We start from the raw sequence: 72,043 nt of genomic DNA on the forward strand, positions 1-72,043 counted from the left end.
CACATGCATGATAATATGTAAGCTCAAACAAACTGTGAATGAAAAATGACCTTAGAAAGACCTTAGGGTTTTCCCTTCGATCGACCGACACAAGACTTTTTCGGTGTCTTCAAATTGGACCCCAAGTGACCTTAGGACACACACATTTACACATATATATATATATGTTAGGCACTTGAATAGGGCTTGTTTGTTTCGATACGGGACCAAAATGCACACATGGTGCACTTTTGGTCGACCAACCAAGCTAGTTCATTTTGGCCTGGTTGACCGAAACCTCCCTGGGTCAAAGTTTGACCATTTGGTCGACCGAACTAGGTTGTTCACAGATACCTGGTCGACCGAAACCCTTCTTGGTCAACATTTGACCACTTGGTCGACCAAACCAAGTAGTTCAAAAGGCCCTGGTCGACCGAAACCCCCTGGGGTCAAAAGTTTAACCATCTGGTCGACCGACCCTTGTTGTACTCCAACTACCTGGTCGACCGGAGGGTCCTCGAGAGAATTTCCAACGGTCTGGTCGACCGAACCAGGCAGTTCAAAATGCCCTGGTCGACCGAACCTCGAAAAATTGAGGAATCGCCCTCTCTTGGTCAACCGAGCCTTCAGTTCAAAAGTTCCATGGTCGACCGAACCATATGAGACTTGGTCGACCGAACTTGTTCTGGTCGACCGGACCTCTCGAGTTGCCCTGATTTTTTACCGTAGTTAATATTTTTTAAACAGGGTTAAAATGCTTTAAACGTCATTAAACTTTTCTAATAATACCCAATAGGTCCCCAACGGTCATATTTTCTCTCATGTCTATATATATGAGTTCATTTGAGAAAATTAAATATACATTAGCCACTTTGATTAGGGAAAATTCTCTAAAAATCCCAAAGTTTATAATACTCATTTGTTGAGCCTCCAACACTTATTCTTACCAGATCTTCCACTCAAACATATTTTGTAAGTGTGATTTAAGTGTTGTTGCTTTCTAGGGTTGCTCTCTCAAGTGTGTTAATTGTTTGTGATGATTTTAATTGAGAGCCAACCCGAGTATTCTTAGGGGACTTTGTTAATAAGTCTCTCCTAAGAAGACTTATATTAAACTTTAAGTATTGCACATTCATTGCAATATCTTGTGAAGTTTGTATTTGTTTTTGGATTGCAAAATCTCTTCAAACATTTCCAAATATCTTGTGGGATTTATCTTGATATAACTTTGAATAGATATTTGTTTATGTGATATTGATCTTTGTTGCAATATTCATTGACCTACATATTATTTGCTGAATACAAAGATTGAATATCTTTTTGCAAACCAAACATATACATTACTAGAGCATCATACGATTGAGAAAACCCGCTCATTGAAATATACATATATATATTGTTTGGCTAGCATCTTTGTGTGAACATCTTGCCTGAATATCTTGTGAAACAAAGATTGCTTGATTGTTACTCTCACGCACTCATTACACTGATAGTAAATATATATATATATATATATATATATATATATCTGAGAGTTGAAATATTGGACCACACTGAGCTTACATATTATTTCATATTGTGGTGTATGTGATTGAACGTAATTGGGTATCTGCTTTACTTGAAAGCACAATCACTGTACCATTTGTTTTATTCAGCAAACCTGTTGTATTCCGGGCACGGGCCTGAAGAGGGAGACTAGCCTTGAAATAGTCTCGGATTGGCTTAGACCAGGTTAGGAAAGTTAGGTGCGTCGTCCTGTTAAGGCGTGTAGGTTGAGGTCAGCCCCGCAAATTGACCTGGTTAAGGTTGAGGTCAGCCCTGTGTTAATTTGACCTGGTTGTAAACGGTGACGCTCCACCCTTAAGTGAGCTATTAGTGGAATCCTCTGGCTTGCAAGCTAGAGGCGAGATGTAGGCACAGTTGGCCGAACCCCGATAACATATCGTGTGTCTATTTACATTTCAGCACTTTATATTTACCGCACGTATATGTTATTGTATGAATGATGTGCATGATTTAAATTCCACGTATTTTATTTATCAGCACATTTGGAACCGTGTAGAAGGACCCTAGGTTACCAAAACATATTGACTTCTAACTTAACCTAGGAGAAAAATTAAAATTTCCAATTCACCCCCCCTCTTGGGAATACACCTTTTCCAACACAACTCGTTTTAGCTGTCATCAGTTAGTCCCTATACGCTGGTATTAATCATCCCTAACCTAATACTCTGATACCATTCGTCATCAGGAAGTCCACATAGAAATGCACTAGAATTTGCTCACACGATTTTCAGTTGTCATATATTTACATAGTTGTATTAACACACAAGCAGCATGGTTTATATCATATTTCATTCTTAACACTTTACTTACTTAGCCTGCATCTCATACATTTAACATATATTTGCACAGGACTTATATTTACTTATGCAACACAATTTAGTAATAAAATTCATACATTGCCTGTAAAATAAGCCAACCAACTTCTAACGTTTATATGTTGAATATACATTTCATTTCTTACATAATTATCCTGAAAATATTTTCCACTTTCATCAGTTCATTTTCGCATATACATATCTAATAAAATGCCCTAAACTCGGAAAAACATAATTTAAATGGTTGACATTTTAAACTCATACCGAAACATATACATGCATATATAACACAATTCATTTTTCATTAAATTCATAAAAATTCTGGTTTAATATATATTTTTCCCTTTACCTGGTTTCTTGAACTATGCTAACAGGGACCCTGAAAAATACCTATGGCGCTCACTCGAACCCTGAATAAAATATCCTAATTCCATTAAATTACCATAAATAAAATATTATTTTAATATTATAAATTCCAAATAAATGGTTATACCCTTAAATATAACCAGTTCACCTAATTTTCCAAATCTCACTCTCACTTTGGAGTGGGGCTTAGAAAACCTCAATTGAAAATCACTCATGTCAAAATGACAACGATCACGACTAAGACCACGTAGTGGTGCCTGATTGTCGATTTAATGGCAGATTTAAAGAAAAATTAAGGATTTAGAGGAAATATACATTTCCCTAGGAGTAGTGTCTACGCCGCTCCTACGATAAATCCACTCTAGTAGAAATGTTGGTGGCTGAGTTAGAAATCCAACTGTATTTTCGGTTTCACGATCGGTCAAGAATCCGTCGGGAAATTGAGAGAGAGGCAGAGACGGAAGGAGGCAACGAGAGATTTCAGAGGGCGGCCTCTCTGCTTTGGATCAACTCAAAGATTTCAATTTGAAATTTCACAGGAAGCTTCTAACTTCCTTTTTTTTTCTCTCTTTCTTTTTACTTTATTATATATGATAATAATATTATATTATATTTTATATATATAGGATAAGTGATATATATATATATATATATATATATAACCACCACTTTATTTAATTAAATTAAATCAATTTAATAATATTTAATTAATTAATTAATTACCAATTACTCTTAATTAATTTTTTTCATACTATTTCTTTTTATTTGTTTATTTAATACATTAATTTAATAATTTTTAACTAATTAATTGATTAATAATTTTAATTAACTAATTTTTTTAATTAATTTATTTTTTTTCTGGGTTATTATAGTAAGTCCAAGCAATGCTTGAACTTTTCAGTGGCAACTGGTTTCGTTAAGATTTCCGCTGGATTCTTAGATGTGTGAACTTTCTCAAGTACAAGTTCACCTGAAAAGATCAATTTTCGAACCCTGTGGAATCTTATATCAATATGCTTGGTTCTAGCGTTGGTATACTTGATTCTTCGCCAAGTAGATGATACTTTGACTATCACAATGCAGCACAATTCCACCTTATTGTATACCCAACTCCTTAACTAAACCGGTAAGTTATAATGCCTCATTTGTAGCTTCGGCAAATGTCATATATTTAGACTTAGTTGTAGACAATGCCACTAGATATTGTATCATGGACCTCCAACAGATGGTTCCTCCTACAAGGGTGGAAATATAACCCGTTGTAAACCTTTTGTCATCCATATCCCCTGTATAATCAGCACCAATCAACCTCATAACTAATGGACTATCATGGTTGCTTGCCGAACATGATGCCAGAATTAGAAGTATTCTGTAAGTATCTAAAAATCCATTTGACTGCTTCCCAATACTGTCTACCTAGATTAGAGAGAAACTTACTTACCACGCTTACTGCATGTGTTGAGTTTGGTCTTGTACACACCATGACATACATTAAACTCTCCACGACACTAGCATAGGGGACCTTTGACATGTCCTGGATTTCATCTTCCGTTCTTGGGCATTCAGCGGTAGACAATTTAAAGTGATTTGCTAGAGGTCTACATACCAATTTAGCATCAGCCATGTTGAACATTTCCAACACCTTCTCCACATAACCGCTCTAAGATAACCACAACCTCTCTATAGTTCTGTCTCGGCGAATCTCCATCCCAAGTATCTTCTTGTTTGGACCAAGATCCTTCATGTCAAACTCTTTACGTAACAGATCCTTTAACTGATTTACCTTAGTTAAATCTTTCGAAACTATAAGCATGTCATCAATATACAACAATAAGAAAATGAGAGAACCATCATTATCAATGTTCTTCACATACACGCAACAATCATACTCACACCTCCTGTAGCCTATCCGGATCATATAGGAATCAAACCATTTGTACCATTGCCTTGGAGACTATTTCAGCCCATAAAGAGACTTCTTCAATTTGGAAACTAAGTGCTCTTACTCGAGTTGACTGAATCCCTCTAGTTGTACCATATAGATTATCTCCTTAAAGCCACTATGGAGAAATGTCATCTTCACATACATTTGTTCCAAATGTAAGTCATAATGAGCTACTAATCCCAACACCAACCTAATGGAAGTGTGTCAGACCACAGGTGAGAAGATTTCATCATAATCAACTCCGTTTTTCTATGAATACCCTTTTGTCACTAATCGTGCCTTAAATTTCTCTCATTCCTTTACTGAAATTGTTTCCTTCTTTCTATATACCCATTTGCAGCCTATCTCCCTCTTCCCATCTAGAAGCTCCATCAAATCCCAAGTCTGGTTCTTATGCAATGACTCCATTTCCTTAATCATAGCACTCATCCACATACTCTTCTTCTGGTTGTGCATTGCCTCTTAAAAAGAAGTCGGATCCTTGCAACTGGTAATAAAAGCATAAGACACCAGATTATCAAATCCATACTTGGGCGGTGGTCAGATTGTAGCGACCTAAAAATTTCACTGCTCTGATACCACCTATAATAAATATTTTCATACAGCGGAAGACCTCAAATACAAATTTCCAGACTACTAATCTATCTTATCATGACAATAATATTTCCTAGTAGCATAATTAATATCCCTAAAATTATGGACTCATCAAAACATAATTTATTCAATATCTATTCTAAATTGAACCTTCTATCCCACCCATGCTTCTAGTGCGCTACTCTGACTTCGGCTAATTCCTCATGGCATTTGAAAAATGTTATGTAATCATGGGGTGAGACACTTATTAATAAGATGTAATATATTATTATCAGTGTATGGCAATATGAGTTTTAGTGTAGTAAAAAAATAAATCCATTAATTAATTAACTTTAATTGAGAAATTATATAAATCTGTACTCACACCTATACATTTGAAAACACATATTTTCTTCTTAAAAACATGCTTTAACTTAAGAAATTTGTTGACCTTATAGGTCATATCCCGTTTTGATTATGACAAATGCTCTAGTATTTAATGGTTGATGAGTTTATGTGCAGGATCAATTGGAAGTTTCATATGGTACACGCACATGGACCTGAAAGAAATTGGAGACCCAAAGTGTTTATTTTGTAATTTATATTTCATATTATTCGAAGTTTGTAATAATTAAAGTTCAATGGTCTATAATAATGAATGCGTTGCATGCATGATAGGATATATAAGCTCAAAGGCCTTAGATCGACCATAGGACCCATTATTCTACATGAAAAAGTTCCCTATTTTCTTAAAGTTAATCATCATATGAATATGGACAATCTTATAAGAAGAAAAGGACCAAAATGCCAAAATTGGCATGTTCGGTCGACTGAACCCTAATACTCAGGGCCCTTTGGTCGACCGAACCTCAACCGGGTCAACAGTTTGACCCTTCGGTTGGCCGAACCTAAAATGAGCTGCAACGTTCTAGTCGACCAAACTGACATGTGGGAGATCCCAACCTCCCGATCAACCGAACTCTCAGAAGAAATTTTTCTTGGTCGACCGAACACTCGAGTTCAATCAACCAAATCCAAAATGGTCGACCGAACTCATAGTTCAAATTCTTCCTGGTCGACCGAACTGAGCTCCTTGGTCAACCAAACCACGAAAATGGTCGACTGACCCTCTTGGGTTGCTCGGATTTTATCGAGGATAAAACACTATTATTTTTTATTAACCTCATTTAAATCTTTCCAAAAATGACAAATAGATCCCAAACGGTTAAAAATTCAGGGGTGTCTATATATACCCCTTCATTTGCAAAGATTAGGTAGAGATCAGCAAAAACGATTAGTGATTTTTTCTTTGAATTCCAAAAGCTCCATCTCTCATATTCAAGTTCCTTATATTCATTCTTACTTATTCTTATTGCTAAAATCATCTAGTAAGAGTGCTCTTGTAAATCTCTCACTAAGCTTACACTCTCATTTGTTCTTGTTGATTGAGATATTTTTATTTGAGAGTAAGCTTTAAGTTTTCTAGGAGACTTCGTAAATAAGTCTTCTGTAGGAAAACTTCTTTGAGTTTGTGGGTTTTGTATAATCATTGCAATACTCAAGAGTTCGTATTGCATTTTGTTTGTGAAATAATATTTTTACAAATCGATTTTCAAATATCTCTTGTGGTTTATTTTGAGAAAAAATATTTGTTGAAAATATTAGAAGTGTGTTTGAAATCTTTGTTGCTACATTGTGATTGATACTATTATCTTGATACAAAGATCCTCACATACACGCTCTCACATACTGATTGATACTTGCATTATTTTTTAGAGTTGACATCAAAACTTCATTGAACTTATCATATCTTATCATTTGGTAGCGTGTTGATTATTATTGGTACAAATCTACTTGATTGAGAAGCATTTCATTTGTACGCATCTTGTTTTGAATATTGATTGTATTCCAGGCGTGGCCTGAGGGGGCGGTAATCCAGCCTGGAAGGATTGGTTATAAAGGGTTGAGGTCAGCCCTGTGTTAATTTGACTTGGTTGTAAAGGTTGAAATCAGCGCTGTGCTAATTAACCTGATTGTATTTAGGTGCCGCTCCACCCGTTAAGTGAGCCCATAGTATAGTCCTTGTGCTAGTGAGCCAAGGCGGGGACGTAGACAGTTTGCCGAACCTCAATAACATTTCTAGTATGATTTCTATTTACTATTTTATCGGGCATGCTTAATTAAATCTCTTGTGCAGTTTAATTTTTTCTGAATATATATACTGATTTATTTTATACACACTAGATTGACCTTAGGCTTGTGTAATACTGCTGCTAGTGGATTGATCTAAGGGATAAATTTTTAAAATACCAATTCACCCTCCCCCCTCTTGAGATTGCACCAAAGCTAACAAAATTTCTTTATTTACATAAAACTACACACACACACACACACACACATACACACACACACACACACACACAGATATATATATATATATATATATATATATATATATTCATATAACATCATGTAATAACCCCCACATGATAGGGTTGTGCTTGCCCACCCAGCCTGGTCCGAATCCATATCCTGCTCTTCGCAACACTTCGCAGGCCAATTTGTAGTACCATTTGTCCACCCAACCTAGTTCGGACCCATATCCTGCTCTCCGCAACACTTCGTGAGTCAAATCGACTACCATTACCAACACTCTCTGAATAGTGTGGTTGCACTGACATATATCACTAGCTACGGTACCGTGCTCTCAACATATCTAGTCCATTAGGGTTCTTATACCATATAATGTAATTTATAAAATAAAATAGTAACATGATCTCATTTTCACAATACGGTATAAAACCGTCATATTATATCTCGGTATAAAATTGACATAACAAATCTCGGTCTAAAACCGTCATAACATATCTTAGTATAAACTGTCATATCATAATTCCACTATATTCATAACATTTCTTGAGATCAGTATAAAATCACATTTTGCTGTATATCATCATAAAATATTCTAACATGCTTATTTATGCAGTAACATAATTATTCTCATATCATACAATTTGAGTGATAATTCATAATATAATTAATTACCTAGGGAAAGTATATTTTGCTGAAATCAAGGGTATGATCATCTTCATAATTTTTATTTAACTCATATTCTAGGTTTTATAGGAAAACTGAGATGATTACCCTACTCACTTAGTTTTTTCCAAATGCATATATATATATATATATATATATATATATATATATATAAAATAAACCAAAATTGTCATTTTCATATGCCTGATTATTCATAAAATCATATATAATATTCATGTATACAAATACTTTAGTTTAATCGGTTCATATTTCAAGACAACTGACATAATCTATTCCCCTTACTTTATTCCTAGAGTGGTGCCTACGATGCCCATACAACAAATCCATATCGATTAAAACGCTGAGGATCGCATCTAGGACCCCAAAACGGTGTTAATCGTTCAGTTTGGCTGAATTTTAGGGATAAATTGAAGAGAGAAAGTGAGAATCCGCAGCCCTAGAGAGTAAAATTTCCCTAAAAAATGAGCTAAGGCCAATTTATAGTTTGCTGCCCTAGATGAAATCGTTGATGGTTTGGTCTTTAACCCAACCATTTTACCGCATATTTACCTTTAACAACCCTCGGTAAATCGAAACCGTTGACGGTTTTCCTGAACTCCACCAAACTGTCGACGATTTGGTCTGCACCAAACCAAATTCCCCCTTTTATTATTATTATTATTATTATTATTATTATTATTATTATTATTATTATTATTATTATTATTATTATTATTATTATTATTTTTCGAGTCTCTGCATCTTGCCCTCCTTATAAAAATTTCTTCCTCGAAATTTGCTACATAAACTTTGAATAAAATCCTTTATGAACCCAACAAGTTTGAGTTAAACCCATAAATAATTCTATTAACAACTAGTAACTAACACGAATCGATGGATTACACATCCTATCCTAATACTCCTTGTCTCAGAGCCAACACTCAACAACTTTAATTCTCATTTCCAGTTCCTCAAAGATCTAACACCAACATAACCTTTCTCTCATAACGAATAATATATTCTGAGTCCTTTTTTAAAAAGTGGTATCTACAAAATTCAGTAATCAAGTTCTAATATGGTTAGGATCCCTAGTAACCACTCCCCTATCATCCTCTAGTTCCAAAATAAGCTTCCTTCTTCTCATACCACCAAGAACTTTATGGACGAGTCTTAGAGTTACAATATCCGTCCCTAAATCAATTCATTCCCGACTCCTGCCTCCAACTCATCTCATGAGCAAGTTTCTAACTCCTGAAGTATCACAATCTTAGTTCTTAAAATTATTTTATCATATTTAAAGTGAACATATTCCTACTAAGTACTCACAATAAACGCATACTCAGTTTTGCATTTTGGCCAATCAAACAAGGTCCTTCATCTAGAATGTAACTATCAACTTTAAAAGAAAGGAATGCTCAAGCAATACATTAGACTTCACAGTAGGGAATCTTATTAGTATTACCACGACAACTAAGAATCCAATAATTCTTGGCATAGTTGTTAAGCCTAAATCCCCAATACCTTTGTGATCGCTTTTAAAACCTCCCAACACAGAACTCTACAAGGAAACCTCAGCGACAATCTTATCCTACAATAAAAACAAAGGTGGGTACCAATCTTAAAAAAAACTTTTGTATTATACATGAAGACAATAGGAAACTTATCATCATAGGCGCACTCAAACTTAATTTATTGTTGTCCTATACCAAGATATTATATTCCTGCGCGCACACACGCCTATAGATCCAAACCTAAGTTAATTAAAATTTAATTCACAACCTAACATGGACATTTTCATTTATTCTACGCACATGCATCTATGACTTTACTACTTACTAAAATACATCACCAAAATCTCATTGCACTACATGAGTCCAAACCTCAAACAACCATAAGCTCTATACATCCACTTTTCTTGACCCTGTTATGGGTGGAAGCCTTATACAATAGGCCAAACCTAACTTAAGTGACCTCCAAAACTTAAAAAAAAAGTTGTCAAATATTTCCCTAGTATAATTGGTTGATAAGCAAAATGATTCTTTACCAAGACCTTATCATCAACTTCCAATTCAACTTCTAAAACAAAAGGAAATGGCGAACCTCCATAATCTCCATAATAATTGCTTCATTTCAAACTATGAATTTAAAGAAATATGAAAAAACTTACCAAGACTAGTGTATCCTTGACTTCCTTTATGCTACATCACTTCCATAAACATTTTGGAAACCCCAAGTACAAAATATAACTGTAAGACATGGCAATATTCCTATATGTAGTGATACAGGATCAATATCCAACAACTTTGATTCTCAATTACCATCCCTCGAAACTAATGTATGCGGACCTTCATAGACCTATACTTAGAAGATAAGGAAACTAATTTAAGAAACCCAATTAAACAAAAATATCAATTTCCTAAATAACCTAAAATTATGCTTCCTAAGCAATAGTATCTTAGAATTCTGACGATTTTCCCCCAATAAAATCACCACAAATAAATAACCGAATATACCGTTAACATTAAGAAGTTAATAATAATCTCTTGATAACAAAATACATTATATTTCCATTATTAGAAAGAATTCAACCTCAAACTTTAAAACGCAAAAGATGAATAACAAAGACCACAACTATTTTTCTTCTTCAACTAACTCAACATGTTGTGGGTTGAACCCCAAATGCAGTGGTGCAACAATTTAAGTAGCAACTTCCTCAGCCACCTTTTCTCACTGATTGAACTTTTTTTGAATGAACCCAAAAGGAAGGCTTCCCTTCTAACTAGCAATGCTTCAGTATAAAACGATACCCATTCAGAACCACTAAATTTTCCACATTGCCCCCCCACTGTTCACCAAATCTTGAACAACTGGATATGACCTCCTTCCAACCTCAGGATGACCATTTGCAAATTAAGCCACAACTACACGCCTCTTCTCCAAACCCACAATTGCCAGCAACTCTTGCAAGAACCTTTGCTATTCATTTGTAAACCCAACTCTATAGGCTTACCATTCTAATTTTCTTTTGTCCCTATCCAAATCCTTATCTCACTAACTTTTTGTAAAGAGTACTCTGCTTCAATTTTCAAAACCGAAGGCAAACATTCCCAAATCCATCTAACCACTTAATAAGGGAATCAAACTCCATTAGCTGCAAATCTGGGTTTTCTTCTCCAAGCAAACAAAACACCTATCCAAACTTTTCCACTTGCAAATTCAAGGGTTCTCTTTCAATACGACACTATTTTTGTGGAAGTTTTGCTTCCATGCTATATATGTGTGCTCGTTTCTTTGAATTCTAATTCCATACATTAAAGAACTTTTGATGGTTTCCAACCAAATTTTTCCTTAGATTATCAACTTAATATACTAGATTATCTTATTAAACAGATGCAAGAATTGTTACTTCCAAATCTGAGATGACTGACTCGATTGATCATGGGACGAGTCTTAAGAGACCTTATGCATCATAGTCTCTTTTACATGTTGATATTACCTTGGGTGTTGCACACATTTCTATGAACCAGTAATATGATTTCTTATTGCAAGATCTTCTCACACTCACCTGAATTAATTATTTCCATATCCTTCTGTGTGTGGCCTTATTTAATTTAAATTTATCCCATTATTTTTGCCTCATTTTCTTTAACCAATTTAAAAAACTCCTCACTCTTTGAAATTCTAAATTCATTGGATGCTTGATTCATGGGTTGTAAAAGTATCTTCTATTCCTCCTTTGCTCGAACAAAATCTACATTTACTTTTGTGCTATTTTTATTGCAGTTTGGAATTGAATTTTGACCCTATACTTTCCTTAGGAAGTGATCCAAAGTCCCATGGTTGACTTTTGGAAATATGAAAATATTGAATATTTTCTTTAAGCACAAGAAACACGAGAGAGAATAACAAACATCAAAGAACTATAACTTTTCATAAAACCTTAGGATAACCAATATCCCCAAGAACTTCACCATTAAAAAACCCCTGGGATTTCTAAGCACCTAAATCTGAGGGTAACTACTAATATTCTTTCAGTTGCTCTCAGTTCTACGCACACTAAATCATAAGGAAACCATAAAGAACTAGGAGTATACTCTAATGTGCATAGGTGCGTACATTCCAAAAAAAATGCACAAAATTCTATTTCAAATATTCCAGTATTGCAAATGATAGTTCATTCCTTACAGTGACTATTTACACCAGACAAGATCATAGTGCAGCATCAAGGGAGAAAAACGTCAATGGTTTACCGTGACTTTTCTGGAACCGTCGATTATTTCAAAAAAAATCATAGAAAACCCTCAATGAATTTCTGCTTTTGGCTGCGAGACAAAACTACAAAATTCCAATTTACCGTGCCTTGAATTTCTCTCCTTCCTTTTCTGAAATTGTTTCCTTCTTCCCATATACCCATTTGTAGCCAATCTCCCTCTTCCTATCTAGAAGCTCCACCAAATCCCAAGTTTGGTTCTTATGCAATGACTCCATTTCCTCCATCATTGCACTCATCCACCTACTTTTCTCCTGGTCATGCACTGCCTCTTAAAAGTAGTCGGATCCTTGCAACTGGTAATGAAAGCATAAGATACCAGATCATCAAATCCATACCTAGGCGGTGGTCAGATTGCAGCGACCTGAAAAATTTCACTGCTCTGATACCACTTGTAATTAATATTTTCATACAATGGAAGACCTCAAATACAAATTATCAGAGTACTAATCTACTTCATCATGATAATAATATTTTCTAGTAGCACAATTAATATCCCTAAAATTCTAGACTTATCAAAACATAATTTATTTAATATCTATTATAAATAGAACCTTCTATCCCACACATACTACTACTGCGTTACTCCGACTTCGGCTAATCTCCTCATGGCATCTGAAAAATGTTATGTAATCATGGGGTGAGACACTTCTTAGTAAGACATAATAGATTGTTATCAGTGTGTGGCAACATGAGTTTTATTGTAGCAAAAAAATACATCCATTAATTAATTAACTTTAACTGATAAATCATATAAATCTGTACTCACACCTATACATTTGAAAACACATATTTTCTTCTAAAAAACATGCTTTAACTTAAGAAATTTCTCTATTTACATAAAACTACACACACACACACACACATATACATATAAGAGAAACGTCCCTGACTAGACATTGATATAACAACATGTAATAACCCCACATGATTGGGTTGTGCTTGCCCACCTAACCTAGTCCGAACCCATATCCCGCTCTCCGCAACACTTCATGGGCCGGACCTAAGGGGTATCCTGCTCTCTGAAACACTTTGTGATCCAATATGTAGTACCATTTGCCCACCCAGCTTGGTCTAGACCCATATTGTAACGACCTCAAAATTATATCAATTTTTTTTATATCAATATATATATTACTAAAATATCCTTGCTATAGACTCTCAGGCCTCAGATAGGCGCTGAAGTATTTCTGTAAATAGTGGGCACAACTATGCAGCGGGAAAACATAAATCACATACCCACAAATATACATACAATACCAGAATTCAGTAATTTTCCATATTATATTTACATATACTAGTATCACCTCCCCAAAACTCAAACCCCCTTTGTATCAACTTACCTTAAATACAGAGCAACCAAGGGACTCTCTATCCGCGAGCCTGATCTACTCGCTTAGCTGGCTCACTTGAAAAATGTTAAAATGATGGGATGAGTCGACGCTCAATAAGTGAAAATATGTTATTACTAGTGTGTGACGATCAAGTTGCGTATTAATAATAATAACATTTGAAATTGTAAAGTTGGCAAATCAATATAAATAAATTTTACGTTAATCGTAGTTTAAAATATAACTGTATCATCTAAACTTTCTATCTTTCGTACTGCTAATATCATAATATATACATTAAATGCTGTAAAATTGTATATATATATATAACTATGCTTTTCCCTAGAAATACGTATGTCATGATTTGATCTCTCATGACAAGGTTGTGTAGCTCGTAGGCGGGACTTAACACTGGTTGGCCCTCCAGGTAAGTCACTATACTCTACACTACCTCAGTCCGGCCAAACTACATCCACTCCTAAGCACGGAACTGGAACTGCTACCTCGTCAAACTAGCCACCTCAACCCAATTGGGGAGCACCATTCTCTCTGAGTATGGTTTGACGGTACCCACGCACTATCTGAGATATGTGGTTGCACTCTATTCTGTATATAGCAATGGTACCATGCTCTATAGACTGTATCTGTCTATATCTCATCAGGGAACTGATACTATATATATATATATACTATAATTATCTTTGTTGTTTTTATCATGTTTCCAAAATAACCATAACATTATAATTCTATACTGTAATATTTGAACAACATGTTTGTAGCATCTTGATGCTATAACTATACATTCTGTATGTATAAACTGAGTGTTATGACATTTGGAAAACATGACATTCTGTAAATACTGTATATACTGATCAAAGTAAACATCTCTGTACATGTATATATATCTGTTTGTGTAAATATCTGAGTATATATTGATATGAATAAAACTGTAGATGTACATTTGCTAGTATATACTATATAACATGATATTCTGAGAAAAACTGCATACGATTCTATAACAAATAATATCTACTCAGACCACACATTCTTTAATACTCTTATTCTATAAAACTACATAATAACTGGTATACATGCATATAAAATCTCTAATAATATAAGTAAAATCTCCTAGCATAGCGTATTTCCCTTACCTAGTTTCTGAAAAGCCCTCACTGAATTCTAACCCTACACCTGCAAGGTTCTCCACTCAACACCCTGAAAGCGACATCCCCTAGAACAAAGCATCAGTATTTTCTTACATACAACATTTCCTATAACTGTAGGGAAAGCAGATTCTGAATAAAACACCTTACCCTGAATTCGGGATGAATTCCAAACCAATTCCACTAACAATCAGGTCCAGCAGTCTTGTAGAGAACTTCATCAGGAGCGTCATGGTGGCCTTGGATTTTTGATCCAGTGAGAAACGGGGCCGAAATCGAAGAGAGAAGGAGGGAGAGGCGTTTTTAGGGAGAGAAAGAGTTTTTTACGCCAAAATTCTGCTGAAAAATCCGGATTTTGGCAATTTATAGCCCTGCATTCGTTGACGAGACACGTCATCTCATCGACGAGTCTTTAAGGAATTTCGTCAACAAACTTCCTTCATTGTCGACGAATTTCGGACTACCCTAAAAACCTCTCTCGGTATTTTCTCGTTGACGAAACCTGTCCTCGTCGATGAGCTCCTTTTATATCCTCGTCGACGAGATGTTGAAAATTCCTCGGGTTATTACATATATCCTGCTCTCCGGAACACTTCACGGGCCGGACCCAGGGGGTATCCTGCTCTCTGCAACACTTCATGGGCCAAATCGACTGCCATAACCAACACACTCTGAATAGTGTGGTTGCACTGACATATACCACTAGCTACGGTACCGCACTCTCAACATATCTAAGCCATCAGGGTTCTTATACCATATAATGTAATTTATAAAATCAATTCGGTATAAAATCGTCATATCATATCTCGGTATAAAACAGTCATAACATATCTCAGTATAAACCGTTATATCATTTCACTATATTCATGACATTTCCTGAGATCGGTATAAAATCACATTTTGCTATATATCATCATAAACTATTCTAACATGCTTATTTATGCAGTAACATAATTATTCTCATGTCATACAATTTGAGTGATAATTCATAATATAATTAACTGCACGAGGAAAGTATATTTTGCTGCAAACAAGGGTATGATCATCTCCATAATTTTTATTTAACTTATAATCTAAGTTTTATAAGAAAATTGAGAAGATTACCGTACTCACTTAGTTTTTCCCAAATACACACACACACACACACATATATAATAAACCAAAATTGTCATTTTTACATGCCTGATTATTTAGAAAATTATATATAATATTCCTGTATACAAATACTACAGTTTATCGGTTCATATTTCAAAATAACTGACATAATCTATTCCCCTTACTTTATTCTTAGAGTGGCGCCTTCGATGCCCAAACAATGACTCCGTCCCGATTAAATCGTTGAGGATCACAGCTAAGACCCCGAAACGATGTTTATCCTTCAATTTGGCTAAGTTTTGGGGAGAAATTGAAGAGAGAGAGAGAGAAAGTGAGAATTCGCAGCCCTAGAGAGAGAGAGAGAGAAAGAGTAAAATTTTCCTAAAAAAATGAGCTAAGTCCAATTTATAGGTTGCTGCCCCAGATGAAACCGTCGACAGTTTGGTCTTTAACCAAACCATTTTACCGCATATTTACCTTTAACGACCCTCGATAAATCGAAACCATCGATGGTTTGGTCTGCACCAAACCAAATTCCCCCTTTTATTATTATTATTATTATTTTTATTTTTTTTATTTTTTTATTTTTTTTATTTTTTTTTATTATTTTTATTTTTATTTTTATTTTTATGGGTCTCTACATAGATAGTGCATCTGAATCTTCGTATAAGAGCATTGTCCACTTGCTGGTTTCCCGAGTTAGAACTCCCTACAACCGGGGGACCAAGATCATTGTCATAAGTTTCTAACTCCACCCGCACTACATGCTCATCTCTGCTCTAATTTTCTGACTCTTGTTTCTCTTTATCATTTTCTTGAGTATGCTTCACCATAGCTTTCTCATCAAAAACTATGTTGACTTTTTGAGTCCGATCCTTATTTTGATAATGACAAAGCACAATATCTCACTTGTGTACTTAGTGTATGAACAAATTTATAATTCTGTAAGCACTAGTGACAGATGCATAATGGAAGCTATGAAGCACATACACGAACATATATTCTGGTGTATTCCATGGATTTGCGGTGAGCAAAAGTTTGAAGACTTAAGTTTCTTTTCAATTGTAATTTTAATAGGTTTCATATGTGCATGCATATCATTTGGTTTGAATATGAAGCTCTCTTTTTCTCAAATGACCATGACCTTAGAATGACCTAAGGATCTCCAACCTTTCATGAAAAACCTTTTATTTACAAAGTTAAAATCATACCAAAAGGTTTGAAATGGTTTTGAAAGCAAATCACTAGCCAAAACTCATTTGGACAAGAATTCATCTTCATTGGACTTAATCTCTTTCATATACTTTTGTCCAAGTTTAGTCAAAGACTTTAAAAGGCTTTTTAAGTTTTTAAAATAGAGGAATCGTCGACTAATGGCATGCATTAGTCAACTAGTGAATCCAATGGCCTTATCGAGTTCCTGCCCAGACCATTCGTCGATGAACGAGCTTGACTCGTCAATGAAAGGGGCTGACTCATCAACGAGTGCTGTTGACTAGTTGACGAGAAATTCCACTAGCCAAATATCCTTTTTTAGCCCAGGTGACTTGTCGATGATAGCGGGTGATTAGTCGATGAATGTAGGACACTCATCGACGAATGAAGGTCACTCATCGATGAGTTGTATCAAGAATAGAACTCCAACAGGCAAAAACGACTAGTTTTTCAAAATAAAATATCATATCTTTCCCCAATGGCCATATAACGGCTAGTTTTGGGTTTGGCCTATAAATACAAGCTTAAACAACTTGTTAAATGTTAGAAAAAGGGATTGGGAGCATGCTTCATTATTCTTAGATTTCCAAACATGTTTTATACTCCATTTTGAAGATCAAGGTCATATTTCTCCTAATCTTTCTTTTTAAAAATCTTTTTGGGGAAATTCTTTTGGGTTATACTTGCAACTAGGGGTGTACACGGTTCGGTTCGGTTCGGTTATTGCCAAAACCGTCAACCGAACCGAACCTCTCAGTTTTTAAACCTACTGAACCGCAACCGAACCGTATACCGTCGGTTTAAAACCGTTTATTTTTCGGTTCGGTTCGGTTCGGTTATTTCTGTTTTAATAAATTTTAGACTAAGAAAATAAAAAAGTAATTATAGGAAGCCAGCCCCAGCCAAATGGGCCACGGCTTTAGGGCTTTGACTGCAAAGCCCAGCACGGTAAAGATCTGGCAGATCCAACTTCAATAAATAGGGGAGGAAAATTTTTGCTTCCCATTTCCAACCAATGTGGGACGGCCAAAGCAGTAGAGCACCAAGATAATGTCGGCGTGAGTCCGTGACCGTGAGCGACTGGCGTGGGCGACGGGCGTGAGCGTGGGCGTGACCGTGAGCGACTGGCATTGCTGTGTGTGTCTGTGTGAGCGTGAGCGTGAGCGTGGGCGTGAGGCGTGACCATGAGCGACTGGCGTGGGCGACGGGCGTGAGCGTGGGCGTTGCTGTGTGCCTGTGTGTGACACTGTGACAGTGTGAGCGTGGGCGTGGAGAACTGGAGATGTGGGCGTTGTAGTTGCTGTGTGTCTGTGTGAGCGTGAGCGTGAGCGTGAGCGTGGGCGTTACTGGAGATGCGTTGCAGTTTCTGTGCGTTGCCTGCTGTGTGTGTCTGTGTGAGCATGAGATGGAGAAGATGATGCCTTACCTGCTGTGGTGGACTGGTAGTTGCACTGTTGCAGGCTGCAATTTGTTCGGTCCTTATCCCACATGGCCAAAATGGAAAGTTTTGGTTCTCATTCCTCTTTTATATACACATGCACTTGTAATCAAAATTCTCAAGATATAATATTTTAAAATTATAGTCGGTTTTCGGTTTTTACGGTTCGGTTTTTGAGTGAAACCGAAATCGAAACCGAAAATCTAATTTTTATATGTTCAAAACCGAAACCGATTACCGAAATCGAAAAACCGAACCGAAGCTTCAAACGGTTCGGTTTCGGTCCGGTTCTCGGTTTTTCGGTAAATTTTGTACACCCCTACTTGCAACATGCTGCATGCATGTGTGTTGGACTTTGGAGGCAGTTGGTTACAATTTATTCCACTGATAGAGTTTGCGTATAACCACAGCTATCAGACTAGTATAGGGATGACACCATTTGAGGCATTATATGGTAGGAAATGCTGATCCCAATTGTACTAAGATGAGATTGGGGAGATATTGGGGCCAGAGCTGATACAGTAGACTCATGATAGAGTCAGACTCATTAGGGACAGGATCAGAACAGCGCAGAGTTAGCAGAAGAGTTATGCAAATACTCACTAATGAGAGTTAGAGTTTGATGTTAGAGATCACGCATTTTTTAGGGTGGCACCGCTAAAAGGAGTTATGAGATTTGGGAGGAAGGATAAACTGAACCCTAGGTATATTGGACCATTCCAAATTCTTGAAATAGTGGGTCCAGTTACCTACAGGTTGAATTTACCACCAGCTTTGTCGAGAATTCACGATATATTTCATGTTTCCATGTTGAGGAGATACGTCTCAGATCCCTCCTATGTGATCGGATATAAGGCACTGGAGCTCAGTGATGCTTAGTCTTATAAAGAAGCATCAATGCAGATTTTGGATTGGAAGGAACAGAAGCTGCATACGAAAAATATACCACTAGTAAAAGTTATGTGGCACAACCATGTAGTAGAGGAAGCTTCTTGAGAATTAGTGGAGTAGATGCGCCAGAGATACCCACACCTGTTCAGTGGGAACCAGGGTTAAGGTATGTGTTTTGATTTGTATAGTGTAGGATAGCTAGAATTTTGGTTTTGATAAAAATGACAAATTTCGAGGGCGAAATTTTATAAGGAGGGGAGAATGTAGAGACCTAAAAAATAAAATAATAAAAAAAATTGGGAAAATGGATTTTTGGCTAAGGAAGGAGAAAACCGGTGATGGTTTTCTGAAGGAGGAAGAAAATCGGTGGCAGTTCGGGGTTTTACCACGGGTCAGTAAAGGGTAAATGATAATTTCTGGGCTGATTAAATAGAAAATCAGTGACGATTTTCTGAGGGTTAGAGAAAACTGACGACGGTTTTCTCTACAGTGAGTCCTAAAAGGGATCCTACGAGCCATCTTCCTTTAACAAAATAAATTTTCTCTCTTTCTCTTCTTAAACCCTACGAAACTCCTTACTCTCTCTCTATAATTCTGGATTCATTGTAGCCTAGACTGACGATCAAGAACCACCACTGTAGTGACCTGAAGAATAATAGCATTTTAATAATAAGAGGGAGGGAAAATAGATACAGAAACAGAAGGAGGCTATAGGAGCGTTCGTCGACGACATTGCATTTTGGAGATAATATTAAATAATTATAATTTCAGAAATTTGCCAGGCTTCGTCGACGAACACAAGGTTTCGTCGACGAAGGTCTTTAGAATTTCGTCGACGAACACAAGGCTTCGTCAACGAGAAAATACCGAGAGACGGTTCAGGCTTCTCTGAATTTCGTCAATGAATACAGGACTTTCTCGACAAAATTACTAAGAATTCATTGACGAAGTGACGTGGCTCATCGACGAATCTAGTCCTATAAATAGCTAAAAATCGGGATATTTCTCATTTCCACCGCGCCTCTCTCTCTTCTCTCTCTCTCTCTCTCTCTCTCTCCTACGACTCTCTCTCCCTTCTCTCTTCATTTCTGGCCCCACCAATTGCCGGATTGACGATCCGAAGCTACCACGACACTCCTGGCGGAGTTCTCTGCAAGACTACCGGAGCAGATCGTCAAGAAAATAAAGTTGGATTTCGTCCCAAATTTAGGGGAAGGACTTTTATCCAGTTTTTGACTTCCTGGAAGTTATAGGAAATGATATAGGCAGAAAAATACTGATGTTTCGTTCTGAAAAATATTGTTTTCAGGGTGTTGTGTACGAGGCCCTGCTAAGGTTAGGCCAGTTTTCTATAAGGGCTTTGCAAAGTTAAGGTAAGGGAAATATGCTATGCTAGGAAATTTCTAAATATTATACAGTGTATTTATTTACAAAAATTACATATTAAAGTATGGTGCAGCTTGTCAATATGTATGTAGTACGGGGATATGTTTTACGAATTGTAGTTTCATGATTTTTATGGATTTCAGTACCATGATTTTACGGATTTAAGTACTATGATTATGTGAACTTCAGTACCATGATTTTACGGATATTAGTACCATGATTATACGAATTTCAGTATTACGAATATGTAGTTTCATGTTATGATTATTCATATTTCAGTACGTTATGCAGCATCATGGTTATTACGATTACTTCAGAATCATGGTAAATCAGTTAGATATGTATAGAAATATATTATATGATATCAGACCCTGTTGGACTTGCAGCTACAGGGCACGGTACCGTTGCTACAGATACTATGTTACTTTATGAGTGCAATCACCTATTCAGATAATACGTGGTAAAGTCGACCACCTAGGCCCTTGAAGAGGTTAGGCTCCCCATCTAGATATGGGTTGAGGTGGGCAGGTCGACTGACGGAATTCAGTGATTTATTCCTGGTTGGCCAGCTAGGGTAAATCCAGTCTACGGGCCGCACAACCTTGTCATGAGGGGGCATGTCATGACACACAGATAGCCACAGGGAACAGTTTCAGTTACTATTACTTACGTATTGATTTACAGAAATAGGGATCCTACTTATGTACACTAGAAGTATTTTCAATTATAACCATAATACTGTTATGTTAAGCAATAAGGAAAAAGGGGTGGTGTATTTTATTATTTGTACGGTACTTTCGTATTCAGTTATTCATGTTTACATAAAAACAGATTTCATGATATGTAGTAGCTCATTTGCCACATACTAGTAATAGCATATTTCTTCTTACTGAGCGTTGGCTCATCCCAGTGTTGAAATATTTTTCAGGTGATCCAGGTAGGCGAGCAGATCAGGCTCGCAAATAGAGGGGCGTCTGTAGTGCCCTGTCAGCGAATTGAGTATGTTTTGGGAGAATTTTTGTATACCCTAGCTAGATGAGGGTATTTTGGGGAATCAGTGATATATGTATATTTTGGGAAATATGTAGTACTCTGGTTTTGTGTGGTATTGGTTTTGTATTGTATATAATGGTTTATGGTTATGTTTGTATGATTTCTTCTTCTTGCTACTTAGGATAATGTTATGGTATTTGAGTATGTTATTTGTTATTAAAAAAAAATCATGTTAATTAAGCAGGTCGTTACAACCACGGGGTTCCTAGGAAGATTCTCTGCAACGTACATGGACCAAAATTTCAAGTTGTGGTTCTGGGGCACCATTCGAAAACCAGGGTAAGTGGTGTATTCCAAGGTTTTTAAGTTAATTTGGAGTATATGAAATGTAGGAGGTGTTAAATGGAAGTTATTCTAGGAGTTGTGTTGAATAATTTGGGAAAATTTTGAATTGCAAGTTTTAGGCTACAAACATCGAAGGGCGTAGGAAATTGGGTGTTTAGTGGAATCTTAGTAAGTCAGGTAAGGATAATAAATTATAATAGTTTATTTATGAAAATTATGGATTGAGTAATATGTGAAAATGGTATTATGTATTTTACGTGAAATTTATTATGATATAACTATCAGATGAAAACTTGTGTGACATATGATTTATACTGAAATGTGTACATGGAAATGTGATTACTGAATTGATGAAATGAATTGTGAAAGTTGAAATGAGATTATTGAAAATATGAATTGAGATATGAGATTTGAAATGGGGGAAAATGTTGAAAGTGAAATGTATTAAAAAATGAACATCTTCTGAGAAATGATGAATATGTGACATAGAAAGGTTTTATTGGGAAATGTGAATTTCAAGAAATGAAATATGTATATGTGTTTATGAGATGAAATGAGTTGTGAATACTGAAAATGTGAACATTGCAATGTTAATACTGCAATGAGATTTGAAATGTGAATATGAGAAATATGATTTTGAGAAATGTGAATATGAGAAATATGAATATTACAATGTAAAATTCTACAATACTAATATTGAAATGTGAATATGAGAAATGTGAATATTGCAATGTAAAATTCTGCAATACTAATATTGAAATGTGAATATGTGAAATGTGAATATTGCACCGTTAATTTTGCAATATGAATTTTAAATTGTGAGAAATGAAATGTAAAATTCCGAAAGGGGAATACAGACATGTGATTAATGAAATGTCAATACCACATAATGATTGCTGGTAAGTGGCAATGATAACCCTAATGGATGGATATAGAAACCCTAATGATGGGTTGTGATATTAAGAGAATGGTACCATTGCTAGTGGTGTTAGTGCAATCACACAGACTCGTGAAGTATGTGGCGTGATAGTTGACTGAGCTGTATAGTAGAGTTGTTATGCCCCCTGAGTTCGAATCAGGGCTTTTGGCCGGCCAATCGTACTACAGATACGAAATATATGATGATATTTGACCTAACTAGGTCGGCCAACCGCGGTTAGGTCCAGCCTTCAAGTTGCACAACCTCGACCATGGGGGGAAGCATGACGTAGAATATGGACTGAGACCTCGACCATGGGGTGAAGCATGGCGTAGTGGATATCCTCAGGGCAACCATGAGTACATACATGGATGTATCGGTTATGGTGGCACTCATGAGCTAGATATGGAAATGAAAAGGAAATGGAAATGAAATGAAAATGGAAATGAAATGAGAATGCAAACGAGAATGAAAATGAGAAATGAAATAGTGTTAGTTAATTAATAAATAAAGCGAAGTAAACACACCGGCTGAGGGTTTATTAAGTAAGGTGAGTGCTCTGATAAGTATCAATTGTAGCTGAACCTGAGTCAATCGGGCTAAGCTTCAAACGATATCAGGGTAGAGGGAAGTTACTTGTATGGGCGGGTGGACTTCCCTATTCTCAAGAACTTCATTGGTAAACCTGGGTTACGAAGGAATGGTTTTTTTGAAATGAAAGTAAAAGCTTATGAAAGCTTGTATTGTAAATCTATATGATTATGATTATGTAACGACCTCAAAATCTCAATACAAATTGTAACATAATAATTAGAAAGGTCAACCCAAACCCATGGGTAGCGGGGACACGTGTCAATCACAGTAGAAACCTAAGCAGCAATAAGTATAAAATCTCAAACATCCAATCATAAAAGAATAATACCAGAGTTTACTACATCATTAAAATACTGTATTTATATACAAGGTCCAAAACATCAAAATAATCCTAGGATCATACAACAAAAATTTACTGATCCTGGATCAAAATCTTACCCTCCTAGTGGTGTAACTCAATAAGCTCAACGACGGCCACGACCCGCCAGTCTCTCAGGGTCTCTTGAAATATTAATTAGGTTCGGGGGTGAGACACATCTCAATAAGGGAAAATAAACTAAATATAGCTGTGTGGCAACATGAATATTTAAGACAATTATACATATACAATACATTTCATATTTCTGTAAACTTTCATCATATCATACCGAATAATCATATACTTTCATATTTACTAATAAATCATATCGTATATAAAATATCTATTATAACTGATAATATTGAAAACATACCCAGGATGAATAGTTAGCTGATGTCATGTATTAACCCCCATGATGGGTTGTGTAACCCGAAGGTGGGACCCGACAATGGCTGGCCGACCACTACCGAGTCAAAAATGTCTGTAAGTATGATGGGCACGCCACACCTTGGTCCGAACTGCTAGGTGGACGTCCACACTCTACTGAAAGCCACATCGACTATCCATCTCTCACCCCCTCGTGGAGTGGTTAGCACCAATCTGATCATAAATATCTGATCTATAAGCTACGGTATCGTGCTCCTGAACTGAACTAAACTAACATCTAAGTTCTGATTACATATACTACATTATAATATAGCATCTTTCATAATTTCATAAGTATGGCCTCGTGCCGAAATCATACATAAATACGGCCTCGCGCCAAAATCATTCATATGTGTATATCATTCTGAAAGTAATCAATTTATCATGTATTTTCAACATTATAGTGTACTGTATTCTTTCATAATTTCTCAAAACATATTTCATTCATATCATTGTCATATCATGATATTTTCTCACGTAAAATAATATTAATGCCACACATTTGCTTTATAAAACCATATATTGTATTCTAAAATCATAGTTTTGACATCTCATACATACATATTCATTTCAACATATTAGCAGTATTTTCCCAAATGTGCAATTCCTTCGTATCATATAGATATAATACATGCTTTTCTGAAAATAAATTTACTCATATATAATAATAATTTGCATGAAAAATAACTACTTTAGTTTATTCCCTTACCTGACTACTAAGAAAGCCCCTAAAATATCCTGGTCTAACACCCGTCTAACACCCGTAGAATTTCCTGATCAATACCCTGAAAATGAAAACTCCCAGTATTAAATTTCAGTATTTCCATGTGTATATCATTTCCTATAACTACCGCAAGACCAAATTTGGCTTAAAAAGTCTTATCTCAACTCAGGGATGAATTCCAACTTACTTTCACCAACGATCCGCTCTGGCAGATTTGGAGAGAACTTCCCCAGGAGCGTCGTGGTGGCTTTAGATTGTCGAACCGGTGTAAATCCGGCCCAAAATCGAAGAAAGAAGGAGAGGGAGCCGAAGGGAGGAGAGAGAAGGAGAGAGTTTGCTTAATTTTGAAGTTAAAATCCAGATTTTTGATATTTATAAGGCTGGATTCGTCGACGAGCCACGTCTTCTCGTCGACGAGTCCTTCAATAATTTCGTCGACGAAATCCACTTCTCGTCAACGAAATTCAGTCTGCTAAAAAACCTCTCTCGGTATTTCCTCATTGACGAAATTTGGCTTCGTCAACGAGGCCCTCTTATGCCCTCATCGACGAATCACCTATGTTCGTCGACGAGGCCTTTGATAATTCTCCTTTCTCTTTATTATTTTAAATATCATTTTTATTCGGGTTGTCACATTCTCCCCTCCTTATAAAATTTCGTCCTCGAAATTTACTATTCATATAATTCATCATCCCTTATTAAGCAAAATGGTCTACTTATTTTATTACTTACCCTCACTTATGGAGGAGGAATACTGTGGTTACATTTCAAGTTCCGGGAGATTACATATACTAAAATAAAATTTCCTCCAAAACTAAAATACCACATACTACCTAAAACATTGCATGTACCTGCAAAAGAAACATTACATATTTACTCACATTCGTAATTACATATAGACTTCTTGGAATAATTGCAGATATTTCTATCTGATCTGTTCCTTGAGTTCCCAAGAAGCCTCTTCTATTGCGTGATTCCTTCATAAAACCTTTACTAGAAGAATTTTCTTATTACATAATTCCTGTTCCTTTCTGTCCAGAATCTACACTGGTACCTCCTCATAAACTAACGAATCACTGAACTCACCATAGCTGATAATATAAGAAGGATCTGGGATGTATTTCCTCAATATGGATACATGGAATACATCGTGCATCCTGGATAGTGTAGGTGGCAAAGCTAGCCTGTAGGTCACCGGCCCCACTTTCTCTAAAATCTCAAACAGACCGATAAACCTAGAGCTAAGTTTACCCTTCCTACCAAACCTCATAACTCCTTTTAATGAAGCTATCTTCAAAAATACGTGATCACCCACCTCGAACTTCAAATTCCTATAGCAATTATCGGCATAACTTTTCTATCGGCTCTGAGCTGCACCGATTCTTTCCCTGATAAGCCGAACCTTGTCATATGCCTGCTGCACCATCTCTGGACCCACAACTCGCCGCTCCCCCATCTCATCCCAATATAAAGGAGATTGGCATCTCCTGCCGTATAAAGCCTCAAACGGCGCCATGCCAGTACTGGACTGGTAACTGTTATTATACGCGAACTCTACCAGCGACATGAATTGAGTCCAACTACCCCCAACGTCTAATACACACGCTCGGAGCATATCTTCTAGTATATGTATCGTCCTCTCAGTCTGCCCGTCTAACTGAGGATGGAATGCCATGCTAAACGATAATTGAGACCCTAGAGCCTCCTACAAGTTCCTCCAAAATTGTGACGTCAATCGCGAGTTTCGATTTGACACAATAGATACAGGCATCCCATGAGAACGAACTATCTCCTGGACGTAAATCTCTGCCAATCGGCTGAGGGGATAGTTGATCTTGATAGGGAGGAAATGGGTGGACTTAGTCAACCGGTCTACTATCACCCAAATCGCATTCTAGCTATGTAATGTTGACGGCAGCCCTGAAACGAAATCCAAGGATATATGATCCCACTTCCACTCTGGGATAAATAGCGGCTGCAACTAGCCTGCCGGATCTTTAGTGCTCAGCTTTTACCTGCTGGCATGTCAAGCACTGGGCAACATATTCGGCAATCTCCCTCTTCATACCACTCCACTAGTAAAACTCTCGTAGATCCCTGTACATTTTCGTACTACCGGGATGAACTATATACAAGGATCTGTGAGCCTCTTCCAAAATAGTCTTCCTAATGTTAGCATTAGTAGGAACACATAATCTATAACGGAACCATAAAGATCTGTCATCTGAAATGCAGAATTCCTCTCCCTGACCATCCTGCACTCTGTCCATCACCTCTACTAATTCTGGGTCTTCTTTCTGAGCGGCTTTAATTATTTCCTGCAGAGTAGGCTGTACCACTAGACTGGCAATATATATCTGTGGGTCACTCTCAACCAACTCGATGCCGAGTCTCTGTAGATCCATTGGATGCTGGATCTCCATAACTACCAACGCTGATACCTCAAACTTCCTACTCAGTGCATCAGCTACCACATTTGCTCTCCCTAAGTGGTATCTGATAGTACAGTCAAAATCCTTAATCAACTCTAACCACCTTCTCTATCTCATATTTAATTCCTTTTAGGTGAAGAAATACTTTAAGCTCTTGTGACCGGAGAAAATCTCGCACTGCTCACAGTATAGGTAATGCCTCCAAATTTTCAATGCATGTACCACTGCAGCCAACTCAAGATCATGGGTAGGGTAGTTCTTTTCATATTCTTTTAAGTGTCTGGACGCATATGCCACTACCCTGCCATGTTGCATCAATACACAACCAAGTTCTTTTAATGACGCATCACTGTAGATAGTATAACCCTCACCCCCAGATGGAATGATCAGTACTGGCGCTGTGACTAGCCTCTGCTTCAATTCCTGAAAACTCTGATCATAGTCGTCGTCTCATTCAAATCTAGCATTCTTTCTAGTCAGTCGTGTCAGAGATCCTGATAAAGTTGAGAATCCCTCGATAAAGTGACGGTAATACCCAGCTAACGCCAAGAAACTCCTGATCTCCTAGACGTTCCTCAGTCTAACCCAATTCACTACCGCTTCAATTTTACTAGGATCTACAAAAATTCCATTTCCTGAGATAACATGCCCCAAAAACACCACTTTCTCGAGTCAGAATTCACATTTATTGAATTTTGCATACAACTTCTTCTCCCTAAGCATCTGCAAGACCTACCTAAAATGTATCTCGTGCTCCTCACAGCTCCTCGAATAGACCAGTACATCATCAATAAAAATAACTACAAACTGATCTAAATATGGATGAAAAATCCTATTCATCAAATCCATAAATATCGTAGGAGCATTCATCAGACCAAATGGCATAACAAGAAACTCGTAATGCCTATATCTGGTCCTGAAAGCTGTCTTCAATACATCCTCTGCTCTCACCTTTACCTGATGGTAACCTGATCTGAGGTCAATTTTAGAATATACCCGTGTACCCTGGAGCTGATCGAACAAATCATCGATACGGGGTAGAGGATACTTGTTCTTGATAGTCACTTTATTAATCTCCCTATAATCAATACACATCCTTATAGACCCGTCCTTCTTTTTCACAAATAGCACTGGAGCTCCTCACGCAGATACACTAGGTCGTATGAAGCCTTTATCAAGCAAATCCTGCAACTAATCTTTCAATTCTGCCAACTCTACCGGCGCCATTCGGTACGGTGCTTTAGAGATCGATGCTGTACCTAAAAATAGATCAATAGGGAAATCTACCTCACGATCAGGCAACAAACCTGGTAATTCATCTGGGAATACATCTATAAATTCTTTCACCACAAGCATATTGATAAGCTTCAATTCATTTTCTGACATTTCTTTCACAAAAGCCATGAATCCCAGACAGCCATTCTAGAGCAGCCTCCTTGCCTGAACAGGTGAAATCATCTGAGGTAAAGATTGTACTCATGACCCTGTAAATCTGAATTCTGGTTTCCCTGGAGGTTTGAATATCACTTCTCTAGAACGACAGTCTATAATAGCGGAATTAGCTGCTAGCCAATCCATGCCGAAGATGATGTCAAACTCATGTATATTCAGCACCACCAAATCAGCAGATAAAATTCTTCCCTGAACATCAACTGGACAACCATGAAGCATCCTACTACATCTCATCACTGACCCGGTTGGTGTAGCCACTAATAACCTGACATCTAATGATTGTGTTTCAACCCCCACACAATTTAACACACCCCAAGGACACAAACGAATGGGTGGCACCAGAATCAAAAAGTGCAATAACTTTAAATGAAAACATATTAACCGTACCTGTCACCACGTCACCGGCAGCCTCAACATCACCCGGCGTCAAAGCGAAAACCCTGGCTGGGGCCATATTCCTCTGCTGGCCTCCACGTGGCGCCTGGTAGCCTCCTCGAGCAGGTCTAGGGGTAGGAGCAGCACCAATTTGTGTCAGACACTCCTTCATCATATGTCCTGGCTCCTCGCACCTGTAGCAAACACCTCACCCTGCACGACACTCCCCCAGGTGTCTCTTCCCACAAGATGGGCAAGCTAGAGATGGCTGCACACCCTGGAAATTGTGATTCTCGGTCTCCTGTCTCTAGTCTCTATAATAGCGATCTCTCTTCCATGAAGCACGGCCGACTACCTATTGGGAACCAGAAGGTATGGATCTCTTCTTCTGTCTCTGATCCTCAGCCTCCAACCGCTCTCCAATCTCTGCTATAGTGGCCCTATCAACCAGCTCGACAAAGTCCTGCAACTTCAATATCGATACCTGCTTATAAATTTCTCTCCTCAGGCCTCTTTCAAACTGTCATACCTTCTTCACCTCATCTGGAATGATGTACGGGGCGAAGCGAGATAGCTTGATGAACCTCACCATGTACTGCTGTACTGACAGTTGTCCATGCTTCAGATTCAGGAACTCCTCAATCTTAGCCTCCCTAGACGAGGCTGAAAAATACTTGTCAAAGAATATTTCTTTAAACCGCTCCCACGTCATCTCCATAGGTACTGACCTCTGCCGCTCTAACAGTCTCACCGCCGACCACCATCTCTCGGCTTCTCCAGTCAGTTTATATGTGACAAATAGTACCCTCTATTCTTCCGAACACCACAATACTACAAACACTTTCTCTATCTCCTGCACCCAGTTTTCAGTGACTGCAAGATCTGTCCCTCTTGAGAAATTTGAAGGACTCATCTTAATAAACTTCTCGATTGAGCTACTGTGGCCTACAGACGGACTACCCTGCTCCCTCGAACTTCTGACAATCTCTGCCATAACCTGCTGTGCCACGCTACGTAAGACGGCATTTGCATCACTACCCGCAGCGCCTGAGGGTCCAGCACCCTCACTCCCACTAGCATGGGCACTATTGCCACCAGGGTCCATCCTGAAAAACAAGTAACTTAACTCACAACCCCCTTCTCTATACATATCATCCAACTCATATAATATATTCCCCTAATTAATTCATATCTCCTGATCTTGATTCAAGGTTCAATCCTGTAACCTAGATACTCAACTCGACGATAGTTTACAATGACTTTCCTAAAATCGTTACCCCAGGGAAATCACTCAAACCACCATGGAAGTCCTGCATCTAGACTGCAAAACCAGACCTCAAATTCTCTTATCCTACTCTAGTATTATTACTGCTGCACTCTAGAGTCTATAGAACCTAAAATCTTAGGCTCTAATACCAAACTGTAACAACCTCAAAATCTCAATATAAAATGTAACATAATAATTAGAAAATTCAACCCGAACCCATGAGTAGCAGTGACATCTGTCAATCACAGCGGAAACCTAAGCAGTAGTAAGTATAAAATCTTAAACATCCAACCATAAAAGCATAATAACAGAGTTTACTACATCATCAGAATACTGTATTTATATACAACCTCCAAAACATCAAAATAACCCTAGGATCATACAACAAAAATCTCCTAATCCTAGATCAAAATCTTACCCTCCTAGTGGGGTAACTCAATAAGTTCAACGGCGGCCACGACCCGCTGGTCTCTCAGGGTCTCCTGAAAAATTAATTAGGTTCAGGGGTGAGACACATCTCAGTAAGGGAAAATAAACTAAATACAGCTGTGTGACAACATGAATATTTAAGGTAATTATACATATACAGTACATTTCATATTTTTGTAAACTTTCATCATATCATACCAAATAATCATATACTTTCATATTTACTAATAAATCATATCGTACATAAAACATCTGTTATAACTGATAATACTGAAAACATACACAGGATGAATAGCTAGCTGATGTCATGTATTACCCCCTATGACGGGTTGTGCAGCCCAAAGGCGGGACCCGACAATGGCTGGCCGACCACTACCGAGTCAAAAATGTCTGTAAGTACGATGGGTCCGCCACACCTTGGTCTGGAATGCCAGGTGGACGTCCACACTCTACTGAAAGCCACATCGACTATCCATCTCCCATCCCCTCGTGGGGTGGTTAGCACCAATTTGATCATAAATATCTGATCTATAAGCTACGGTACCATGCTCCTGAACTGAACTAAACTAACATCCGGGTTCTGATAACATATAATACATGATAATATAACATCTTTCATAATTTCATAAGTATGACCTCGTGCCAAAATTATACATAAATACGGCATCGCGCCAAGATCATTCACATGTGTATATCATTCTGAAAGTAATCAATTTATCATGTATTTTCAACATCATAGTGTACTGTATTCTTTCATAATTTATCAAAACATATTTTATTCATATCATTGTCATATCATGATATTTTTCCACGTAAAATAATATTCATGCTACACATTTGCTTTATAAAACCATATATTGTATTCTAAAACCACAGTTTTGACATCTCATACATACATATTCATTTCAACATATTAGCAGTATTTTCCCAAATGTGCAATTCCTTCGTCTCATATAGATATAATATATGTTTTTTTGAAAATAAATTTCTCATACATAATAATAATTTGCATGGAAAATAACTGCTTTAATTTATTCCCTTACCTGACTACTGAGAAAGCCTATAAAATATCCTGGTCTAACATCCATAAAATTTCCTGATTAATACCCTAAAAATGAAAACTCCCAGTATTAAATTTCAGTATTTCCACATGCATATCATTTCCTATAACTATCGCAAGACCAAATTTGACTTAAAAAGCTTTACCTTAACTCAAGGATGAATTCCAACTTGCTTTCACCAACGATCCGCTCCGGCGAATTCGGAGAGAACTTCCCCAAGAGCGTCATGGTGGCTTCATATTGTCGAACCGGCATAAATCCGGCCCAAAATCGAAGAAAGAAGGAGAGGGAGTCGAAGGGAGGAGAGAGAGGGAGGGAGTTTGCTTAATTTTGAAGTTAAAATCTGGATTTTTGATACTTATAGGGCTGGATTTGTCGACGAGCCACGTCATCTCATTGATGAGTCGTTTAATAATTTCATCGACGAAATCCACTCCTCGTCGACGAAATTCAGTTTGCTAAAAAACCTCTCTTGGTATTTCCTCGTCGACGAAATTTAGCTTCGTCGACGAGGCCTCTGATAATTCTCCTTTCTCTTTATTATTTTAAATATCATTTTTATTCGGGTTGTCACAGATTATGGAAATGGGATATTTTCTCAAAAGATACTATCACTGATATGTTTATATGCCTTGATATAATGAATCTCATGTTGCCACACATTGTAGATAATTTATTCCGTCTTACAGAGATGTGTCTTACCCAATCATTTAAATATTTCTGGAAACTGAGCTAGATCCGATGATAGAGCTCCGAGGTTGAGGGGAGTAAATCCCTGAGTAGTCAGGGTGAGTATTTTGTACTAGGGAGGTTTGATTCCCCTAGAGTTCTGTGGTTGACTTGTATTTATAAATGGTAGTACTCTAGTATGTGTATTTGCTATGGTATGTATGTATGTATATTTGAAATGACTTTCGCTGTTAGGTTTATGTATATGAGTATGATGGTATACTCAGTTCCCACTTTCGGGTCAGGTTATGTATTATGGTATCAGTGATTGACGTGGCCGATATGTGGTGTATGTATCAATTATATGGAAAAAAAATGGTATAAAAAAATCGGGGCGTCACAGAGGGACTATTATATATGTCATTCTGGGCATATATTGATAGATAGAGTGATTATTTGAGAAGTGTATTGTGTACTTTGAGATTTCCTAAGTGAAATTCTTGTGTCATTGCTTCCGTGGATGTAGGTTTTGCTGAATCATGTAAATCTTGTTGTTGTTTTTGTTTTTCTAGTTGTGTGTTATTTACTTGTTGTATATATATTCTGCTATGTTTCGTATTTATCCTATCCATATCACAACATACAGTTTGTCTTATTCGAAGAAGTTGCGTAATGATCGTGTAAGAAAAAAAAAATAACAAAAGAAAGAATGTAACAACTTTTTTTAAAAAAGTAAGTACTACTTATTTTATAAAAGTACACAGTCAAACAACACTTATTTTATAAGTATGATGATGAGTACTTATTTTTACACTCATCCAAATATCATTTATGACTTTTAACACTTTTTTAGTTCAACACTTAAGAAGTTCATAACTTCTTCTAAAAAAATACTTCAATATACGTGGTTCTAAACAATCCCTTAATATGTGTGTGTGTGTGTACACGTTTACATAAATGTGTGAGCTGGGAGCATATGCATCAACGTGTGTGTCAAATGAAAATGTCATATTCATTGTAGAATGAATTGATGAAGGGCTTGACAATTCAACTTTAGGATCAAACAACTAGGTCAGTTCAGCAAAAAAAAGAAAAAATGTTGCCGCAACTGATGATTTGTTGAGCTTAACAATTTTTTTTTTATAAAAAAGAAAAAGAAAAATTGTGCTCGAGTACAAGAAGGGTCTACTCGACCATCAAGCATACATAAGATATAATTTTGAGTTTTAGAGGGTTGTTTGCTTCGCTTAGATATCCTAGGAGGGGGAAATGCCCAGTTGTTTAAAAAGAGAAAATAAAAAAAATAAATACAAGGGAAAGATGTACAAATTACTCCTAAGCCGGAAAATAATTTCGAAACTCAAGAGTTGGAGGCAATCGCTAAAGCATAAAATATTTGTAATAAGGAGGTAAAAAATTTATTGCGGGTGAATAAAGACTTGTAACTTCTGAGCCATAAGTAAAACTTGGAATGCAACTCCTGTAACATCTAAGAGTGCTTTATCATTTTAATATCACTCAATCCAATTATATAACCATGGATTTGACTTGACTCATCATTCCAATTATAATAGGAAACGCGCTGGGTCGACCCGGATCATTAAACTAACCCAGATGGACATCCAGCTCAAGTCTGAAGGTTCAGAACAATTTTTCGGCCCAATCCAATCAAAACTCCAAACCAAGCCCATCTCTAGGGTTTGATAGTCGTCACAGGCTCCCAAGTCCCAACACTAATTTTGTCAAAAACTGATTTTATGATCCGGGGTAGCTCTCTCTCTCTCTCTCTCTCTCTCTCTTGCCCTAATCTCTGCAACGAACGCTCTCGCGCACGGAGGACGACCGACGAAGAGTTTTATGCACCCTTGAAGGCCGAAGCCTCAGAAATCTGTGAGTTCCACGCATACGCATGTTCGTTACTTCACCACAGTCGCTCATTACAAATCATCAATTTATGTTCACTTGCTTAGATTCAATTGTCTATGCCGTTCTGCTCGGCCCAATTTTTTTTTGTTTGTTTGTTTGGCTTTCATATATTTGATTCAATCTACGATCGAGACTGGTTGGCATGTTGATAGGTGATTTGATTCTGCGCATGTGGAAGATCTCTGCAAAATTACGTATTTCCTCATAGTTTCAGCTATACTTCAATGTCCCCATCCCTAACTTGAGAAAAAAGTTTGAGTTATTGACAGGATTGTGGATTGTTTTGAAGGTATAGTCATCGTTATTGTTCAAACTATGGAAAAGTTCTTTTGTTTTCCCTTGGGGAAAATTTGCAAGTGCTGTTCTTGTTCTTGAGAGATAAAGTCGGTGTTTTTTGGCTTTCAAAATCAAGAAAGTTACATTTGAAATGCTAAACAAAAAGTTTCTGATAGCTGGATAAATCATTTACACTGTATAATTACTTTGGTTGATATTGTATATTGACATCACAATGGCATTTAATAGCTCATGTCAGCATATAGGTGCCGTAGCTTCATGGATTGATTTCACAGTTTAACTGATACTGATACAGTGCTTGGATCTCTCGACTCGTTGGTCCCACTTTGTGCAACCTCTTTTATTTACACTGAGTGTCTTCTTAGCTGACCTTCACATAAATTGAATTCAGTTACACTATTCAGATAATAATTCCTTATATATTCCCTGGTGATGGTTTCCAGTTTCAAGAGTTGATTTTTATTTGTGTTGAGAGCATTTGAAGATGGGTATTTCTAGGGAGGATTTGATTTTTGAGGAGTCCATTTGTTAAAAAGGGAGGCCAGGTTGTACATTGGTTCTTGGTCCATCATGATATAACTATGTCTGTTTGTGCATCCATTACAGGAAAGGTTTTCAAACATCCTGCAAAAACTTGTGAAAGATCATCAAGAGCTTTATAGGGATATCGCTGGCGGGCCTTGCAGGAAATGGATCCTGGTCGCTATGGTCTTCAGCAAGGATGGGATAATAACAGCGTAATTGTGGTTTCCTTCTTAATCACCTATATGGGATGATAAACAAGAATTTAGGGCTCATGTGATTGTCCATTTTTTTGTGGCATCTCATCCTTAAAGTACAATGAGAGAAAGCCGTGGGGCAGTAAGGATATGGAATGGATTTGCCTACCTCGTAGCATAATTATTTGTTGCTGACATAGCTTATTCTCTTGAATCCACAGGCTTTGGAGGGATATGGTGCAGTGCATGAGCCAAACTTCCGGTGAGTGCTGATCAATGCTTGTCACCACAAGGGTAATTTATTTGCTCATGGGTAAAGTGTTGGTCAAAACACTAATTTCGTTCCCCCCCCCCCCTCCTTTTTTTCCTCAAGAGAAACAATGTGTTGCTAATCATATATTCTATTTTATTATTATGGCATGGTTGTATTTAATTTCCTAAGTGTGATGTATTTTCATTATTTATTTGCAATTTGCTGTTCATTTTCTTGCGTCAAATGCTTTACATTTATTTTACATCACATTTTTCCTCTCTTGTTCCACCTGATGTTCTTTTGGCAGGGTTGGTGCTTCATACGATGATAGGAGGTTTCTAGATGAAAGGTTCCCTAGGGATAACATATATCCGAGGAATGCCTTCCACCGAGACATTTTGGAGAGGGAACCCTATCCACCTCCACCTCCTTCTATTGGTCTTTGGCACCAATCACGAAGAAGAAGTTACGAAGAAGAGTATTCATTGGAAAGAGAATCTAGACGACATGAAAAGCCATATCTTGATTCGTACCATGAGATGGATACTTTCCATGAAGCTGATAAGTATCGCGAAATTGATTCATTCCAAGAATATGACAAGTTTCGGGATGGGTACCATAGTATCGATAACTATCGTGATCATGGATTTGACAGGCCAACTAGATTTGGGGGACGTGACCGTGATGATTACTCATATGATGATTATGACTATAGACCTCGCGTGTCCCATCAAAACAGGGAGAGTAGCCGCGAGAGGGACTATGATTATGGCAGGCACAGTTATGATTCTGATTATGATAGAGGTAGTAGGAGAGAAAGTAATTGGAGAAGGCGCGAGTCCCGTGATCGCGAGCGTGAGAAGAGATTGAGTCGGGAAAGAGATCAAAGTCCTCATAGGAAACATGACCGTTCCCTATCTCGTGGACGTGATGATCGTCCTAGATCAAGATCTCCTCGAAGTCGTAGCCATGGTCGTGGTCATCGAGAGGACAGCTACGATGACAGCCGGTATGAGAGGGTTGAGAAACGTAGGGATCGTGAAGAGAAACGTCAGCATGAGCATTATTCTGTGGTATGGAATACATTGACATTCCACTATTTTTTATGATGTCTTTGGACTCGTATGATAGAGAATTTTTAACGGGAATACTGTTCTCATGCAGGCTCCATCTGCAACTGTTGTTGTGAAGGGTCTCTCACAGAAGACTACTGAGGAAGATCTTTACCAGATTCTTGTATTCCCACACAGCCTTGCATCCATTGTTTGAAAATCAACTTTTTTTTTCTATAGTCATTTCTGTGGTTGACTTCTTTCCTCATGATACATTTATTCAACCTTTATTCAGGCTGAATGGGGACCGCTTCGCCATGTTCGTGTGATTAAGGAGCGGAATTCTGGCATCTCTCGTGGTTTTGCTTTTATTGATTTTCCTTCCGTGGTACTTATCATGCATGTGTTTTCATTTTTTTTGTGTTTTTGCTTTGTGAATGGCAAATAAAGAAGCTTATTGTTGAGATGCAGGGAGCTGCTCGTACAATGATGGACAAAATTGGAGATGAAGGTCTTGTTATAGATGGGAGGAAACTTTTCTTTGAGTACAGGTATCTTTTCACAGATATAGTTGGGAAAGAGATACTCCATTGTGGATCCAGTTTTACGATAATTATCAGTGTAGGGTCGAATTTTGGGTCTTTTGTAAGAGTAAGAAAGGGTTGGGGCTGTGGCATTGTTTTCCTAATTAGGAAAATCATATGACAATTTCTGATCATATCATTTGATTCAGTTCACAAACACACCTATTCGAATCTATTGGGTGAATCAAATTCTGCAAGAATTGACCATGTACTGTACAAATCTCATTTGAATGTTGTGGTTTATGTTTTTCAATTTTTATGATTGATGATTGGGAAAGTATTCAAATCCAACCCATGTCCAAAAAATCCAATTGATTATAGTCAAACCTGGCTATTTAAGTCCAGATTGATCTAGCAGTTAAAATATGGCTTGCAGTTGTATACATTTTCTATGAATGTTATTTCTCCCTATGATGAAGATATTCTTCTGTTATGTTCTATCTTCTCCTGTCCATCTGCAATCATATTTATTGCTTCTGGAAAAAATGCTTTCTGTTGCAGTAGCAAGCCAACTGGAGGGGCAAGTGGACATTTTGGACAAGAAAATTCTGCAAAATCAAGTCATGTTAACCATAAAAGCATTACAGTTCCATCTGATTGGATGTGCACCATCTGTGGTTGTGTCAATTTTGCCCGTCGAACATCCTGCTTTCAGGTTTTTTCCCCTTATCTACTATAATTGTTAAACATCTTGTATCGATTTTTGGCCATGTTTAATGAAATTTCTTGTTCTCGTAGACCTTGGTTAAGGGATGGAAATGTGGTCAATGATGAATTGAGATTTCTTAATCTGATCCAAACATGTCCCTCATATAGCGTCAGAATGCCCAAATGGAATGTTTAGATTCCAACCTGATTTTAGAATTTTAATCATTTAGTTATTTATTGACTGGTGGGCATTAGGCCATCAAAGAGCCTAATCTGGATCCATCTCATTTACAATTATGTTTCTTTTACTAATTTTGTTTTTTTTGTTTTTTGTTTTTTTCTATTTGATGCATGTTTTTACCTGTAGTTTTCTCTCTCCACCCCCATTCCCCACAAACAAAAAAGGGACCAGGATTGCCTAAATGGATCCTAATATGATCCTCATATAGAGTTGGAATGCCCAAATGGGATGTATAGATCTTTGTTTCAACTTCCCAACCTGATTACAAAATTTTAGTAAGTTATGAATGGACTGGAGTACTGTTAGTGTTTTATTTTTGTGGTTTGCCTTCGATGCATGTTTTTAACTATGGTTCTCTCCTCGCACCCTCTTCAGTCCCAAACTATTATATATATAATCTCATTTTTTTTCCCATCTGAATTTATGGTATTCTGATCATTGGACTCATTTAAATGGATGACATGTCCCAACATTTGTTTATACATACTTCTATTTGGGGATTTCTTCCTAAGTTGTAGATGTGGGAAGTTACACTTCTTGGACAGTTGGATATCAGTTTGGATTCCATACGTGCAGAACAATTTACTTTGTTTTGAGGTCATGTGACGAATCTCATGTACGCATGGTGCCACAACCACTTTGTTCCTGGCTATGGTTATATTTGCTACAGAGTTGTCATCAGGGCTACACAGACTAGATATGCTGTTCCTTCTTTCCATGATTGACTTGTAGATTGCATTGTTATGATTTGCATCATTTTGTTCCAACCAAGCTTTGCTGCATAACAGTTGGATGGGGTTGAATTTTTTGCGTAACCAGGATCTTTTGTGACACGTTTTCTGTGTGATTTGCAGCATTTTGTTCAAACCTATCTTTTGCTGCATAACAGTGGGATGGGACTGATTTTCTGCTTAACTGGGATCTTTATTTTCCATATTCAGTTGTATCAAGTCTCTGATTGTATTTCCTCATGAAATGCAGTGCAACGAGGGGCGGACTGATGATGCTCCACCAGCCGATATAGCATCATCAAATCCAACACCCTTAGGAAGGAAAGGATTGGAGGCAGGTTGGTTTTCGTGTGTTGCTTTGAGCTGAACACAGGTCATGTTATATTTGCCACAATCTGCTAAATATATATGTTATCAGGCCCTACACATGTTTTAGTTGTTCGTGGATTGGATGAAAATGCTGATGAGGAAATGCTTCGTTATGAATTTTCCAAACATGCTCCCATTAAGGTATGAAATTCTATGATTAGTTCATTGCCTGTTAGGTTAAAGATTCAGAAATGATTTTTCATGTTGTTAATTTTGAAAATGAAAAAAGGGATTGTATCATGTTTTTTCTTTTTGCTCAAGAGCGTGTTTGATTTGGCTGTTAATGAAAATAGTGGAACTGCATTTGGTTAAGATTGATCCAAGTTGCAATTTGTTAATAACAATAATAATTAGTACTATTATTATTGAAAAGTGGGTTATACCCAATAATCCATGTTTTCATTGGTATCCAAAAAACTGTATTTGAAAATCAAGGAAATATCTTAAAATTAAGGTTTCTTTTTTTGAGTTTTAAAGAAGCTAACTGTTTATTTATCTGCAGGATCTGCGCCTTGTCAGAGACAAATTTACTCATGTTTCAAGGGGATTTGCATTTGTGCATTTCCATTCGGTAATGCTATTTTTTATTGTTGATTGAAGCAGTTAGATGTTGCCTGCCCTTATTTTGATAAGCAAAGAATTTTATTAGAAGAGAAAGATTCAACGTAGAGGAAAGGCACTTCCAAGTTCCAACCAATAAAGGTAGGAAAAACAATAAGAAAAAAAAATATCCATGATACAGAACTAGTGAATTCAAAGCATGAGTTAAAGAGATACCTCTAAAGAAACCATTTGAAGAAACCAAAGTGACACCTGAAATTCCACTTTATTCCAAACCTGATTAGGAGAAATAGCAATACCCTTGAAATTCGAGCAAAGCAGCAATACTCAAAACTCTAGCATTCTTCCCCAACCATATGGCACTAAATAATTGTAAAGATTGTACACCTCAATATCTTTTTCCTTCCCAAAAATCTCAAAACAGAGTACAAGGGCCACACGGAGGAGGACAAGCCCAACTCTCTCCCAAAGACTGAATGGATTATTGAACATATTCCATGAAAAAAGACAATTAAGAACAAATGTGAACAAATCTTCTCACTTTGATAGTAAACATATATGATGACAGTTTCTTATTTGGCCCTCTCCTCTGAAAAAATAATTTGTGTTGATTTTATTTAAGATTGCAGCCCATTTGAAAGCCTTTATTTTTTAAAAAGAAAATCTTAGGGCCCATTTACTGGTGGAAAACATTTTCTATTTTCCAATTTTTAGTTTTCCAAAGAAATGTAAAATTTCAAGTTATTTTGTAGTTTTCCAAGATTTGTATAAAGAGATTCAAGATAAAGAGTTTGTCTAGTTGTGCAAAGAAATTTTTTTATTTTTATTTTGTAGATTAAAAAATAATTACAAAAATTTAAATTTGTTTTCCAATTTTCCACACACACACACACACACACACAGAGTATGTGGAATCATGGGTTTTGGGGCTTGAATTTGTATTTTTTTGGATTTGGAAGAAACTCAATGCACAAAGTCCAAGAAGCAAATTCTATGCTTCCATATATAAAGTAAGTGTAATAATAAAAAAGATGTTTCTCCAACTTTTCTATATAAATTTGGAAAATTGGAAAACAAGATGTCTTTTTCATAATTATTTGAAAAAATTAGAAATGAAAAGTAAACCTAATCCCACAACTTGATGGTGTCAAAACCTTTTATTATTGTTCATTTATTTCATATAAATGTTGTAAAATTATAAAAAGTAACTAATTTTTAAATAATTTTTTATAAAATTAAAATAGAAAATGAAAACTATTTTTTTCGATATGTGATGTGGGAGAGAAGGGAATGCTATAATTGGGGTTTTGAGTAAGACAACCTCAACTAAACGGGCCCTTAGTTTTCCAACTAAAGGAATATGAGAGGAGGATTAGCTCTAGAAACATGAGTCAAACGCGCAAAAAAGGACATGCAAAGAAAGTCCTTAAAACAATCCAAATCCCAACTTCTTCTGATCTTTCCCAAAGATCCATGAAAGAGTAAGCACATTCAACAGCAAGATTAAATCATTTGCGTCATTCGCCTGCTCATTCAGGTTCCTCACAAATGATATTCCAAGATTGGAGTCCTTTTATTGGAAAGGGAGTCTTATTTTCAATGATAAACTGTTATTATTGGCCCTTATATTTTTTCCTTCTCTTCAGGTGGAGGATGCCACTAAAGCTCTTGAAGCAACCAATGGGACAACTTTAGAGAAGAATGGGCAGATTTTACGTGTAGCTTATGCAAAGAGTATTCTTGGACCAGGATCGGGGGCCTCAGGATCTTCTCAGTCTAGCAGCCTTGCTGCTGCTGCAATTGAGGCAGCTACATTTGCTCAACAGGTAGTTCTTCAACCTTTGTCTTGGAAGATACACATACAAACACACATTTATGTGTGTGTGTGTGTGTGTGTGTATGTGAAGGAGTTGCGTAGGTTTTTTAAAAAAGTTAATTTATTTTTTTAATAGATCCTTCGCTGCTGGTTCTACTGCTACTTTTTCTTTTGGAAATAAATCCTTAATCAACCTACCAGATATGTAATCACTTGCTAATGACATTACAAGATTCTTTACTACTGTTATCTGCTGCAAATCTCTTTTTTAGGAGCTCTTCTGGTGATGCTTATAAATTCTTGCAACTTGATAACAAAACATATGCTTGAATATTTGGGCATTACACCTATGGAAGATGTGATAAGGCATGGTGGCTAAAATGGCTTGGAACTTGCAATATAGATCAATTAATTAACTACTGAGAAAGAGTGATTTAGCAGATGTTAGAGGCGGTAGGAGGGGAGGGTTAAGTGTGGAGTAACATAGGCTAAGATAGTAAATAAGGACTTGGCTGCATTCCAACATTCAAGATATTGGCCTAGTTTATGTAAGGACCTTTTGGTCGCGTATAGTTTTCTTTTTGGAATTGTCCTTGGTAGTTGATAGTGTGTGCAGTGTGATGGCAAGGAACTAAGAATGCCTGACCAGTAACTTTGCTAAGATGCTGCTATGATTGAAACCTTCAAAACCTGGAAATTCTAGTGAAAGTACTGCATGCTGGGAAACCAATGTAGGTCAGTGCAGCTTCAGTTCGTTTCAAAAGTAACAGTTTTTATGTCAATTAAGTGGTTAATTGGTGGAAGGACCCTTTGGTTGCGTACAGTTTTCTTTTTGGAATTATCCTGGTAGTTGATAAAATTTGCAGTGTGATAGAAGGGAACTAAGAATGCCTCACCTCTAACTTTGCTAAGCTGCTGCTATTATTGAAGCCTTCAAATGGAAGGAACCTGGAAATTCTAATGAAAATACTGCATGCTGGGATATCAATGTAGATCACTTTAGCTTCAGTTTGTGGCAAACGTAACAGTGTTTATGTCAATAAAACCGTTAATTGGTGCTATTTCAAGCAAGAATATATAGTATTGGTGTTATTGCAAATACTTGGGACATGTTTGATCTGAATCCGTGAATAAGTTTGCACCATTTAAGATATTAATGCATGACTAAACACTTGTAACCAGAAAAATAACATTTTATTTGTTAGTAAAAAGAATACTGAAATATAAAGAGAGAGCATGTGGCAAGACATGACAATCCAGAAAGAGTACTTGTTGAAATCTGTTTGTGCAGATTAATTGCTCTAGATCTTCCATTTGCTGGCCACATTTGGGTTTTCCTGGAAAATTATAAAATAAATCTGATTGATGGTATATATTGGAATAGTCAAAGGACCCTCCCTAATTCTACCTTAATTTTTAGGTGCATTATTTAACAGGCAAATTGCAGCACAACCTTATCATATTCTCACACTTTAATATATGCTGATCTTCAGATGAAGTATTTGGGGTGGAGAGTGTATCATTTAATGTGATTGTGCTTTGCCATTGTTTGATGTGTTTGGTCGGAAAGGTGTTGCAGGAGCCTTTGCATGAGTTATAATGAACAAGACTGGAAAGCCTTGATTTATAAACTGCTTTTTTATGTATGTATTTATTATTAGTTTTATTAACTTTTCTTTTGCTGACTTCTTATCCTCCTCTATTTTTATCATTGTCTCTTGAATTTTTTTTCTTTTTATTTTTTGAAAAAAGTGATATGATTTTTAACAATTTCAATGCATCATTAAGGCCGGCTATGGTACTATGGTTGTGCTGCACTGTTATGTGTTCAAGCTATTCTGATACTGTCATGTTCTTTTCTCACCTATTGTAATTAGTTGCAAGCAGATTTGATTATTACCTACCTTGAGCGCACGTATTTATTACTATATTGACATGATTTTAAGTTGAGTATATGCTTATGCTGGTCCTTCTGTCTTTTTAGTATGATGCTGTTGGATGGGCTCCAAAGGAGTATAATCCCGATGACAAACAGTCCACTGGTGGGCAGGAACAAGGTGGTGAAGACCAAGCTGTTCAACAAGTTGGTTCAGCTCCACAATCTGGCTTTGTGTGGGATGAGGCATCTGGATATTATTATGATGCTGCCTCTGGGTTTTACTATGATGGGAATACGGGTGAGTGTCCTGTTGGAGAGTATTATGGGGAAGCTGTCTTTGAAACTAATATGTTTTTAATAATATTGTTTCAACATATAATTTTTAAATTATATTTGTAGAGCTAGAAACATAATAATTTGTTAGGTCTAGGCTTTAGGACATATGACATTGTTTGTAGTACAATAAATGACATGTTAATGCTGTATCTCTATAATTAACCCTATGTTTGGGGAGGCCTTGGATTTGGATTTGTGTGGATTTGGATAAAACGTAATACAAAATTATATTGAATTTTGTTGTCCAGATTCACCCAAATCCAGAACCAATGCCTGAAATCCATACTCCCAAACACTGCATAATAGGTTTATGAGTCTTGCTAGTTGTTTGGCTGTGTACTTCCCTTTTGTATCCATTTTGATCTAATATATAACTTCTACATTTTTCTGGAAAAACATCTAATTGCTAAGCATCCAATTTATTCAGTCTTTCTAATTATTTAAAGTGCCTTTTGGCTGGGCTTCTACAATTTGGTTGGTCTCCTTAAGTATGTTCTCTCCTGGACCAGTTTCCTTTTGGATGTTGAGAAGAGGGAGGGAAAATCCCCGTCTGCAATGCTTCCTTTGCATTTATTCTGTGTGGTGTTCTGGTTTTTTTTTTTACTAGTAGTTACCTGTAAATTGTATAACTAGTTTAGAATAGTTTAATTGCTTTAGTACACTCTTTCTCCTATCAGTCCTTTCCAGAGCATCTGCCCTGTTGGTGTGATGTAATTCAATGTTTCAACTTTCAACTGAACACTGCCCTTCAATTTTCAAGCTGAGTTTCCGTGTTTGCTTATAGGTGATCGCCTATTTGTAACTTATGGAATAGGTGAATATTTGTACAGGTTCCTTATATGTACATAAATTTATTTTTATAAATAGCCATTTTATATCTTGTTTAAAATGCGTTTGTCTGAGTTACTTGTTCAGCTTTATTGGTCCTTTTGTTTCTCACTTACATTTTATTTCCTCATAGGCCATACTTAAATCCTTAGAGATAAATTTTTTCCATTTTTATTGTTTGATAAGACATTGATATATAACATTATTTGTCAGTGCTTATTTGAGAATCTTATTGATTTCCAATGGTTGATAATGTTTCTTAGTTGCCTTATTCATCCTTCCACTATGCAGGTCTATATTATGATGGTAACGGTGGAACTTGGTATTCTTATGATCACCAAACTCAACAGTACATTCCCTGCACTGATCAGAGTGACAATAAATCATCTGGAAAACAGTCTGGGCCTTCCAAGGCATCAGATAGTACCAATAATAGGAAAGTAGTAATATCTGCCCCAGCTGCTACCATCACTTCAACTGAGAAGTCTACCTCCTTACCAGATGCTGTTCAGGCAGCTGCAACAGCTGCAATTGCCGCAGAAAAGAAAGAGAAGGAGAAGTCAAGAGAGATAAGGCTTGCTTCGAAGAGCAGTATTCTGGCCAACAAGAAAAAAATGAGCAATGTATTGACAATGTGGAAGCAGAGGAGTCATGAAGGGCAAGCACCACGTGTGGCTCTTGATGACAGCCAAATATCTGCTCCAGCTGATGACAGACTTAGTTCTGCTGGAATGCCCTCAAAAAGCAAATTCAAATCTGATGTCATAACTACAAAGGAGAACATCACATCCAGTTCAGGGTTTACTAGTACCACCCCTACTACTCAACCTGTTGGTTTGGAGTCACAGGTCAAGCCAAGGCCTGTGAGCAACAGCCTGGGGGGCACTGTAATGGGGGTAATTAGGGGCTCAGGAAGAGGTGTTGTCAAGTCAGATACTCTGTATTCAGGATCTTCAGGGGGAGTCTCCACCTCTTCAGCTGCAGCTGCATCCACCACAGTTTTGGCATCATCAACAAATATGGATATGCCTTCGGCCATGACCCCCTTCAGAACAGATGCATCAGCATTGGGTTCTTATGCATCATCTGCAGCTGCAGGGAGTGGCAAGAGGAGATTTTCTGAGATGCCGTCACAGCCAGCTTCTAATTATAAGGAGCATTCGCAGACTACCTACAGGGACCGTGCAGCTGAGAGGAGAAGCTTGTATGGTTCATCATCCTCTGTTGGAGACGACCTATCTGTGCTTGGGATTGCGGATATAAGTAAGCTTGCTTAATGATTTTTTTTCGAGTCAAATGCCCTTTGATTCTGTGTTTTGTGCTCATTATTCAAATCGATACTTGGGCTAGCAAAAAAACATCTTAGGTGCCTTCTAAGATTTCCTTTGTGGGTAGTCCTGGGTATTTTGTCAGTATTTAGTTAAATAAAAAATTCAATTTATCTGAATTCATGATCATGATATCATGATCATGGCCCCATTGGTTTCTTTCTCTCTCTCAAAATTTGAATTGACTTGTGAGAAATCCTGTGTTTTACTATTCCTAATCTGTCAAGATCGAGATTTGGCATTCAAAAAGGGGTCTTTTGATTCAATGCCTTTCCCCCCTGGTGTTGGGGGAGGTCGTGGAGCTGGTGATGTTAATAGCAATGTTCAGAGTTATGAGGTGATTACAGCAGACAAGGCAATTGATGAGAGCAATGTGGGCAATCGAATGCTTCGCAGCATGGGTTGGCATGAAGGCTTGGTACAGTTCCTTACTATTGCACTTCAAAATCCATTTTAAATGTTGATTCTTCCGTTAGAAGAGATTGAAGTCTATCCATTCTTAGTAAATGAATCTGCTGGCAGTGTTGATGTGCTAAGTAGTCATATTCTTATATTATTGAGGAAAGTATCTATCAATCATATAAGTGAAGGACATAATTGCGATTAATCTAATTTCAACATCATGTAATTTTTTTTACTGCTAGATTGTGGTACTTCCTACTTTGTTCTCGATAGACTTCTGTTTTAGCTAATTATATGTGTATGTATGTATATAGCACGCACATGCACACATTCCCTCTCTCTCTCTCTCTCTCTCTCTCTCTGTGCGTGTGTGCATGCCCTGATGCATGTGCTGTTTATTAATTACTGTGTGCACGTTTCTGTATTTTCTGGTTTGCATGCTTGAGCTGAAGTTCCAAGTTCCTCATTTTTTCAGAGACTAGTGATGATCAGTGGGCATTTCATTTCTTTGTGTGCAAACAAGGGGGCAGGTTTCTGACATACCGATTGGGGGTGCTCCTTGTGTTCCTTTTCTTGTGTTGATTTGATATTGCAGGGATTAGGCAAGGATGGTAGTGGCATGACGGAGCCAGTCCAAGCACAAACCATGGAAAGTAGAGCCGGACTTGGAAGTCAGCAGCAACAGCAGCAGCAGAAGTTGGGTCCGGGCCTTGAGGTGCAGTCTGGTGATAGTTACAAAACCGTGATTCAGAAGAAGGCCCTTGCCAGGTTTCGGGAGATGTCTTAGGTACGTGCTGGTGGTGTGGATGGATTGTTGACCGTTCCTGGAGCAGCGTCTCAGCATATACGACCGCAGCCAAATCCTTTAAAAGGTGGGCCGGTGGGTAGGGGTCATGTAGACAAATGTGACAATGCTTCATTAAATCTGGAAGAAATATATATATAAATATATATATTTTTTTATAGCCAGCTCTAAAATTAAACTATGATTTATATTGTCGTTTGGTATGGTAAGCCGTGCCTATTGAGGTGTAGCCCAAAAACACGAGGCTGTGAATGTGTGGCTTGTGGTAGATTTGTAAGCGGGTCTTTAGTCTGGAATGCCCCAGCACAATTGTCTCCAATGTCCCCTTTCCTGTGCTGTCTTCTCACCCATCTTAATGATCCTAAAATTATGAATGCTAATTTGTCGAATTGGTGGTAGATGTCAGCATGACGATATTTTATCAACGTCATCAGAAGAGGTATCCGGGATGATGAGATGTGCACACCTACAAAAGAGACGCAAATGATACATTTTATGCAGGAACAGCATGGCTGTCCAACCATTCTCAAAAATTTAACTACATAATTTCTGCTCTACATTGAAACTGTTTCAGCAACTTAACCATGGATTCCTATTGCTGCCATAGCCGCTAATCCAGCTTGTTCCAACACTTGCTCCTTTTCCTAATATTTTTTTTAAAAAGTTTCGAACAAGGCCAAGTGAGCTGGAATTTGGGAGTATTTATGGCCAATTCTAGCAAATTTGATTCCTTAGCATTCTATTGACGATGGATGCAAATATTGGCAATGAAGAAGGCTATGAGCCTATGAAGTTGAAATCAGGTCTGGCTTCGATGCCAACAAGATTCTGGGAAACGCTATGAAGATTTGGCGAGGGCAAAAATTGGACAGATTTTTAGGGAGGATGAAATGGAGGGGCAATATGCTTGCACTCAAGATTGGGTTCTGTGCATATCTGTTTTCTATACACAACACGTACGTATACAATATAACGTTATAATATATTGGGTGGTATGGTTGTAACACACTATTCTGTAAGGTCTTGAATATTAGATTTATTTATGGTAGCAGTTGTTTTTTTTTTTTTGTGATTTTCCTGGGAGAGTGATGGGACCAACTGTTAGTGACCTTGGTTTAATCTAGCTCAGACTAATTTTGATTTGGTCAATTAGGTTGGTCTCAATTCTGGTTTTTGGGTGATAACCAGATTGGCTTAGTGATTGGTCTTAGTTGAACATAGTCAGACTAGCTAGTCAAGTCTGGATTTTAAAATGATGGAACTAACTAGTCCTAAGTTTATCAAATGTTTCAAAAAATAAATAAAAATAACTCTTTAACCCAAGCTAGGTAAACACAAATTTCTTGAACCCCTAAAGCCCTATTTGGATCAAAGACTTTACTGAGGGAAAAAAAATATGAGGAAACTTATTTTCCTTCTCCATTGAATGTTATCAAAAAAATAAAAGTTCATTTTAATATGATTAAAAATTATGAAAAACAAAATATTAATGATAAGTAAAATCAAATTTTTGTTTATGGTTTTGATATATTTTTTATTTTTCTCACTTTTCTTGATAAACGAATATAATAGTGTGGATTTTTTGACATTTTCCTTTCCATTCTTCTATATTTTCTGAGTTCTAAACACGTCTCGTTTGGAATTCAGAAAATATTAGGGAAAAGAAAAGAAAATATTAATGAATTTATATTTTTACTTTGGTTATTAAAGAAAGTGAAAAAGAAAATAAAATACATACTAAATTTTTATATAAAATTTTGATTTTACACATCATTAATATTTAAATTTTCTTAATTTAAGGTCATTAAAACAAAATTTCATTTTTTATAGCATTTAATAGAGGAGAGTTTCCTTCTTATTTTTTTGGATTACACACCGGGTATCCACGTGTCCGTTTTACGGTCCACGTGACTAATCTTACGCCCCTTGAAGTTGACCACACAATTCCAAAGGGAGGGTAAATTTAGGAGTTCAGGGGTGGAAACGAGCACGGGAAGGTTTAAACACCTGATCTCATGTGAGACACTCTCGCAGTCCGCACTACCACCTGAACCACACCCTGGGGGTAGAGTTTCCTTCTTATTGTCTTTTCTTTTGCTTTCCTAAAATTCTTGATCCAAATAGAGGGCGCATTTAGAACTTGAAAAAATCTTGAAGAAAGGAAAGAAAAATATAAAAGAATCTATTTTTTCATATTTAGTTTTTAAGAAAAGTAAGAAAAAAATAAAAAATAAATTAAATCAATGAATAAAAAATAATTTTACACACTATATTTCACAATATAGTAGAAAATTAATTTTCTTCTCAATTTTTTTTTTTCTTTTACGTTTCCCAACCATAATCCTTATCCAAACGGTCCATTATTTTTTGGGCACTATAAAAGCTGCCTTTCAAAGTCTAGAAAAAGGGGTAGCCTAGATGCTATGCTCCGGTGGCCTCCATTGACTTGGCAATCCGCTGCAGCAGTGGCCTCTATAGTAGCAATAATATTCATCTTCACCGTCAAAATAATCAATCTTCACTCTAAATTGTTGCTTTAGAATTTAGAAAGCAAAAGAAAAGCATTGTAGTAAGAGGAGTTTGGGCTTGGCCTCCTCCCCTAAATAAGCCTTGGTTGAGATGTGTGATGTCCTAATTTTCATATCATTTTTCTTTTATATAAACATTAATCAATAAGTTAATTGTTTGTCACGTTACAAACTCTAATATCATATCAATATAATCCGACCTAAAATAGGGTACTGGGTAATCAGACTATTTCATACAAACATACCTAACAACGAAAGTCAAAATTTATATATCATCCAGAATACAGATACCAGAGAACTATCCATTCATATATACACATATTTATACACATCCCCAAAATCAACAACATAGTCCAGGGGATTACACAAACACATCCCCAATACAAAACATTTATCCTGACTATCAGAGTACTAGCTCCCCTCTATCTCGGAATTCTATCTCCTAGTCTATCACGGTTTCCTGAAATATTTAAATATTTGGATGAGACACTTTTCAATAAGACGGAATAAATTATTCACAGTGTGTGACAATATGAGTTTAGTTATATCATAATATACTTATTTAAGTGATTACATCATCTGAGAAAATATACCGATATGTACTCATAATCATATAGATATAAAATATAATTTCATAAGTTATCTTATCATTTCTTATACTTACACATATACAACCAATATTTATCAACGAAAGTTTCCGAGGATATGGGAGATTACACGCTCATACATGTAGTGCCCCTCTGCTCTGATATCGTTTGTAACCTTACTCGATTAACTCAGGTGCAGCTACAACTGATACTTATCAGGACACTCACCTTACTTAGTAAGCTCTTAGGCGGAGAGTTTTACTTTGCCCTAATTATTTTTGCCATTAAATTTACATTCTTTCATTTCTCATTTTCATTTCACAATCTAATTCATGAGTGTCCACCAGTAGCAAATACACATTTTGTCTGTAACTCATGGCTGTCCTGAGGATATTCATATCATCAGGCTTTCCCCCATGACCGGGTTGTGCGGCTCGAAGGTTGGACCTAACCGCAGTTGGCCTACCCTGTTAGATAAAAAATAATGAAACTGTCTATCTGTAGTACGATTGGCCTGCCCACTCCTGGTCCGGACGACAGGTGGCAAAACTACCATTCTCACTAACTCAATCGACTGCCACACCACACTCTCCACGAGATCGTGTGGTTACACTAACACCTCGCTAGCAACGATACCATGCTCTCTATCCAACTCCAGTCCATCAGGGTTCTTATTTTAACATTTCAATATTCGCATTTTAGTATTCACATTTCAGTATGTTGGTACATTTCATCTCATAATAGTATATATCTATTTCACTTATTTCAACATTTCTCAATAAAGCATATCGATATTTCTTATTTCCTCATTTATCATAGAAAACATTTCTATCTATCTATCTATATATATATATATATATATATATATATATATCATATTCCATCATTTTCTAGTAAAACACACATTGGTATATCACAATTATAAACAGAACGCCCCCTTAATTTCGTTTCTCTCTTTCCTCTCTCTCTCCTCACGACCTTCTCTCTCTCTCTCTCTCTCTCTCTCTCTCTCTCTCTCTCTCTCTCTCTCTCTCTCTCTCTCTCTCCTCATTTTCTCAACGAATTCTTGGCTTATTGAAGAACGGAAAATACTGTTGGGTTCCATTCTCGACCACCAACATTTTAACTGGAGTAGATTTGTGATTAGGGCATCGTAGGTACTACTCTTGGGACAAGGTAAACCCACTCTCTCTCTTCAATTTCTCCCCAACATTTAGCCAAATCGATGATCAAACACAAAATATTTGTAATTCTGGGGTTGAGTTGATTGAATTGAGGAAAATGTGATTTCAACATTTTGAGCTCTATACGCCGCGGGCAAAGGTTTAGAGATTTTTAACAGGCCTCTCAGTAAGCAGGTAAGGGGAATAAATTATAACATTTATTTTTAGAAATTACTGGTTGAGTAAATATGTGAAAATGAGAATATGATATTTTGCCTAAGATTATTATGATACAAATCTCAAATGAAATTGTGTGGTTTATGATTTATATTGGAAATGTGTTTGAAACCGGGTTATGTGATTTGCATTGAGAATAAAGAGACTATGATATATATATATATATATTGAAATGTTTTATGAAGAAGTGAAGATAATGGAAACCAGTTATGTTTTATATACTGAATTGTTATGATAAATGTGATATCCCGTGGAAAAAAGACTTAAAAGGATTAGATGTTACTACCCATATCAACAAGATGCACCTTTCTTTTCGGGAGCCTTCCTATAATGATCCGAAGAATAATGATATTTGAGTAATAAAGAGAGAGAAAAAAAATGCAAATAGTAAAAGAGGATGGCAGTAGACTTCCTTTCTTGACCTCTTCGATGAGGTGACATGGCTCGTTGAGAAACGTCAATGTACAAGTATGCTAAAATCGGATTTTTTTAGCAGAAATCACACAAGAAATTCTTTCTCTCTCTAGGTTTTTGTCCCTTCCTCCTTCTCTCTAAGATCTCGAACCGGATTCTCGCCGGTTCAACGATCTGAAGCCACCACGACTCTCCTGAAAAAGTTCTCTACAAACCTATCGAAGTGGATTGTCAGTGGAGCTACTTTGGAATTCATCCCTGGATTAAGGTAAGGTTTTTTTTTTTTTTTTTTTAATGTAAAATTTGGTCTTCCCATAGTTATAAGAAATGTTATTCATGAAAAAATACTGAAGTTTAGTTCTGAAGTTGTCGTTTTCAGGGTGTTGAATGGGAAACCCTGCGGGTGCAGAACGAGTGTATTTTAGGGGGTTTCTTCTCAGAAATCAGGTAATTAAGGAAATAAACTAATGCAGTTATTTTTTTTGCAAATTATATCATTATTTATCAATAAATTTATTTTCAGGAATCATGTATAATGTATATAAGAAGACTAATAAAAATGCATATTTGGGAAAATACTGTTATTATGTTGAAATGTATATATATTAGTATGATTGCCATAAATTATGATTTTAGAAGGGAATGTATGGTTTATTCAGCATTGTGTGGTATGAATATTATTTTACATGAAAAGTACTATGTTATGACAATTTTATGAATAAAGCATGTTTTCAAAGATTACGAAATAATGCAGTACATTATGATTTTAAAATACATGATAAATGAATTATTTATTCAGAATGATATGTATGAAATATTCGGTGCAAGACCATGATTGATAGTCGGCGCAAGGCCGTACATTATGTATGATTTCGGCGCAAGGCCGTATTTATGAATGTTCGGCGTAAAGCCGCAGATATGAAAGAAATCAGCGCAAGGCCATATGTATGTATGTATGATATTACAGATCAATATTTTTATGATAGACAAGTATATTATCATGTATTATATGTTAACAGAACCCGGATATTAGTTCAGTTCAGTTATAGGAGCACAGTACCGTTACTATACAGATCAGATTATTATGTTCAGATTTGTGCTAACCGCCCTTGCAAGTAGAGGGGGTGGGAGATGGATAGTCGATGTGGCTTTTAGTGTAGAGTTGTAGACGTCCACCTGGCAGTCCGGACCAAGGTGTGGCGGGTCCATCGTACTTATAGACATTTTTGACTTGGCAGTGGTCGACCAGCCATTGTCAGGTCCCGCCTTCGAGCTGCACAACCCGTCATGAGGGGTAATACATGACATCAACTAGCTATACATCCTGGGTAATATTTTAGTATTATCAGTTATATCAAACATTTCATGATCAGTATAAATTATTAGAAATTATGAAAGTTATGATTATTCAGATATGTTATCATAAATGTTTTCCAGAATATGAAATGTAATGTATATGTATTATAGCATCAAATATTCATGTTGTCACACAACTGTATTTAGTTTATTTTCCCTTACGGAAAAGTGTCTTACCCCCGAACTTAAATAATTTTCAGGAAACCCAGAAAGACAGGCGGATCGAGGCCGCTGTTGAGTCAGTTGTGCTACCCCGCTAGGAGGGTAAGTTTGAACTTGGATTAGGAGATTTTGATGTGGGATCCTAGAGATATTTTTGTATTTTTGGGAGATTGTATATAAATACATTGTTTTGGATTATAGTTGACTCTGGTATTATGTATGTTGTGGTTATGAGAATGATGATTTACATTTATTACTGCCTAGGTTCCGCTATGTATGACAGATGTCCTCATTACCCACGGGTTCGGGTTGACTATTTTACTTATTATGCTTTATTATATGATAAGATAAGCAGGTCGTTACACTTCCCATAAAAACTCCACGGTTAAGGGTGCTTAACTTGGAGTAATCTTGGGATGGGTGACCTTTTGGGAAGTTTTCTTAGAAAGTGTGTGAGTGAGAACAAAACACACTAAAAAATGACATGTGTTGGTCTGTGGGGCCAGTCATTAGTCCGATATGGCCCGTCCCTTATTGTCTGGTCCAGGTGGAGGAGGAGAGATACAATGCTCCCTAATAGACCCAGGTTGGGGTGTTGCAAAATGGTATCAGAGAAATTACCCAACCATAAGTGTGATGAGATTCATATCGCCAGAATTTGGAAATGTGGGTTCGCAACGAGGACATTGCGTTTTGTAAGTGGGGGAGAATGTGATACCCCGTGGAAGAAAGGCTTAAAAGGATTAGATGTTACTACTCATATCAATAAGGTGCACCATTTTTTTCGGGAGCCTTCCCATAAGAACTCCACGATTAAGCATGCTTGATTTGGAGTAATCTTGGGATGGGTGACCTTCTGGTAAGTTTTCTCAGGAAGTGTGTGAGTAAGGACAAAACACACTGAAAATGACATGTGTTGGTGTGTGGGGTCAGTCATTAGTCCGATATAGCCTGCCCCTTATTGTCTGGTCCAGGTAGAGGATGAGAGATGCAGTGCTCCCTAGCAGACCCATATCAGAGCGTTACAATATGAGATTTGAAATATGGAAAATGTTGAAATGTGGAATACAAAACTGTTTTATTGAGAATGATGAATTGTGATATATCAATGTGTATTTTACTGGAAAATGATAGAATATGATATATGTAACGCCCTGAACCCTTAAACCTGGTCTAATGCGTTATACTTGATTAAATCCTATTAATCCATAATTAAATCATGCATATGTAGCGGAAAACTTAACTATGATCATCAATCATAAAATATAAATACCAGAGTTTACTAATTATATCCATATTCCATAATAGCCATCCATCACCTGTACTCCCATATACACACATATCTCCAAAAATATACAATATTCGTAGACACCAGTATATTTCACAACCATTCATACCTTAGAAAAACTTTAAAACATAAAAATGTAAAACATAACTTATATACATCCCCAAAATATCATCAATAATATTTATACTCTTTTCTTTATCTAGAACCCCAAAAATGCTATTAACCTCGAGCTTCTCTAAGCTCGTTTATGTGGTGACCCTGAAAAGAATAAATTCGTAATCGGGTGAGACACATCTCAGTAAGGGAAAGAAACAATATATATTAAAAATAACGAGTGGTCAACATGAGATTGTTATCAACATTTTAATATCATTTGCAAACCATTAACATAAATTTTGAAATCATTTTCTGAACCTAATCATACACAATCCAATATTTACCCATGAGACTACCCAAGGATGGGGATGATTACCTGCTCATACAAGTAGCACCCCTCTGCTCTGATACATTAGCCAACTCAAAGGTCACAACTGAAGCATACTAGAGCACTCACCTTACTTAGTAAGTCCTCAAGTGATAGTTTAACCTCGTACTCACACAGTTCATACAAAGGTTTACTAGCGAAGGCCCCCAAGAATAAGGAAATCTACTCGCCCATACAAGTAGTTTCCCTCTACCCTAGTGCATTATACAGCCTACTGCTATATCTGATACTACTAATGCACTTGCCTTTCTCAGCAAGCCCTCAGGAGAAGAGTTTGCCCCGCCCTAGCGTAACAAATCTCTAAGATTGAAATCTTCATATATCTTTGCTTTGAATCCTCTTAGACTTAAGTTTCAATATTATTTAAGCTTCCACATGTTTTGAACATCTTGGTCCTCTGGAGCTTTCTTTTGATCACCTTTTTTATAGAGTATACTTTATGGTACTTGTGATCTTGAACTTTCATTTCTTTGAACCTTTTAAACTTTGTCAAAAAAGGTTTCCTAAAATATCATCACTTAAACAACAACTTGTTAAATTAACTTTTATTTGTTATCATCAAAACAAGATTCGAAAGCCATGTTAGGCCAACAATCTCCCTTTTTTGATGATAACAAATAAGAAGCAATGATGAGAGAATCTTGATAAGGCTCCCCCTTACAATAAGCATGCCTTTTAACAATTATGAAAAATGATGATTTCAAATATAAGTAAGTTCAAAATGCAATAAGTCACAATCAAGTATATTATGTTTTAAATCATTATAGCTTATATCAGCATATATGTTTATGGTCTCATTCTTCTTATGCTTTTATTTTTCTCATTATGCTCATTTTTGCTTTTACTCCCCCATGCTATCTCATGCCAAGATTAAGTGTTTTACATATTTTCTACGCTCTCATGTTCTCATGATTGCTCTCTAAGATACTCTCTTCTCATGTTTTATCTCTAAAATATCTCTCCCCCTTTGACATCAATCAAAAACAAATGAGGAGCATAGTTACAAAGAGTCTTAGGATAGCACATAAAAGGCATAGTCATATAGTCATTAAAAATTATACAAATTCATAAGCAATGGAGTTACAAGACAAACTAAACAAAACAAAACAAAGACTAAGCCAATACATAGATAAGACTTTCACAAAATAGATCCAGTATCAGCATTATCATCATCATCATCACCATCATCATCAGCTTCATCTTCCTCTTCATCACCCTCCTCACTGCCTTCCTCAGATTCTTCATCAGATGAAGCATCACTTCGAGGGGTAGAACTGGTACCTATGGGATCAACACTACGAGATGAGCTAACCCTATACTGCTCTATGCGAGTAAGGCGCTAGTTAAGTGAAGAGCAGGTAGTGTGGAGTGAGGATACATTCTCCTGAAGTTATTGGAGGCCTAAACGCATATCTCTTCTGAAAGTAGTGAATTCATGATGGAAATGGATAAACCAAGAAGGAGTGTCAGCTAGAGGTCCTTGGTCCTATTCTGGAGGAGGAAGAGGTACAACTGCTGGCCTTTGAGGTCGTCCTCCTTTCAAAAACCAACCCTGATCATGCTTTTCATATCCCATTTGCTTAAAGGTTGTGTAAGTGAAAAAGTCATACTTAGTACGCTTGATGAACAATTCAATAGGGGTAGTAACCTTGAGTTGAGCAAAGATAAGGTTTAGAACACCACTATATGGAAAAGTGACTCGAGTAACTTCCAATTTAGCACACATCCATTTCAAAATTAGGCTAAAGAGATCAAGTTTCTTCCCTTTTAGCACACACCAAAACACAAAGCAATCTACATAGGAGAGGTGATAGGATGTAGTTTATAATAATTTTCTGAAGTATTTGAGCTTGAAGATTCAGCTACTTGTACAGGCCAAAGTAAACAGGTTCCTCTACCATAGTCAGTGGCAAAAATTCTTCGGGTGTGAAACCTTGCTCTAGAATCCATGTTTGAGCAAAAGCTGGACATTCAAATTCTCCCGAGGTAATATACAAAATAGGAGCCAAGGTTTGTGGAGTTAAGACGATCTTCTTCCCTCTAACCTTAGTGGTAAGGACATTTTCTCCATAGATCATATTTGCATAAAAAAATTTTACTAAGTTGGGATACAATCCTTTGGATTGATAAATTACAAAATTCTTCCAACCGATATTCCTAAACATAGGTAGGATTTTTGGAAATTCTGAATCAAAGAAGGAGGTATCTATGACCTTACCAAAAATTGGGTCTGTAGAACAAAGATGAGAGTGGTATTGATGCTTCGATTGAGGAGTTATGAGCCATTGTTCTATGTTATTAGGATCTCTCCCTGAAGAAGCTCCTCGGTTTGCTGTAGTTTTTGTGTGAGGCATCTTTGATTTTGGAGGAATTAGCTAAACAGCCAATGTGAAACCCTAGAAACCGTGGGAAAAGGTGTAGGAGAATGATTGGGAGGCTTTGATTTAAGGGATTTGGAGCTAGGAATCAAGGGAGGCCAAGAGTTGGAGCCTCAGGTAAGTGATGGAGCAGGGTTTAGTAGTCTGGAGTCTAAAGAGTTAGGGTTTCGCGCTTAAAAATATATAAAACCCACGAGTTCAGGCACCTAAAGATTTGGCTCAATTGCCTGATGATTTATGAAATTAAATTCTCAGCAGGTAGTAGCACCTTAGTCACCTGAGGTCTGATGGCTCAAGCGCCTGAGCCTCTAATTTGCACTGTTCAATCGCCTGACTCCCTGAATCTTTTAAAATTTCCTTTTTTACTTAACATTGACTCTTCTTAAACAACTTCCCTACTATGTAACAAACCTAGTGCTCTTCTTATGAATATAAATCTCTCTTCAGGAAGGGGTTTTGTGAAAATGTCCACCCATTGGTCGTTTGTATTTATAAATTCAATTAATGTCTTTTTTTTTTACATGATATCTTAGAAAATGGTGCCTTATGTCAATGGGTCTAGTTCTTAAGTGTGATATTGGTTTTTTAGCGATGTTTATTGCACTAATGTTATCACACTTTATTGGTATGCCTAAATATTCTAGATTATAGTCCTTTAATTATTGTTTCATATACAAGGTTTGTGCACAGAAATTTTCAACTGTCACATACTTAGCCTCAGTGGTTGATAAAGTTACAAAATTTTGTTTCTTGGAAACCCAAAAGACAAGAGACCATCCTAGAAAGTGACAAGTCTCACTTGTACTTTTTCTATTAATCTTACAGCTTGTATAATCGACATCCGAATAGCTAATTATTTTGAATCGGGTGTCCTTAGGATACCATAGTCCTAAATCAATTGTTCCTATTAAGTACCTTAGGATTCTTTTCACAACTATTTGATGTGAATATTTAGGTTCTGATTGAAACCGTGCACACATGCATACACTAAACACTATATCCGGCCTACTAGCTGTCAAGTATAACAAACTTCCTATTATACCTCTATAATATTTCATATCTACTGGTTTCCATTTTTCATCTTTATCGAGGCTTATAGAAGTACTCATGGGGGTACCTATTAGCTTACCACTCTCTATGTCGAATTTCCTAAGCATATCTTTTATATATTTGGATTGATTTATAAAATTTCCATTCTTTACTTGTTTGATTTGTAATCCTTGGAAGTAGTTCAATTCTCCCATCATGCTCGTTTCAAATTCCTTTTGCATATATTTAGCAAATTCCTTACACATATAATCATTAGTTGCACCAAATATGATATCGTCTACATAAATTTGGATTATGAGCATGTCATCTTTCTTAGTTTTGATAAATAAGGTACTATCAACATTTCCTCTACAAAACCCCTTTTCTAGTAAGAATCCACTAAGTCTTTCATACTAAGCCCTAGAAGCTTGTTTCAAACCATATAAAGCCTTAGTTAACTTGTACACATAATCAAGTTTTTGAATGTACTCAAAGTCCGGTGGTTGTGCTACATATATCTCTTCATTTATAAAACCATTTAAAAGACACTTTTTACATCCATTTGATGCAATTTGAATTCCTTATGAGATGCATAAACTAAAAGCATTCTTATTACTTCCATTCTAGCAACAGGAGCAAATGTCTCATCATAATCTATTCCTTCTTCTTGGTTGTATCCTTGAGCTACAAGTTTAGTTTTATTTTTTACCACAATTCCATTTTCATCCTTTTTATTTCTAAATACCCACTTAGTTCCAATGATTGAGTGGTTATCCGGTTTGGCAACCAATTTCCATACTTTATTTCTTTCAAATTGATTTAATTCTTCTTGCATGACTATTATCCATGAGTCATCACTTAGATCTTCTTCAACATTCTTTGGTTCATCTTGAGATAAGAAAACATAATGATTACATAGATTTTTCAAAGAAGATCTTGTAGTTATTCCTCATGATGGTTCTCCTATTATTTGATCTTTAGAATGATTTCTTACATATTTCCATTCTTTGGGTAATTCAGTATTTCCAACAGCATCATTATTTGATTTCACTTCATTTTCTTCTTCTTTTGCTTTTACTATGTCTTAGTCTTCTGATTTTTGAATAGTTTGAACTTCTTTACCTTTTATTAATTTATTGAATGGATTTTCTTCATCAAATGTTACATGAATTTATTCCAAGATTGTAAGAGTTCTTTTATTGTATATTCTAAAATGTTTGCTCTTTAATACATACCCTAAGAATATACCTTCATTAGCTTTTGCATCAAATTTACCTAAATCATCTTTATCATTTAATACAAAACATTTGCATTCAAAAACATGAAAATAAGAAATGTTAGGCCTTCTACCTTTCCAAAGTTCAAATGGAGTTTTATTTAAACTTGATCTTATTGAAACTCTATTTATCACATAGCATGTAGTATTTACCGCTTCAGCCCATAAGTATTTTGGTAGATTATGTTCATTTAGCATTGTTCTTGTCATTTCTTGAAGAGTTCTATTCTTTCTTTCAACAACTCCATTTTGTTGTAGAGTTCTAGGTGTTGAAAGAATTATGATTAATTCCTTTTTCATTGGAAAATTTTTTAACTTCTTTGTTGTTGAATTCTCTTCCTTGATCACTCCTTATATTTAAAACACTATATCCTTTTTCATTTTAAAGTTTCTTGCATAAATTTATCAACATGTTACAAGCTTCATCTTTGGAGGCTGAAAACAGTACCCCAAGTAAACCTAGAGTAATCATCAACTATGACAAAGGCATATTGCTTACCTCCTATGCTTTGAGTTGTAACATGACCAAACAAATCTAAATGAATAAGTTTAATTTGCTTTCCAAGATGGCAAGCATCACAAATTTTATCTTTTATGAATTTTGTATTTGGTAAACCTTTGAATAACTTCTTTCTAGATAAGTTTGACAATAGATCCATGCTTGCATGCCCTAGTCTTCTATGCCAAAGCCAACTGGCTTCGTTTATGGCAGCTAAGCATGTTACATCTTGAGAGATTAAGTTTTCAAGGTCTATACAATATACATTATTTACCCTATAAGCTGTGAATAAAATTTCATGTTTTCTTGGATTTTGAACTATGAACTTATCTTACTTAAAGATTATGTCAAACTCTTTATCATTAAGTTGACTTATGCTTAAAAGGTTATGCTTTAATCCATCAACTAACAAAATATCATCAATTGTAAGAGAGGGTTCTTTACCTATTTTACCAATTCTAATGATTTTGCATTTAGCGTTGTCACTGAAGGTCACATACCCTCCATATTTTTGAACTAGGGTGGTGAACTTTATTCTATCCCCAGTCATATGTCTTGAACACCCGCTGTCCAAGTATCATTTTTCCTTTAGTGAAGTGGTCCTAAAGCATACCTATAAGGAAGGATTTACGATGTTATTTTTGGAACCCATACCTTCTTGATTCTTTCTAAGTCATATCTATTTTTAGTGTTCACTTTCCATTCATTTTTTATTTTAACATACTTCTTTTTAAGTGGCTAATTAAACTTTATGTGTCCCTTATTCTTACACAAGTAGGTATTTGTAGAGGATGTACTTGCATAGTATTTTGTTTCTTTTACAAAGTATCCTATAAATAAATTTTTGTTCTTTTTGTTTTCAATTCCATTGTAACCAATTCCTTCTTTGTTACTAATCATCCTATGTTGTCCAACCATCTTTTCAAAATTCTCTTTTCCTCTAGTAAGTTGTAAATGATTTTATCTTTATTTTCAATTTTACTTTTAAGTTCACTTATTTCTAAGTCTTTCTAACTCTTGAGACATGTTGTTAATTTTCTTCATTAGATCATCAATATGAGATTTTTTTTTTTTCTTTTTTAGCTGTTTTAGAACTTTCTAGTTGATTCTTAAGATTTTCATTTTGGTATTTCAAGGCTATGTTCCTTTTAGACACTTTAATGAACCTATTGTGTAAGGTGAATAATTCAGTTTGGATTTCCTTGTTTGAAGGCATACTATCATAGGAATCATTACAAGAGTCTCCACTAGATTCTTCCAATGAACTATAGTAAGAATTTACCTCAGCATTGTGCGTCATAAAGAACATGTTGGCTACTTCTTGTTCACTTGATTCATTCTCCAATTCGTTTGAGCTTGTATCATCCCATGTAGCTTTCATTGCCTTCTTTTTCTTCTTCTTTTCTTTCTTCAACTATGGACAATTAGGTTTAATGTGTGCGACCTTCTTGCAGTTATAACATGTAGGTGGTTCATTCTTCATTTCCTTTGTGTTTGCTTCTCCTTTGTTAGTTTTTTATTCTTTAAACTTCCTAGGGAATTTTCTATTCTTTCTAAAAAAATTTCAAAGTCTTTTGGTAATAAAGGCTAGTTCTTCATCATCTAATTCGTTGTCTTCATCTTCATCACTAGAACTTTCTTTGGTAGCCTTAAGGGCTATTGATTTCTTATTTTTATTATTGTTCTCTAAAATTCTTTCATTCATCGCCATCTCATATGTCATAAGAGATCCGATTAATTCATCGAGGGAGGTATTTGTCATATTTCTTCCTTCCGTGATTGCTGTGGCATTTGGTTCCCATATCGGAGGAAGTCCTCTAAGGGTTTTTCGAATCATTTCATATGTTGAATAATTTTTTCCTAAAGCATTTAAAAAATTTATTACGCGAGTAAACCTAGTATACATGCTAGTGATAGTTTCATCAGGATTCATCTTAAAGGCTTCATACTCGCAAGTGCATCTTAAAGGCTTCATACTCGCAAGTGAGCATGTCGATTCTACTATCTCTAACATCTAGTTCCTTCATATGTTACCTCTAACTTGTCCCATATTTTTTTAGTTGACTTACATGTCATGACTCTATTAAATTTATTGACATCTAAAGCACAATATAGTGCATTCATGGTGCTTGAGTTTACTTGCATCATTTTATAGTCATTATTGGTCAAGTCTCGTTCTTCTTTAGGTACTTCTTTACCATCTACTAATTTAGTAGGAATGTAGTCACCATGTGTGACAACTTTCCATGCTTTCCAAGCCATAGTTTGTATATATATTCTCATTTTTTGTTCCAAAAAGTGTAGTTTAATCCACAAAAAATAGGCAGTCTAGTTGAGGATTGAACTTAAGTAAAAGGGGATACACCTAGGTGTGCCATTTAGACCTTTATATAGCTTCTAATTAAGAATTGCTATAACTTAACTCTAATACCAATTAAAAACTAAAGTGCAGTCCCAAAAGGGGGGTGAATTGGGTTTTAAAAGTTTCTTTTTAACTCTTTTTATGGATTCATAGCTTATTGTAAGTTAAGTATTCAAACAAGGATGATTTGAATTACAATATTAGCTAAAAATCAATATTCACTTTTAAAACTTTAAGAATGAGTAAATTGATCTTGTAGCAGTGTCAATTAACACTCAACCAAAGATTTTGATTCAATCAACACAAACCAATGATTCAAAATGTAATACTCTCACCTTTTGAATAATTCAACCAATCAATCAAAACACAAAATACCTAACCAATTGTAAGAGCTGCAACACTTCCTTGATTTAGCATTTGCAAAAACTTAGCTTAGAGTTTTAAATAAAGCTTTGTATGAATGAATATTGGTGCACTTCTTTGCAAATGATTAATCAACATACTCCCTTTAAGGTTTCCAAAAAAGATTAATTAATGTACTCTCTTAAATTAAAAGTTTTTTTTAGTATCAAACTTTTTGCTACTTGCACTTAGAAATGTAACCACACAATTTATAGATGCTGAAAATTTAATAAGTAAGGATAGAGAGTGAGACCGAGTTTTTTATGAGGTTCGGCTTATACCCAACCTATGTCCTCGCCTTAAGCAATACCACCTAAGGATTCCACTAAAACGTTCCTTTGTGGGTAGAACAAACCGTTTACAATCCCTCCTTTAGGGTGAACCCCCTCTCCAAGCGATACCCCACTCTCGGTACAACGATCCAATAAACCTGAGTCATCAAAGAAAACAAGGAAAGAAGAAAGATTTCTTTTGTACAAGAGATGCTATCAGATAAAGCTGTTTAGTACAAATATAGTTCAGCTAATATACTTCAAAAAAAATATCAAAGAGAAACTAAATTGAAGCTCAAGAATGTATCATCGGAATTCTTCTTTTGATATAAATCAGTAACTCAGAGGATTAAGCTCAGAGAAGAGTGATAAGAGACTCAGTATATCTCAACAATTCTCAACATGAATGTGTAAGCAAGAGAGCTTTAAGAGAGAAAGAGCAGAGAGAAAGAGCAATATGGCTTGAAAACAGATTTTCAATTCTTGATGTAGATTTGATTTGAGAAATCATGTATTGATAGGCTCAAAAAGTGTTTAATTCATGTTGCCTAAGTTAATTGGAGTGTCTCCCAAGTTTATACGAAATTTGTGGCATGATTAAATCAAATTTGAATTTTAAAAACTTTAAACATAATAGCCGTTAACGAGGGTCAGACGCCTGAAGCTTTGGGGTCGGTTGCCTGAAGTTTCTGAAAATTGTAAAATTTCAGTTTTAAAATAGGGTCAGGCGCTTTCAGGGGTCAATCACCTGAGCCTTCACTGCCTCTTCAAAAATAGTTCACAAAAATATTTAGGCGCCTAAGGTTTAAAGTTCAATCACCTTAATAGTTACGAATACTATTTTTTCAGGTTAGTTTCAAAACTCTTAGCTCTCTTGCTTTGTTACTTTTAAAAAGCATTTTCTGGGGTTTTCAAAATAAGGTCTCTAAGTCCTTATCAACCCCTAATGAGCTTCAAAGCATTTCAAAATGATATTTATAATGAAGTACTTACATAAGTTATCCTAAAGACATAATAGCTCTCTAAATTTGAAATCTTCATATATCTTTGCTTTGAATCCTCTTAGACTTAAGCTTCAATATTCTTTAAGCTTCCACATGTTTTGAACATCTTGGTCCTCTTGAGCTTTCTTTTGATCACTTTGTTGATGGAGTATACTTTATGGTACTTGTGATCTTGAACTTTCATTTTTTTGATCCTTTTAACCTTTGTCATACAAGGTTTCCTAAAATATCATCACTTAAACAACAACTTTTTAAATTAACCTTTATTTGTTATCATCAAAACAAGATTCGAAAGTCATGTTAGACCAACAATCCCAACAACCAAATGCTCAATCAATCTTTGAAATAAATGCTAATGGGGTAAATTTATGGTCAAAGAGACAAGCATGTTGCTGGCTAGCCGTTGGGCATTAATGGAGAAGAGACAAGCCAAAAACTAGTTGTCATTGTGCATTTATTGCAGTCTGCTCAAAGCCACTTGTTGATGAGTCCATGGACTAGTCGACGAGACACACACATGCACCAATCAACGAGCACCCTACTATCGTCGACGAGTCTTCTCTGTAGGTTTAGACAGGTCTTGGTATCTATTCGCCGACGAGTCCCCTGCACTTGTCGATAAGTCACCTTTATACACTAGTCGATGAATCTCCTATTCTCGTCGATGGGTTATCTCTACAATCTCAGGTGGTCTCGAGATCTCCTAGTCGACGAGTCCCCTACTGTCGTCGACAAGTCCCCTGTATATACTAGTCAACGAGTCCCCTATCCTCGTCGACGAGTCCCTTTGTTTTACTACATAAATAAGTATCTAAATGTGATAGGACAAGTTCAAATGACATGTGTACTTCAAATTATGTTCCAACCTTGTCCAAGTGTAGTTTTTACCCAATGTAATATGTCTTGTTAATAAAACTTATTTTGAAACTCATTTTGACATCTTATACAATGTGTGACTTAGTATGCATGTGTTAACTCGGTTATAATGTTCTAAGCTACTATGAACTAAATGCAGATGCAATTGCTCAACTCTTATAATGTATTCTTGAATATTTCACATGCACAAGAGTTACAAAGTAGTCCCTACCTCTCACACAACCCAACAATCATACAAACATTATAAGTTTTCATATATGCTTTGGTTGGATGTGCTTCAAGTGTTCCATGCGTTGAACTTTGATAATGACCTTTTGCTCATTGCTTCTTCAATATATATCTGAACCTTGTGCTTACTTGGATGTTGTCCTATATACCTAAACTAGGCTCGATAATATCGATTAGATACGATGAGGGACACTAGTGGGTTGAAATCATCAAAACAAGTTAGAATGAGAAACCTTAGCCACTAGGGCTAGCAGGTTCATTTATAATCATTATTTTGTAACCCTTCATGTAAGCTTGACATTGTGATAGTGAAAAATCAGTTGCTGCTCCCGTGGATGTAGACACATTACCGAACTACGTAAATCTTGTGTCTTTAATTATTGCTTTCGTTTATTCTCTTTGTGAGTGATTTCTTGCTTCCATATTATTCATCATTAAGTGCTTGCATTACTTGTTATGGATTGATTCAAATTTGTGAGGTCTTCCACTACGCATTCACATCAACAATTGGTATCAGAGCAATATCAACATATATCTTAGAAGAGAGATTGAGAGCCATTTAAAGCATAAACTTTTTATGGGCCAATGGATGCTTTTGATTTATGCTTGGTTCCTAATGTTGTTATCTCATCCAAATTCAAGGTGCTAGATTTTTAGAAGTTCAAGGCATTGAAATGCCCTATAACACAATGTATTGCTAGCTTATGGTGGTATATTATTGTTATTAATCCATTAGGACAATATGATATAAGCATCCCTAAGATGGTATTAATGGCTAGACAGGGCAAGGTTCAAAACTTGGAAGGATTTGGTACATGCATTTGTCGCTTAATATGAACATGTAATAAAAATGGTGTCAAATCAACTTAGTTTGCAAGATATGGAGAAAAAAGGTAGATGAATCTTTTAAAAATTATGCACACAAGTGATTGGAGTTAGCTGTGTAGGCCTAGCTATTTCTTATAGATAAGGAAGTTGTATAATAGTTTGTTAACACCCTGTAGCTTCCCTACATGACAAACTGTTAGGCTTTTTATTCTCTCCCCCCTCCCCTCCTTTTTTACCTAGTGGACTCAAAAGAGAGGATTGAGAATGAAATTTTTTTTTTAAAAAAAAAATGATAGAATTTTGGATTTTATTCTTGAGCAATCTAACCCTCCAAAAGGAGGATCGGACAAGAAATGAGACGGAGAAGTATGGGGCATCAAAGGATGCTATAATAGAAACTATGTTGTTGTGAATGCAAAGGAGACATCTAAAAGAACAATATTCTATCCCTTCTAGAAGTTATCTACTAATCATTTCAACGAAAAATTTTTAATTGTGTTCAATTCAAGCATTTGGTCAAACAGCGTAGCTAATACAATCCTCTAAATCAAGAAAATAGAGAATGGAAAGAAGGATCAAGTGGTAACCTATCCTTATGACTCATGATGAGTAGTCCTCTTATGTCCAAAGAAGAATGTCGAAAGCACAACAATTTAGGAAGTAAAATAAAAGAAGAAAAACAAGAGAAAAATGAATGAAAATTATTGGAAGGGTTAAAAGCAAAGGCCGATTGCCCCAAACGAGCAAAAAGTAATTTGAAGTGAAAAGAATCTACTTCTAGCCTTAAACTATACCATGTAATCAAAATTAACTCCGCCTTGGGGATACCATAATTCTCTTGCATGTGTGTCTCTCAAGCATCCTCAATGGCATCGATTAAGGATCAATCAAAGAGTCATAGTAGAAGCTAGAGGACGACTTCAACATCTTCACCACCACCAAAGCCAATGATCCCACTCAACTTCTTGTGGAGGCTCATACCCCTTTCGATATCTACTTTTATGTGAAGATATTGGCATGAGAATTCTTGTCTTTGATCAGCAATGACCAGAACCACTTTCTGATCTTTGATTTGAAAGCTTGTATGGTGGAGGATCTTTTGAACGAACTCAATGGTAGAGGTGAGGGATGATCGTAAATTTGTGGACGGAGGGGTGAACGTCGTAATGTTCTAAATTTGAATTTAGATAAGATATAATATAAAATTATATTGAAATTTGTCTAAATCTACTTAAATTCAATATGAAATCTATACTCTCAAATGCAGCATTAGTTCTTATAAGATTTATCCGTACTTTTTTAGAAATTAGGAGTGTTGAAAGTGTTCTAAAGCAATTGATCTTTTAACCGAAATTTTAAAATCACATATTTGATAAATATTTATGGAAAATTTGTATTACTTCAAAAAATATTTTAAAAAGTGGGAGGCACCAGTAGGCAATACGTGGGAGTCTGCACATGTTCGCATCACGTGCCGGGCAAGATGTATTGATGGAAAAAAGGGCAAAAATAAAATTACGTTTTTTGGGGTGAGAGAGGCTCGAACTCTCGACCTCAGGATCACTCAGACAGCTATGAGACCTACGCGCTAGCCAACTGCGCCACCACCCCTTGTTGGTACTCCGACTAGAACAAATTATTCTTAACCAAACTAATATTATTTGGAATAAATGAAAAAGAAAGCACTTGGAAGATTCATGATTTAAAATAATGAACTTTACAAAGTGTAAATATTTGAGATGCTTTTAATTTCTCATTTATAATAAATGAAATGGAATGAGATTTTTTTTATAAATAACATTTCTTGTGTGAGTTGGCATTTACTTGTTAGCATTTATAACTCAATCTCACTTTTTTTATTATGGCGTCACATAAACAGGTGACATTGTATGGATAGTTTATATAATAATACATTTGAGGACAATCAAATGAATTAGGAGAAATTGTCCACGATAATGAATTTTGTTTGAACTAAGAATAGAAAAGAAAAGAAGATGAAATTTTAATTTTTATTATAATTCATCTTTTATATTAAATATTTTTAAAATAAAAATATTTTAATATAATTAAAAATTAAAAAATTAAGTATTAATTACATATTAATTAATTTTTTATTTATTGATTTGTTATTTATATATATACTACTTTTCTTGGTAAGCGAAAGCGTAGTTCTTTTTTCATTTATTGTTTTTTTCTTTCTATAATATTCTTCAAGCCCCAAATGAGGTTTGAAGGGGGAAAAAATCTACAAAAATAAAAAATAAAAAATAAATCTCTAGTGATATTTTTCAGAGGGTCCAAAAAATGAGTCACATTTTTTCAATACTTACAAAGACGGAAAAAATTAATTCAATGTTGAACATCTAGTCTTTTCTAGGCTTGATGTGTGTGTGTGTGGAGAGCATCTAACCTAAAACTTCAGGGTCTTAACCTCATCCATGCACAAAAGTCACAACAGGCTCTTTTCCGATGTGGGTAATAAGAGAATATTTATATATTTTGTAATTTGAACAAAATGAATTTTTAGGATAAGTCTAATTCTCTAATAGTTGTTCAAGTATATGCATCAAATTGTATTTGCCTTCTAAATTCTCAAAGTCTTGACCTTATTTGTATTCATCAACCCAACCAAGACAACCCAAATAGTCTAACTATTTATCTATTGACAAATTAGGGTCTCAACTGACATCATTGTCACTTGCCCCTAATACCAGTTATTAACCCCAAAAATCCTTTAGCATGTAAACTTAACATGTATGAATAAATGTTAATTTGACCCAGTCAAGCCAATAAGTCTCAAACACATCCACAAATGTAATTACATCTCTAATCTCTTGTTCAATGCGCAACAACTCCCAAGTGTAAATTTTCAACAATAAAACAAAATGAAAAACACACATAGCTGGACTAAAAAAGGAAGGAAAGAAGGGGGAGGGGAGGATGAGCAGCCCCCAACACCTCTGCAAACCAATTCTAAGGCCAGCAAGCAAAGCCAAAAAAACCCCCCAATCTCACAATAAGAAGGTGCAGCTTGATTCTTAAAAAGATTATAGCTCCCTTTCGTTCCACAAAATCCAAAGAACAGCAAACAAAACAATTAGAATTAGGCTCGGTCAACTGAAATGTGTATTATCCATATAGGAGATCCTCCAATTAGAAGACCCATCGACCTGAGACGAAGAAAAAGGTCTATCTATTTTATTTAATTATTCAGTTAAATCAATAATTCGTTCTTGGAGCAGATAGCAACAACCATTTCATCAGACATGCACACTGCCACAAGCCTTTTCCCTTCTTTTACTCTAAGCCTAAACCCCCGATCCGACCCTTCTTAAGAGTACGATACTCACCATTTGGTACGTAAGTATAAAATGAAAAGGAATGGGACTGCTGCATACACTCCTTTTTTTTGGGGGGGAAAGAGGTAAGAAGAATATATTAAGCTCAAAGGGGATACAAAACGCAAGAAAGCCTGTAGGCCAGATCTTCATCCCAATTTTTTGCAGGGTAGTAATTGCTTCTCATAATAGCAATTTCAGAGTAGATTTGGTAAGTGAGCTTGCAGGGAAAGAGAAAAAAAAAATTCCTGCTCTCAACCACTTCATTGCAGAAAAGACAATTTTGTGAATAAAGTTCTTCCATTTGGCCATTCTGTCCGGAGTCTTCTAACAATTCCAAGCCACCATCCCAAGTATCACAACATACCTGGGAAGACGGGTTTTTGAAACCATGCAAACATGCACCAGCCTACAATCTCAGATTTCTTTCTCATTGCCTCCCAAGCCTCAGATGGACGTCATTGAGACGGCCTTTTCCCAGCAAAAGTGAAAAAAATCAGGGTTACCCGGGATTGGTTGAAAAGTAATTGTTCAAAAACTTCATTCATCAAACAAGAAGTTCCCCTTGGCCAGTACCAGTAATTACCTTTGATAGTTGAGGAAGAAAAAACTCATTTTGAACGGTAGAACCATATTCCTTGAAGAGAGGGCCAAATGGGTGCCACTCACCCAAATAAAGTTGAATTTTCCTTCCTTTGACAAAGTGATCCAGAGTAAGTTTGTTAGGTTACAAAATTTAATTGCAAAGGTATCCTGATACCTAGTCCACCCTTTTAGAAATAGACTTGCAAATTTTATCCTAGCTTATATTTCCAATGGAACTTGAAAGAGATGGATTTAAAATTATTTACCAAGCAGTACAGAAAAAAATTGGGAAGAACAAGCCATGAGCTCCAATGATGATGAATACTCGATGATACTGATTTTTGTTAATTGAATTCTACCAGCAAGGAAAGGTACTTATTTACCCAACTATTAATACGACTAGCAATTTTTTCTACCAAGTTGCAACAGTCTTTGCTAACTCTTTTTAAGGCAAAAGTTGTCAGAGTCCCAATAGGGAATATTAACGAGCTATTGTACATTATGAACAATGCCCTCTTCAATACCAGTGTGGAATAGACAAGATTTTGTAAATTTCACTTGAAGCCCAGAGATAGAATAAAAGAACCCCAAACAATGCTTAATGCTTGCAGCTGAGTTAAAATCACCGTGAGCAAAGAGCAAGAGCTCATCTGCAAAACTAAGATTAATAGCAAGGCCAATATTTTTGCATTTAACATGAAACTTCAAATCACCTTTATTGGCAGCATTCATGAGGATTTTTATCGACTTCTATAACCATGACAAAATGATAAAGGGGAAAGAGGATCCCCTTGCCCTAACACCTTTTTTGTCCTTGAAGAAACCCCCACAGAACCATTAATTGCCAAGGATAATGAAG

General features: G+C 36.2%; 1 protein-coding gene and 1 non-coding gene across 5 annotated transcripts; one reads left to right on the forward strand and one right to left on the reverse strand.

Annotated features, from left to right (window-relative positions):
• The first annotated feature begins 34,746 nt into the window (after positions 1–34,746).
• On the forward strand, positions 34,747–48,204 carry LOC131163760 (SUPPRESSOR OF ABI3-5). 4 transcript variants are annotated; one of them, XM_058120492.1, is made up of 16 exons: positions 34,747–35,003; positions 35,943–36,073; positions 36,277–36,317; positions 36,616–37,381; positions 37,473–37,544; positions 37,656–37,748; positions 37,832–37,911; positions 38,446–38,599; positions 39,815–39,902; positions 39,983–40,074; positions 40,436–40,504; positions 42,141–42,320; positions 44,295–44,487; positions 45,645–46,616; positions 46,909–47,099; positions 47,679–48,204. In XM_058120492.1, the coding sequence occupies exons 2-16, from the start codon at positions 36,026–36,028 to the stop codon at positions 47,868–47,870; spliced, it is 3,231 nt and encodes a 1,076-aa protein (XP_057976475.1). In that variant the 5' UTR covers positions 34,747–35,003; positions 35,943–36,025; the 3' UTR covers positions 47,871–48,204. The 4 variants fall into 4 exon arrangements, with proteins under 4 accessions (XP_057976475.1, XP_057976478.1, XP_057976476.1 ...); XM_058120493.1 differs by having other exon boundaries at positions 34,844–35,003; positions 38,449–38,599; XM_058120495.1 differs by lacking the exon at positions 46,909–47,099.
• A 20,582-nt stretch (positions 48,205–68,786) lies between these two features.
• TRNAM-CAU (transfer RNA methionine (anticodon CAU)) lies at positions 68,787–68,872 on the reverse strand. Its single transcript is given in 2 exon segments — positions 68,787–68,822; positions 68,835–68,872. It is a non-coding gene; the product is annotated as a tRNA-Met (tRNA).
• Positions 68,873–72,043: the final 3,171 nt, after the last annotated feature.

The sequence above is a fragment of the Malania oleifera genome, chromosome 9 (genome assembly GCF_029873635.1).
Source record: "Malania oleifera isolate guangnan ecotype guangnan chromosome 9, ASM2987363v1, whole genome shotgun sequence".
In the NCBI taxonomy this organism is placed as follows: Eukaryota; Viridiplantae; Streptophyta; class Magnoliopsida; order Santalales; family Ximeniaceae; genus Malania; species Malania oleifera.

Coding starts and splice junctions, on each gene's coding strand:
- LOC131163760 (XM_058120492.1), top strand. CDS start 36,026: ATGGATCCTGGTCGCTATGGTCTTCAGCAAGGATGGGATAATAACAGC. Junction 39,903..39,982: donor AAGGAAAGGATTGGAGGCAG/GTTGGTTTTCGT, acceptor ATATGTTATCAG/GCCCTACACATGTTTTAGTT. Junction 44,488..45,644: donor TTACTATGATGGGAATACGG/GTGAGTGTCCTG, acceptor TCCACTATGCAG/GTCTATATTATGATGGTAAC.